The sequence below is a fragment of the Schistocerca nitens genome, chromosome 5 (assembly GCF_023898315.1).
Source record: "Schistocerca nitens isolate TAMUIC-IGC-003100 chromosome 5, iqSchNite1.1, whole genome shotgun sequence".
NCBI classification, from domain to species: domain Eukaryota; kingdom Metazoa; phylum Arthropoda; class Insecta; order Orthoptera; family Acrididae; genus Schistocerca; species Schistocerca nitens.
In genome coordinates this window covers 20463773-20535861 of record NC_064618.1, presented here as the reverse complement: position 1 = coordinate 20535861, position 72089 = coordinate 20463773, and the positions used below count along the sequence as shown (strand labels likewise).

Genomic DNA, 72089 nt, shown 5'->3' with positions numbered 1-72089 from the left:
TTCTCATAGCAATGATCGGGCACACATTTAAAACTACAGCCATTCTATGCCACTCAGCCAGTTTCACGGTTTGCGACCACAGAATGTGTTTTTGAGACTCAGAATTTCTGACAATGCCACCAAATATGTGAAACTATTCTGCCACCTAGTAGCACAGGCCGAACTCATTAGTGACATTATCCTGAGCCCACCACATATGAATAAGTATGGTGCAGTGAAAGCCACCCTCTTACAGAACCTTTCATGTACTACAGAACAGCAATTTCAGGAAGCCATGCACGAGCAACAACTCTGGCACTAATTCTGGGCAGCTGTTGTGTTTCTCATGCCAGACATCACACTGTGGGTCATTTGACCAGTAAGTTACCAAATAGCATATTTTGGTGATATGCCACTATCACAGAATTAATAAGTAATAAGATACTGAGCCTGCTGGTGAGGAGGTACACCCGAGCCCACCGGACTGTCACAACTGCTCATGAAGAGGACACCACACAATTGGCAACCCATCGTAGGCAGTCACCTGGCCTGCATCTTGGATGCTTTGTGATTCTGAAAGCACACTTTAACCACATTCATCTTGACACCATTGGCTCCCTGCCAGAATCAGACGGTTACCACCACCTCCTTTCAGCAGTCAAAAGAACCATATGGTGGGTCAAAGCAGCACCTCTGTGTGACATTATGGGTGAGTCTACTGCTTGTGCGTTTGTCAACCTGTGGATCACACAGTTTGGGACTCTAGCGTTCATTCCCACTGATCAGGGCTGTCAGTTTGAGTCTGGTCTCTATAATGCCCTAAGCCACTTACAAGCACACCACCGCTATACTCAGAAAGTAATGGGTTCATGGATAGGTGGTAAAGGACCATCAAGGCAGTCCTGTTGTCCAAAGGTCTACTTGGCGTATGTACAGCATACAAGGACAACATGCAGGTATTGCTGGCAGAGATACTGTATAGTGAGCCTGTCGCCCAGCCAGCAGACTTCGCACAACCCTCTACACATCCCATAAGAGCAGACTTCCCATCACTGGTTTGCCACGTACACCAGTACATTCACACAATTCACATCCTACCACCAACACCAAATTTGACACCAAACATCTTTCAACACAAGGATCTGGCACAATGTGATTATGCCATGTGGTAGGATGACTATACGGGCTGCCCCGCATTCTCCATATTTGGGCCCACACAGAGTTGCCACCCGTGGGCCACAAACTTTTGATATCCTACTATGCAGTACACTGACAACTGTTTCCACCGCCTGCCTGAAACTGGCATGAATACTACATTATGGCCGTGCTCTATCCCAGGCAGCTAATCAGGCTTTGCTGAAGGTCCAGGATGACTGGCACAAGACCTCTGCATGCTGTTCTGCTGTTGATTCATTGCACGATATTCTGAATGATGAAGCAACTTCTTTCACAAACAATGGACTAGCTGAGACCTCAGAATCATGGTATGGCTGCTTTCTTCATTCTCCTACACTCTTGGATTAGTACCAGATGTACAGCATTCAGGCGACACCTACATTTTACGGAGAAACTGTCCGGTCACATCTCGCATTTGCACCGGCCTTGACGAGGCCGGTCATGTGCACATCCACACATTGACACTCCCTGTCATCACCCACATATCACCGAGTAATTGTCTGGTCCCTGCTCGCATTCAAACAACCCACAACACAGCTAGTCTTGTGCACCTGCACGAGTCGACACTCACTGCTATCACCCGCATCTCACTGAGAAATGGTCTGGCCACGCTATGCATTTGCACCAGCCACCACGACCAGTCAATGTGCACCTTTGAGCATCGACGCTCCCTGTCATTGTCCACCACAGTACTCCCAGCCAGGGGCTCTGCCGAGATATCAACCTCAACCACTATGGGCACCCCTCTAACAAGGCAGACAGGAGAGTCTTTGACAAACAGTGAAGGGGCAGTACACAGCAGACGATGCTATTATATGGCTGTGTTAGTGGTAGTTCATGTTAATAAAGCATTACACTGCATACTGTATTCTGTATTACTACTGACCTGTAGTTTGATACTCCCTACAGCTTTTTGCATGGTGGTGTCTGAAACTAGTACACACCTTAACCCATTTTATCACCACAGCTTTTTAATCAGAAAAACCGATGGGTAAAATCAATCTGATATATGAGAACAAATTATGAGATTACTTGGATGTAGGCTTGTCTGACTTATTTTCAGTTGAAATGTGGAAGGAGGCAATAATATTATAATTGTCAATCTTTAGTCTGAATTTTTAGGAAGTTCTTCCATTCATAACATGCAGAAACATACTGAATCACTTATTACACTTTGCCACTTCCTACAATCCTACTTAAATTTTTTCACTCATCTGTGCAGATTTTAATCGTATTTTCTGCTCCTGGAGATGATTTTGCTCTACCATATGGATACTACCTCTATTCATTCACTTCAGAATCTAAAGCATCAAATTTATTTATGTTCCCTTCAAAATTCTCTGAACAGGCAAAAATCTCTCAAAAAGCATCCAGCCTTGCCTTGGAATTGTTCTGTGCATGTGTCTTATATTTTGAAGAACCAGAGTACTTTGGTGTGTTGCTACAACAACACAGTTAATAATAATACACATTACTATAGACAATGCACAATTTTGCTTACTAACATGTTACACCTATGGAATTTATTATGTCACTTGACAATCATTACATTTATAACTTAACACCTCTGTAACAAGAAGTCAGTAAACGAATGGTCCTTATAGACAGATCAGTGGTCTTTAGATGTCTAAAAAAATGGTGTCCAAGACATTGTATACCCACAACAACCGAAGTCAAAACATTCTCAGTTTGCTCCTTCTTGAACAGATACTCAGCTAATTAGCTACTGTGGGTTTTTTAGATTAGACGAATCTCCATCCAATCCAGATGACGACAGCTGTAGGAAAACCACAAGCATCAGTGTGAAATGGAAAGAAATGCCTCCAACAGGTGAGAGTATTAAAATCCTAATAACAACTGCTGAAGCATTCGCAACCAAGACAGAAATTGAAGCTGCATTTGAGATTGTTTGGGCAAGACTCAGTATCAGGACTGGGCATAAAATGATAAATTGGGCATAAAATGATAATTGGATCCTTCTATCACTCACCAGACTCATCTCGTGATGTAACCGAAAACTTCAGAGAAAATCTCAGTTTACTTGTACATAAGTTCCCCAATCATCAGTGAAGACTTAAATCATCATCCAACAATTAATAGGAAAAATTACAATTTTGTTAGTTGTGGGCGTGGTAAGACATCCTGTGAAACTTTACTAATTGCCTTTTCTGAAAACTGCCTAGGACAGACAGTTGTGAACCCTACTCATGATGGAAATATATTGGATCTAATGGCAACAAGTAGACCTTACCTTTTTGAGGGTATCCACATTGAAACTGGTATCAGTGACCATGATGCGGCTGTGGTAACATTGATTATCAAATTACAAAGGGCAACTAAAACAAGAATATATATGAGTTCAATAACTAGATAAAAAATCAGTAATCAGTAATGAGGAACTTCAAACTTTCAGCACACATCAGGAGCATGTAGAGGAACTCTGGCTCAAGTCTAAAAGACTAGTTGACCATGCACTGGACAGATATGTATCCAGTAGAACAGTTCATAATGTGAGGCAACCTCCAAAGTATACAGCCACTGTAAAGAAACATCTAAAGAAACAAGAGATTACTGCATAATAGGTGTAAAACAAAGCATATTTTTGAAACTTCCTGGCAGATTAAAACTGTGTGCCCGACCGAGACTCGAACTCGGGACCTTTGCCTTTCGCGGGCAAGTGCTCTACCAACTGAGCTACCGCAGCACAACTCACGCCCGGTACCAACAGCTTTACTTCTGCCAGTACCTCGTCTCCTACTTTCCAAACAGTTTTAATCTGCCAGGAAGTTTCATATCAGCGCACACTCCGCTGCAGAGTGAAAATCTCATTCTGAAAGCATATTTTTATTTATTTATTTACACATCAAGTTCCATAGGACCAAATTGAGGAGCAAATCTCCAAAGTCATGGAGCATGTCAGTACGTGAAATTAAAACATAAAAGTAATAACAGATAAAAAATAAAATGTTTATGAACCCAAAAAAGTCAATCCATAAGTTTAGTAAACACAATCAACAATACAACAAGAATCAGCTTAATTTTTCAAGGAACTCCACGACAAACTACAATACCCAGACTCGTGAACAGGGGTCGACAAGAGGTTCATGAACTTACACCACTTATTGCCCGAACCACCCGTTTCTGAGCCAAAAATATCCTTTTAGAATGGGAAGAGTTACTCCAAAATATAATCCCATAAGCGAATGAAAACAAGCAAAGTACACTAATTTTCGTGTTGAACAATCACTCACTTCAGATACCATTTGAATAGTAAAAATGGCAGCATTAAGTCTTGGAACAATATCCTGAACATTGGCTTTTCACGACAATTTACTATCTATCTGAACACCTAGAAATTTGAACTGTTCAGTACCACTAATCATAAGTCCATTTTGTGAAATTAAAACGTCAGGTTTTCTTGAATTGTGTGTTAAAAAACTGTAAAAACTGATTCTTACTGTGATGTAGCATTAGTTTATTTTGTACAAGCCATGAACTGCACTATTTGAAACCAGGCCAATGTTGCACACAATATCCTTTACTACCAATCTACTGTCATCAGCAAACAGAAATATTTTAGACTTACCCCTAGGTAAGATGGCGGCAAGTGATGTTGTTCGATCATGTGAAGCGTGCAAAAAAGTTATTAAAACGACAGATATAGTGCTAGTTTGTGGATTATGGTGTAATAAATCCTTTCACAACGAGTGTGTAGGCGTTAGTAACAGTGAAGCTCGTACAGTAGCATGTTCTAAAGACCGAATTAAGTTTCACTGTGTGTCCTGCGAAAAGAGGTTAAGTAGCGAAAATTTACATGAACCTGAAGTGCAGAAACACAAAAGTGATATTGAAGTGAACGGTGACGTAAAATTATTAGAATACTTGCAAAATATACTCAAGTTAACAAATAAAATATCGGAAGATAACTTATCAATGAATAAAAAGCTGCATACAATTATCAGTGCTGATTCTAAGATTGAAGAATTGCAGTCTCCAAAATATAACGTAAACATATGTGAAAAACCACTTGTAAACGGTGCTGACTCATTGGAAAGTGGTTATAGCAAAGTAAGTGAATTTGTGCAGGAAAACGTTGGTACTGCAAATGGTAAACAAACGGATTTGGCGGCAGATAAACATAAACACCATATTGTGGTTAATGTGCTGTGCAAACCGACTCACACATCCAAAACAACTGTTGGTGACCGAGAAAACGGCGCTGATGAATGCTGTAATGATGTAAGTAGAGACAGAAACTGTTCAAATCCCTTTCTACAACAAGGAAAACAGATCATTTCGGACGAAAAATCTCCAACTGTAAATTGTAATCAAACTGATATCATGGAATCAAATGGTGTTTTGATGTAAACAATGTATCGGTCAACGAAACAGGATCTGGCGTTAATAAAGACGAAAATAGTCTCTACAACTCTGCAGATTCCTCAGAAAATAAACTCTCACCCAATACAGAGCGGCGTGTAGTAAGTTCTAGGAAAAGAAGTTTTCGCCATAGGGACAAGAAAACCCCAACAACTTCTGCAGAACAACAAACAAATAATACAGCGCTAAATACAGATATATCATGCAAACTGCCACAAGCAGTGACTATCAGATCAACTCCTCCAACCAATGCCATCTCAGTAGTTGGAAATTCAAGTGTTAGTGACAGGAAAAATAAAATAATAGGCACTGGTGATGACCAAGGAATGCTGTATGGGGAAAAGAGAGCATGGTTTCATTTAGGAAAGGTGAAGAGTGGAACGACAGCAGAAAACGTAATTAAACTTTTTGAAGAAAATCCTACCAGGTCATAGCAACTTTCACGTAGAAAAATTGGAATCTAAGGGTGTAAATAGTAGTTTTAAGATTGGTCTACACTTTCATCTAAAAGACAAGCTAATGGACACTGCTGTATGGCCCAAAAATGTTGTAATCAAGCGTTTTTTGTTCCGGAGACCATCCGTTATGCCAATAAAATAGATTATGAAGTTAAAAACAAGGATCACTGCACAAGAATGTTTCTAGTACTGAAAACAATATGCCTATAATCATTGCAAGTGTAAATGTGCAGTGCATAAGAACCAAAATGGATCTCCTATCATTTTTTATAGAAGAAATTAAACCAGATGTTTTATGTATTTGTGAACACTGGCTAGCTGAAGCAGAAGGTGATTTCTATAAATCTGTTGAATACTAAGACGTGGCCAGTGCTTGGTTTCGAAGAACTGCAACCCACGGTGGGGTCTCTGTGTATGCCAACAGAGAACATAGCATCAAGGAAATTGATTTAAGCAGTTTTTGTGTGGATTATGATCTTGAATTAGCTGCACTGTTATTAACAAATATTGATTTAGTTGTTGTTTCTATGTACCATTCACCAGATGGTGACTTTGAGAATTTTATAGGACATATGGAGAACTGTTTGTGTTACCTAACACGCCTAAAGTCAAAAATCGCACTGTGTGGAGATTTTAACATACACATAGGTGATGGAGATGCCAGAGAGAGGGTCTTTATGAGATTAATTACCAGTTATGGGTTGTTTGTTGCAAATAAGCTCCCCACAAGGGGTGGTGCATGCCTGGACACCATAATCACCAACCTCAACATCTGGGATTATAAACTCAGTGTAGTTGAACCTATGATAGCAGATCACTGTGCACTAGTAATGGAAACCAGTATGAGGAGCAAACCGCAGATAAGCACATGGCATTCAAATTACACATTCAAAAGAAGATTTGTTAAAGAAGAGAGACTAAATGATCTCAAAGCAGATCTATCTTGTGTAAACTGGCAGCAGAAAATTGCAGAGTTAGTAGGCAATGATTCTTTCTTATGTCTGTTCCAAACCTTAAAAGCAATATTTGATGACATGTTTCTGGTAAGACCAGTGAAGAATCCTCTGGACAAATCACGAGGCAGGCAGAAAGTTATCAATGTGAAACAATGGTACACCGCCGAGCTCAATAAATTGAAGTGTATTGTAACAATGTGCAAGGACCGAATGATATCAGCTTTAGACATTCCAGCTAAAGAATTACATCACCCCAACTACCTAAAAGCCAAAAAAGCTTATAGGAAGGCAGTAGAGGAAGCAAAAAAGAAATATAATGATACATACATTAAAGAGGCCCAAAATCCTTGTAAAGCTGTCTGGAATCTTGTAAATGAGAACAGAAAGAAGACTACATCCTGCTTAAATTCGTGTAGCCCTGATGACTTCAATGAATATTTTGTCAGAATAGTGGAAAAGACAGTGAGTGAAATTCCACACTCTGACCTAGATCCAAATGCAAACATAAGAAATGGAGACAGTTTCAGTATTCAAAACTGGAAGGAAGTACACCCTGAAGACATGATAAAAATTGTGAACTCCTACAAACACTCAGAAAGTGTAGTAGACATCTATGGCATGTCCTGCACACTGCTAAAGAAAATTATTGCAGAATTAGCTCAACCACTAGCCATAGCAATAAACAAATATCTATCTTCTGGTATCTTGCCAGACTTCCTTAAACTGGCGCGCACAGTACCAGTATATAAGAAGGGCGATCCTTGTGAGGTGTCCAGCTTCAGACCAATCTCAGTGGTACCAGTACTAGCCAAAGTTACTGAGTCTGTGATGCACCGCCAGGTACTGAATTACTTTGAGGAAAACAACTTATTCCAAAACACACAGCACGGATTCTGCAAAGGGAGATCAACAGTGACAGCCACACTGGACTTATTAAAAACAATTCGACAGAGTTTTGAAGAGAGTGTGGCACTGACACTCTGTGACCTCAGCAAAGCCTTTGACTGCATCTCACACACAACACTAACAGCCAAGTTAAGATGCTATGGTGTAGGAGGTGTTGTTCTATCAACACTCCAATCTTATTTGGAAAACTGAAAGCAGGTAGTATCAGTGCATGGAGCAACTTCTCTTGAACAAAAACTGGAACATGGAGTGCCCCAAGGATCAGTCTTAGGACCTCTCCTATTCCTCATATATGTCAATGATATGAGCTGTAATAGTCAAATGTTGCAGTTTGCAGATGACACTACCCATATTGCCAAAAGACATACAGCCGCAGAAGCTCTTGGTGCATCAAATTTGATGTTTGAAGAAATAAAAGAATGGTTCGTAGTAAACAAAATGAAGATCAATGAAGAAAAAACCCAACATTTGATATGCAGTCTAACCAACATTGAATACCAAGGAAACATGGAGACTGTCAGACTACTGGGCTTTAAGATTGACAGCAAATTCTCCACGAATGATCACACTGCATATGTATGCACCAAACTTTCTCGTGTGGTATACCTCCTGAGGAGGCTGAAGAGGGTAATAACTGACCAGTTTATCACAATAGTCTACCATGCACTCTTCCACAGCCACATTAGCTATGGACTGTTGTTGTGGGGACACTCCTTAGGCAGCAAAGACGTGTTGCTATTACAAAAAAAAGCCATCAGGATCATATCCTCTAGCAAAAGACTGGACCACTGTAAGCCTATTTTCACCAGGCTAGGCATAATGACTGTCTTTAGCCAGTATGTGTTCTTCTGCCTCATGTATATAAAAGAAAATCAAGGGAATTTTAGCATAAGACAAGAAATACATAATCATGACACTCACTGTAAGAGGAACATTGAAGTGCCAAGGTGTCGCCTATCAAATACACACGACAGCTTTCCAACAGTCGCCCTAAAAATGTACATTCAACTGCCTCCAGAAGTGAAATCCCTGCCACCCGAATTATTTCGGAAAAAAAATGCTCAGGACTTGAAACAACATCCACTATATTCATTGGAAGAGTTTTTCAATAGCGGTTCTACTGAATGGACAAAATAATAAATATTGTTATGTTTTATATATAATTTTGCCTAAATTTAATCTTCTTCTTATGTTAACTACGCATTTAATTTTGTGTTTTACTTAAAGTACATATTTTGCCAAAATGAAACTTTGTGTGTGTGACATTTTGCTTTATGGTATTTTCATTTGCTGCTATGAAGTTTTACTTTCCTGTTTAGTTATATTTCATTCCCGCTATGTTCTATGTGTTTTTGTGCACTGCATAAATATTTTCTTTTATTTGTAATATAAATTTTGTATATGGTGTTGTATAAATGTTAGTTGATAAACATTGTATTTGTGACGCAGTCTGTCCAGCCATGGCTGGTAAATGACGAGGATATAATAAAGTAAAGTAAATACTATAGGGCATATCATTTAGGCCTATGCAGGGTGTTACTAAAAGGTATGACCAAACTTTCAGGACACATTCCTCACACACAAATAAAGAAAATATGTTATGTGGACATGTGTCCAGAAACGCTTACTTTCCATGTTAGAGCTCATTTTATTACTTCTCTTCAAATCACTTTAATTATGGAATGGAAACACACCGCAACAGAATGTACCAGCGTGACTTCAAACACTTTGTTACAGGAAATGTTCAAAATGTCCTCCGTTAGCGAGGATACATGCATCCACCCTCCGTCGCATGGAATCCCTGATGAGCTGATGCAGCCCTGGAGAATGGCGTATTGTATCACAGCCATCCACAATACGAGCATGAAGAGTCTCTACATTTGGTACCGGGGCTGCGTAGACAAGAGATTTCAAATGCCCCCATAAATGAAAGTCAAGAGGGTTGAGGTCAGAAGAGCGTGGAGGCCATGGAATTGGTCCACCTCTACCAATCCATCGGTCACCGAATCTGTTGTTGAGAAGCGTACGAACACTTCAACTGAAATGTGCAGGAGCTCCATCGTGCATGAACCACATGTTGTGTCATACTTGTAAAGGCACATGTTGTAGCAGCACAGGTAGAGTATCCCATATGAAATCATGATAATGTGCTCCATTGAGCGTAGGTGGAAGAACATGGGGCCCAATCAAGACATCATCAACAATGCCTGCCCAAACGTTCACAGAAAATCTGTGCTGATGACATGATTGCACAATTGCATGCGGATTCTCGTCAGCCCACACACGTTGATTGTGAAAATTTACAATTTGATCACGTTGGAATGAAGCCTCATCCGTAAAGAGAACATTTGCACTGAAATGAGGATTGACACATTGTTGGATGAACCATTCGCAGAAGTGTACCCGTGGAGGCCAATCAGCTGCTGATAGTGCCTGCACACGCTGTACATGGTACAGAAACAACTGGTTCTCCCGTAGCACTCTCCATACAGTGACATAGTGAATGTTACCTTGTACAGCAGCAACTTCTCTGACACTGATATTAGGGTTATCATCAACTGCACGAAGAATTGCCTCGTCGATTGCAGGTGTCCTCATCGTTTTAGGTCTTCCCCAGTCGCGAGTCATAGGCTGGAATGTTCCGTGCTCCCTAAGACGCCGTTCAATTGCTTCGAACGTCTTCCTGTCGGGACACCTTCGTTCTGGAAATCTGTCTCGATACAAATGTACCGCACCACGGCTATTGCCCCATGCTAATCCATACATCAAATGGGCATCTGCCAACTCCGCATTTGTAAAACATTGCACTGACTGCAAAACCACGTTCGTGATGGAACACTAGCCTGTTGATGCTACGCACTGATGTCCTTGATGCTAGTACTGTAGAGCAATGAGTCGCATGTCAACACAAGCACCGAAGTCAACATTACCTTCCTTCAATTGGGCCAACTGGCGGTGAATCGAGGAAGTACAGTACATACTGAGGAAACTAAAATGAGCTCTAACATGGAAATTAAGCGTTTCCGGACACATGTCCACATAACATCTTTTCTTTATTTGTGTGTGAGGAATGTTTCCTGAAAGTTTGGCCGTACCTTTTTGTTACACCCTGTCTAAGTAAGGAACAGGAGTGGCCCCAGCACTGATCCTTTGGGCACCCGCCACTTGACTGTACGGCACTCAGGCCCCACATCAGAGCCTTTCTCAACATTGTGAATAATGACCTTTTCAGTAACTTTAGCAAACATTGTTGGCATAGAAATATGTCTAAAATTGTCTACATTATCCTTTTCTTCCTTTTTATAAAGCAGCTTTACTACTGAGTACTTTAATCGTTCAGGAAACTGACCATTCCTAAAGGAAAAATTACAAATATGACTAAATACAGGGCTAACATGTGCAGCACAGTACTTTAATATTCTGCTAGGCACTCCATCATATCCATGAGAGTCCTTAGTCTTAAGTGATTTAATTATTGACTCAGTCTCCCCCTTGCCTGTATCAAAGAGGAGTATTTCAGACATCAATCCTAGGCATTTGCCAAGAAAGTTATACGGTTCCCCATATAAACTAAATTTTTATTTAATTCACCAGCAATGCTCAGAAAATGATTGTTAAATACTGTACATATATCTGATTTATCAGTAACAGCAATATTTTTACTACAAACTGGCTTTATATCATCGGCCTTGTGCTGCTAATCAGACACTTCCTATACAACTGACCATATGGTTTTAATTTTATCCTGTGACTTAGCTATTCTATTTGCATAACACATACTTGTTTCCTTCCTAATAACATTTTTAAGGACCTTACAGTACTGTTTGTAATGAGCTACTGTAGCTTGATTGTGACTACTATTTTGATATAATTCCCGCTTTGTTCTACATGATAGCATTATCCCTCTAGTCAGCCACCCGGGCTGCCTATTACTGCTAGTACCCCATTTAGAATGTTCTAATGGAAAGCAACTCTCAAAGAACATGAAAAATGTGTTAAGAAAAGCATTATATTTATCATCTGTGTTATCGGCACTATAAACATCCTGCCACCTTTGTTCCTTGACAAGGTTTAAAAAACTCTGTTGCTGTTGGATTAACTTTCCTACATAGTTTGTAATTATATTAGACATTTGGTTGAGTACAAAAGTCTTTTAGTGTTAAAATTTGTGTGTCATGGTCTGAAAGGCCATCCACCCTTTTACTAACAGAATGCCCATCTAGTAAATAAGAATGAATAAAAATATTGTCTATGGCTGTGCTACTGTTCCCCTGTACCCTAGTTGGAAAAAACAGTCTGCATCAGATCATATGAATTTAGGAGATCTACAAATATCCTTTTTCTTGCACCATCATATGCAAAATTTATATTGAAGTCACCGTATTAACTAATTTTTGGTACTTCCTACAAAGTGAATCAAGAACCCTCTCTAGCTTGGGCAGAAATGCTCTGAAGTCAAGAGTTAGGGGACCTATAAACAACAACAATTAGAAGTTTAGTTTCACTGAACTAAACTAGGGCTATAGATAGAGAGATCCTGAATGAAATAAGTCAAGAGAGCAATGCGTGATGCTTCAATGACTACCATAACACAATACTGTCAAATGACATTTCACAAAATCATTAGAATTTCTGGTCATATGTAAAAGTTGTTACTGGCATCAAAGTTAGTCTCCAGTCCCTAGCGAATGAAACAGGAACTGAAATGAGGGTAGCAAAGCAAAATTTCTTTAATGGCAACCAGCATGGTTCTCTAAAATATTGATCATGTGAAGCACAACTCACACTTTTCTAATGTGACATACTGAAAGCTTCGGATCAAGGCAACCAGGTAGATACAGTTTCCTTGATTTCCTAGAATTCCTTGATTTCCACACCTGCACCTCTTGTCAAAAGTACGATCATATGGGGTATCAACTGAAATTGATAATAGAGTGAGGAACTTTTTGATAGGGAGGAGCCAGTATATTGTGTTGGCTGGAGAGTCATTGTCAGACTTCAGGTGTGGCACAGGGAAGTGTGTTGGGACTCTTGCTGTTCATGTTGTATATTAATGGCTCTGCAGACAATATTAATAGTAAAATAAGACTTTTTGCAGACGATTCAGTTACCTATAATGAAGCACTATCTCAGAGAAGATGCATAAATATTCCGTCAGATCTTGATAAGATTTCAACATGGTGCAGAGATTGGTTGTTGTTGTTGTGATCTTCAGTCCTGAGACTGGTTTGATGCAACTCTCCATGCTACTCTATCCTGTGCAAGCTTCTTCATCTCCCAGTACCTACTGCAACCTACATCCTTCTGAATCTGCTTAGTGTATGCATCTCTTGGTCTCCCCCTACGATTTTTACCCTCCACGCTGCCCTCCAATACTAAATTGGTGATCCCTTGATGCCTCAGAACATGTCCTACCAACCGATCCCTTCTTCTAGTCAAGTTGTGCCACAAACTCCTCTTCTCCCCAATCCTATTCAGTACCTCCTCATTAGTTATGTGATCTACCCATCTAATCTTCAGCATTCTTCTGTAGCACCACATTTCGAAAGCTTCTATTCTCTTCTTGTCCAAACTGGCTATCGTCCATGTTTCACTTCCATACATGGCTACACTCCATACAAATACTTTCAGAAAAGACTTCCTGACACTTAAATCTATACTCGATGTTAACAAATTTCTCTTCTTCAGAAACGCTTTCCTTGCCATTGCCAGTCTACATTTTATATCCTCTCTACTTCGACCAAACTTGCTCTAAATGTTCAGAAATGTAAAATTTTGCACTTCACAAAACGAAAAAATTTTGTGTCCTATGACTACAATATTAATGAGTCTTTGTAGGAATCAGCCAGCTCTTACAAATACCTGGATGTAACATGTTGTAGGAATATGAAACGCAATAATCACGTACATTCAGTCGTGGGTAAAGCAGGTGGTTGACTTCAGTTTATTGGTAGAATACTGGGGAATTGCTGTCAGTCTACAAAAGAGATTGCTTACAAATCACTCGTGCGACCCATCTTAGAATATTGCTCAAGTGTGTGAGGCCCGTACCAGACAGGACTAACGGGGGATATTGCATGTATACAGCAAAGGAGAGCACAAATTGTCACAGGTTTGTTTAATCCATGGAAGACTGTAACAGAAATACTGAAGAATCTGAAATGGCAGTCTCTGGAGGGCAGGCTTAAACTATTCCGAGAAAGTCTATTAACAAAGTTTCAAGAACCGGCTTTGAGCCAGTACACTAGGGATATACTACAACCCCCTACGTATCGCTCACAGGGGAATCATGAGGGTCAGATTAGGATATTTACTGCCTGCACAGAGGCATTCAAACAATATCACTTCCCACGCTCCATACGTGAATGGAATAGGAAGAAACCCTATTAACTGGTACACTGGGACGTAACCTCTGCCATGCACCTCACAGCTGCATTGGTAATAGGCCACGCCCCCCCCTCCTCTGCCTGTCCCCACTATCTGTTGCGTCTGCCCAGCACCCCTCCACCCTCCTTCTTATGGGTCCTCATCCTCTATCAGTTTGTTTTACTTTATTGTTATTTTAAAACCTGTACAACAGGCAGGCTGTCAGCAGCATTCTACGCTGCTCTTCAGCCATAGAATACACAATGAGAAAAAAACAGTAAGAATACACATAAGTTACAGAACGGTGGGCAATAAAACAGTAGACACATAAAGACAATCTCAGAGCCGTTCACACTGGACGATAATCCACACGGCAAACTGTTGAAACGACGCACAAACACTGAAGATGGCGATGGCACAGGTGAACGATGGAGTGCGATGGTGAACACTAAACACGACGGCACACACGAGACACTGATGGCGATGATCTCCGGCGCGCAAAAGTCCACGTAGTGTGTGCGAGTCCGGGGACCTGCCAAGAAAGGTGGAGGGCGGGTGGGAGAGGGAGAGGGGAGAGCAGAGATGCCATGGGCAGAGGAGATAGGAGGAAAGGAGGTAGGGGGAGGGGAAACCCGGGGGAAGAGGGATGGAGGAAGAGGGATGGGTGGAAAAGGAGAGAGAAGGGAGGGAGGGTGCCTAAAGGAAAGGACACCGGAAGTGGGGGGGGGGGGCAGGATCAAAGTTGATAGGAGGGGTAGATGGAGGAGAGGAGGACACCATCAAGGAGGGGGAGCTGGCGGAAGCCACCTTGGGAGAGGGTAAGGAGGGTGGAGAGATGGAGGCCGGGTGGGACGTGGGAATACAGGTGTGGCAGCAGGCGGGGGTGGGAGAGGACGGGCGAGACAAGCGGGTGAGGAGGATCGAGTTTGCAGGAGGTGTACAAGATCCGTATCCTTTCAAGGAAAAGGAGGAGGTGGGGGAACGGAATGAGATTGTACAGGATCCGCATGGGGGAGGGGCGACAGATCCGATAGGCGAGGAGGAGAGCATGGCGTTCAAGGATTTGAAGGGATTGATAAAAGGTAGGGGGAGCGGAGATCCAGGCTGGATGGTCGTAACAAAGGATAGGGCGGATGAGGGATTTATAGGTGTGGAGGATGGTGGAGGGGTCCAGACCCCACGTACGGCCGAAAAGGAGCTTGAGGAGATGGAGTCGGGAGCATGCCTTGGCTTGGATTGTCCGGAGATGGGGAGTCCAGGATAGGCGACGGTCGAGGGTGACGCCAAGGTACTTAAGGGTGGGAGTGAGGGCAATAGGATGGCCATAGTTGGTGAGATAGAAATCAAGGAGGCGGAAAGAAGGGGTGGTTTTGCCTACAATGATCGCCTGGGTTTTGGAGGGATTGACCTTGAGCAACCACTGGTGGCACCAAGTGGTGACCCGGTCAAGATGGGATTGGAGAAGGTGGTGGGAGTGCTGCAGGGTGGGGGCAATGGCAAGGAAGGTGGTGTCATCGGCAAACTGGAGAAGGTGGACGGGGGTTGACGGTGGCGGCATGTCCGCCATATACAAAAGGTACAGAAGGGGGGAGAGGACGGAGCCTTGGGGCACACCGGCGGAAGGGAAAAAGGTGTAGGAATCCGTGTTATGGATGGTGACGTAGGAAGGACGGTGGGAGAGAAAGGAGCCGATCAGACGGACGTAGTTAATGGGAAGGGCGACGGTTTGGAGCTTGAAGAGGAGACCGGAATGCCATACGCAGTCATAAGCACGTTCAAGGTCCAGGTAGAGGAAGATTGTGGAGCGACGGGAATTAAGCTGGTCGGAAAGGAGATGGGTGAGGTGAAGGAGAAGGTCCTCGGCAGAGAAGGACGGCCGAAAGCCACGCTGGGTAATGGGAAGGAGGCGGTGCTGGCGGAGATGATGGTGGATGCGGTGGGTGAGGATAGATTCCAGGACCTTGCTGAAGACCGAGGTAAGGCTGATGGGACGGTAGGAGGAGACAGCGGACGGCGGTTTGCCAGGTTTAAGGAACATCAGGATACGGGAGGTTTTCCACAGGTCGGGGTAGTAACCAGTGGACAGGACTACATTGTAGAGCCTGGCCAGAGTGGAGAGGAAAGCGACAGGAGCTTCACGAAGGTGACAGTAGGTGACACGATCGTGACCAGGAGAGGTGTTGCATTTTGTGCGGAGTGTAGCAATGAGATCCTGTGTAGTGATAGGGGCATTGACTTCTGTGTGTGCAGTGTTGTCCAAGTACTAGAAACCAGGTGCGAGGGGAGGGACAGAGGTGTCAGTTCTATCGCGGACATCCGGGAAGAGGGAGTAATCGAACTGGGGATCATCAGGGATGAAAAACACATCGGAGAGGTAGGAGGCAAAGTGATTGGCCTTACTAAGGGTGTCAGGGAAGGGGTGATCATCATGGAGAAGAGGATAGTAGGGGGAGGGTTTAGTTCCGGTAAGGCGACGGAAGGCTAACCAGAACTGGGACGAGTTGATAGGTAGGGTAGCATTTAAACAGGTGCATGTCTGTCGCCAGTCCCGGCGTTTCTTAGCCGCGAGCAAATTACGAATGTGTCGCTGTAGTTGCCGGTGGCGTCGTAGTATGTCCGGGTCACACGTGCGGAGGGAGGCACGGTAGAGACGGCGGGATTCACGGAGGAGGAGGACGGCCTGTGGGAGTAAGGCAGGACGGTGGGGGTGGATGGCGACAGTAGGGACGTGGGCCTCCACGGCCTCAGACAAGGTTTGCTGGAGAAAGGAGGCGGCATGGGTTACATCGTCAGGGTGGTGGTAGGTGAAGGGGTGGCTATCGACCTGCATGGAGAGGGTATCCCGGTAGGCATTCCAGTTGGCACGGGAATAGTCATGGACGTACTTAAGGGGAGGGTCATGACGAGGGTCGGGGCAGGGGCGACGACCGTCTGAAATGGTGAGAACAGGGAGATGGTCGCTACCAATAGGCTCCAGGACACCCACCGTTATGCGGCCAAGGAGGTTGGGGGAGGAAAGGATGACATCGGGAGTGGAGTTGGATTCGGGACGGGTGTGCTGGGGGATGAGGTCGCCTTGAAGGGAGGAGAGGAACCGATGCCACCGCCGTAATTGGGCGGCGGATCGACTATGGATGTTGAGGTCGGCAGCGATCACGTAGGAGGAGAAGGTACGGTCATTGTTGGAGAGGAAGTCGAAGGGAATAGGGGCGTTAGGGCGGACATAGATGGTGGCGTAGGTAACGGTAAGGCCGGGAAGAAGAGACTAAGGATCAGGTGTTCGGTGAGGTCAGGAAGGAGAGGTTGGAGCCGAACGGGGATCTGGGGGTGGTGACCAATGGCAGCTCCGACACGCGCAATTGGGAGGGGATTATCGGAGTGGTGGAGGACCTCCATCGGCTCCTTCCCCCCTTTTTATTTTCCCGTCATCTGTCCATGTTCCCCCCACCTGCCCTCGGCTGTGGTATGTCATATTTGCCAACTTTTTAGTGCATTGTTCAAGTGAATGTTCAGTGTTGTTCGTCTTTCCAAAGTGTTGCGACCAGAAATCATGCTGTCGCTGGGTGTGAATTTTATGTGTCTTGCGAACAGAAACCAGACTGTCGCCGTGTTTTTTAATTGTCTGTCTATTACCTTACCTGTCTACTTCATATGTATTTTATTAGCATCATCATCCCTTTGTTCTGTGTTTTAAGTTCCACGATTTTTCCGCCATGTTACCATTTAAGTCTCCAATTTTATCGCCTGTTTTTATTATTTATTATCTTCGTCTTTTTAAAACAAATTCTGTAGGCAGAAGAGCAGCATACTAAGCTGCTGCCAGCCCGCCCCCTTTGGCGGGAATCAAAACTCAATAAAGAAAAAAAAGAAAAAAATAGGCCACGCTGACGGCGATACCACCTTACATGACTCAAGTTACTATTAAATCGGCTACGCTTCACCGTTCAATAGTTCCCGTTCCAGTCTGTCGATATGCGACTGAGTTGATATCAAAGAGGGTAGAGTATCTCCTTGAGGCAAAAACATACACATGGGTAAAACTGCATCGAAGCTGAATGTCTTTGGTTGAGGGCATGAAGTGGTGTTTATGTTCTGCTGTGAATTGTGTTGTGTACAGGAGAAGCGTTTTTTTTCTTTTTTGTACGGATCTTGTCGTCTAAACCGAGAAATATCAACGAAAGTTTATTTCATCAGCACATGCGACGAAGCCTGGTGGAATGTCATTGAAGTATAGTACGTATATTTAAAAGGTGACACGTTTGTAACGTTAAATTTCATAAGACTTCTTTCCTTAATACTTTAAAGGTCGGAGGAAGGGACTTTGCGTATGTGGAAGAGACGATACTGTATTCATTATATTTAAAATTACCCAAGTATATAATAGCAAATTCGTTTAGCTAGTTGTTTAAAACTACGTACATATCAGGTACAGTTTCATTCATTGCTTTAGCATTCACGTTTTTCTTTTTCAGTTTGTCATGGACAGCTTACCAGACGAGATATTGCTTCATATATTTTCGTATCTTAATATGAAGGATCTGGTTTTTTCCGCCCAATATGTGTGTCGGCGTTGGTTAAGAGTGTCTCGTGACGACGCACTATGGCAGGATAAGCTGTATAATCCTACTGACGAATCCGAACCAGAGATTTTGGTGCGTTTGCAGAAAATGCCAAGTTTACGAGCTTTTCATTTGCATAGAAGACCAACAGACGCTATCCTGGAGACTTTATCGTCGTGCTGCAAGAATCTTGTAGAATTGGACATCAGCTGCTTAGAAATAAGTTCCTATCCGACCATTAACTATTCCACACTTTACAAATTAGTAGTGCATTGTCCAAATATAGAAATGCTCAGTATACCAGATACTCTTGTTACTTTTGACGAATTCTCAAATGTGATAGCGAAATGGAATAAGCTAACAGAGCTTGAAATTGTTGGTGCAGCAAAGAAGCCCTTATCCCTTCGACCAATCGGCGATGGGTGCCCATCGTTAAAGCATATTGGCCTCTATTCTGGCTATTACAGGAACGAAGATTTGGAGTATGTGTTACGCAAGAAGCGTGATACAATTGTGTCAGTGGTGTTGCCATGGAGTGTTGAGGAAGGAAAGAGCACAATACCAGTTCTAAAAGTATGCTGTGAAAAAATTGAGGCGCTTAAAATTTGTGACTATAGGGAAGTAATGGTTCAAGAATCTCTCGATACATTAGTCTCTCTTGTACATTTGAAGAAGCTGTGGATGTACGGTCTAGAAAACCTGAGTGTACAGAAATTGATGCCAGTGTTTGAGGGTGGCAGTCTTTCCAATCTGGTGATGTTGGATCTGAGTTACTATGAGTCACTGGATGACAGGTTGGCCCAAACTATTTGCATAAAATGCCCTTTATTACAACAGCTATCGTTCCATTGTTCCTGTCTCCTAACAGGCGAAGGCTTAAGATTTATAAGCAGCTTGAAAAAGCTTGTATTTTTAGACTTATATTGGTGCTCAGGTATTACAGATGATGGCATTGTATTCGTTGTAGAGTGCCAGACATTGAGAGATCTTAATATAGCTGGATGTGTGCAACTCACAGAATACAGCATGCAAATGTTGGTGACACTTCATCAGTTGAGATCACTGATTCTTTCAGGATGCACTGTAAAAGGTTTACCATTCAGGTCTTTTCCTACACATTTACCATTTTTACGAAAACTTGATCTCAAATATTGTGAGGAAGTTGATATTGAAGCACTGAATGAGCTTGAGTTACAGATGCCAAATCTGTCAGTTGAAAGAATGGTATGACTGCTGTCAAAAAGACTATAATTTCAGTTGCTACAAAGAAACATTTCATCATTTCTTGGAATGGTGGAAGTTGTGAGCCATCATATTTGTCTGATATTTCAGAAATGTGAATAAATTTATTATATCATATTGATAATTGCATAGTTTGTTGCCTTCATAAGTTATCTGATTTTTAGTTGTAAAAAGAAATATTTAATATGATTTATGAACTCTTTCAAGCATTCTGGTCAATAGCCATGTGATGGTTTTGTTGAGCTTTAAGTTTCTTGTTCTTTCAATTACTTGCTCAACATTTAATGATTATATGTGTTTAATTTATAGTAGGAACCATTTAGTGATAGTCTGTGAAATTTGTATTTGCACCGAAATTCTTCTCAATTTAAAAATACAACAGATATTATAGTCCGAGTGCTTAAGTTATTTTATACCCTCTTTGTTACTCGTGGTTTAAGAGTGATAGCTTTATAACTTAAGATAGAAGTTCATCACATGGTAGCAGGGGGATGGAAAAGATTTTAGAGCCTCAGAGAACTAGCTGTAGTGAGTTGCAAAACGTTGAAATGATGATTTGGGGTATGGTCCATTTTTCTCTACAATCTTCAGCAAGAAAAGCTATTGTATACTGCAAAATACTAATCTGCTTTGAAGTATGCTCAAATGTTATAAAATTCTTGAGTAGTGGCTCATCCTGAAAATTGAGATAAATGTTAAATTTGAAGTACTACTGCTTTTAGTTGGTATTGCATATCAGAGACTACTGGAAACTTAACATGTAGCAATTGGACTGATATGTTCACACAAAAAAGAGAATATTCTTTTGAGGCTGCCAAATATAAAAATAATTAGAAGATTTTAGAATGCATACGTTCCATGTACATAAACACAGCAAGCTTCCAATTATTCGGGTGTGGGTTATCCAGTTTTTGAGTTATCCTGGCACAGTTCACAATTTAAAAAAAAATCAAAGTATGAAGTTTTCTGTTATAATTAGACTGAATGTTTTCATTTAAAGTACAATACAAACCTTTGGGTGTGAAGATGTGGTGATAATATCTGTGAATAATTAAATAGTGATGCCTGAGGTTTGGTATTTGGGCAGCTAAGGGACATGGATGGCATAAACAGAATGTTTGGTAGAGGAAGAGAGCAAAGACTAAATGATCAACGAACTTGTAATCATGCACACAGAGGCTTTAAAATGCATTAGTCTGTTATTGGAGTATGTAGGACTCAGTTTGTGTGACTGTATAGATTTTTTCTCTTACTCTCTGGAGAATGATGATGGTAACTGTTATCATGAGAAGTGAATGAAAAACAGAAAAGCAAATGTTGGACCACCATTTCTTTCACGAGATGCTTTAATGCTCCTAACGATCTGTAGTTCTTTACACGGCATCCTTTCTGATTAGCATATGTGAGAAGCTATTTTCAAATAATGATATGAATTTATTGTGCAGTACATTAAATTTTTTGTTAGCATTTGGTTCATTATGAATTTCATCCCATGTCATCTCTTTAAACGATTGTTTAAAACATTTGTTCTGTGTTCATTAATCCACACTAGTACATTGGAGGGTACTTCTCGTACCCCCTCCCCAGTTCCATTCACGAATTGTCCAAGTGAAGAATGATTGTCAGTAAGCCTCTGAATTTACTCGAACTTCTTGAATTAGTTTTCTAACTGATTTTCTCTCAGAAGTATCTATACCGTAAGGCATTATCTATCAGTGCATTATGCTCAGAGGCAGCATTTGTTACTATGTATACAGTTATTTTTTTAGTTTGAGCTTTATTAAATGAAACATTGTCAAATTGGGTCACACTGTCTTTATGCACCCATCTTGGAATGTTATTTACTGGGATCAAGTTGTGAGATCCAAATAAAGTTATCAGATCATTTTTCATATAAGAATCCTTTAGAAAAGCCACACTGAAATCACCACAGACTATGAAGTGCTTGCTTCTGTCTGACAAATAGCATAGCAAGAAATCTTTCTTTCTTATGAAGAGTTCAAAATTCCCCAGTGGAGATCTTACACAATTTTTCACTATTAATTCATAGGTAGCACACATTTCTATGTACTGTTGCTGCCAAATCAGCTTATCCAATGTTTTTAACTTTGCGTTCTGCCTTAATAAATGTAACAACTCCTCCTCCTCCTGTATTAGTTCAACATGAGTAAGATGCTACAGTGTAATTTCTTATGTTTAACTTTTCTAACCCTGTGTTTGTGGTGCTCAGATGTCTATGTTTTCAGAGCTGCAAAAGTTTTCCAAACTCGCAAAAGCTCTTCCATCTGATATTCTGATGAAATAAGCTAACCTTACTATACTTTTCTATGCATTCTTAAGCATTTTGTGGTGCTCTTCAATTATAATGGTTTTGTAAATAGGTATCGGTTTCAGGGGTAAAGGTGTAAGTGGACCTTCAATACATATGTAAAATTTAGCATGTTTTATAAACACACCCCTAACACCAGATACCAGTAAAAATGTGTAATCTGTATTATCTGTGTTTTTTGTCATTCACACTACTTTTGTGTCTTAGAACACAGTGCAAATGACAATTTACAGTTGTCACTTTTTATTAACTAGCAACATAGACTAGTGCTTTGTATTGCATTATCAGTGTGAGATATTTTTGAGTCTGACTATTATCACAGTGAAGATCTAGCATATTAAAAAAAATATATTGCTTCTAATGCTCGGAAAAGTCTTTGTAATGTATAACATATATATGTCATTGGTAATTCGTTAACAAGTTTTACAACAATATTGAATACCATATCTGAAGGCATAAAGCAAAGAACTGTGAGCAAGAGGATTCACTGTTGTGTTTCCATTGTATATTTTTGAATATTGTATTTTTGGATGAAGTTTCGTACAAAAAAATATTAATTAAGAGTGTGAAAAAGAGGAATGAACAACTTATATTCTGTTCTTGTTGTATTATTCTTTGTTTGGACATTTCTGGTAAATTTTATTGATTGACCTTCAACAGCCAAAAATACATAATCCAAAAACTGCAATAAATCTGAACAAATGCATCCTCTCATCTGGTCTTATTTCTTTATTTTATTTATTTATAATACACAAGGACAGATACTAACCTGGCAAAATGATTATTGTGGGGGGGGGGGGGGAGGGGGGGATGGCAAAGTGCTGTTAGTGGGAGTGCACAGAGACAAGGTGGAGAGAGGGTAGGACAACTAGGTGCAGTCAGGAGGTTAGCCGAGGGTAGGGGAGAGAAGGGGAGGGGGTCGTGGAACAGGAGAGAAGAAAAAAGGCTGGGTGCATTGGTGGAATAGAGGAATGTGTAGTGCTGGAATGGGAACAGTGAAGGGGCTAAATGGGTAAAAGGCAGCATTGGCAGGAAGGAACCAGATGGCACCAGCTGTGAATCATTCATTGAAATGAAGATCGGCGTGTTGGACTCCTGCTGTGCAATCCCAAATTCTTGGATCCCGTAACACACACTGAAACTCTTGCCCTTCAGGAACTAGAGCAACATGCACAATGTCACCTCAAAAAAATCTCCACCCTGCTCACTTCTTACTCCCACCTTGCACTACCACTGTTCACTGCCTCTACAACCACCTCAAATCTCCCTCACATCCACTCATAGTTGACAGTCCTGTCTCTCAGACCTGCAACATATACCCCACCCTCCAAAACTACATCCCACCACCACACAGAATCCAGAACCAGACAGACCCAAAACACAGTCATGAACCATTCCTCCAAAAGCCTTGGACCTGCAGAAATATCAGTCCTTTCCTAAGGCCTCACCTTTTCCCCCACTCCCAAATTCAATAATGCAGGACTTGTTAAAGACCTCTCATTATCCCGATCCCTACAGTGGAAAAACTTTTTCGCCACCAACCCTACCAATCAGACATAACCAAAGACCGATGTTGAACCTTCCCTGACTCAGTTCACTCTTCCATCCAACCATGATCCCCCCTCACTGCCCCCAAATCACTCCCTGTTAACTTTCCAGAATTTCTGAACCTCAAATCTTGTCTCACCATCATTCCCCAAATTCCTCAACATACAAACTAACCTTACATCCACAAAAAGAACCACAATCCACCACCTAAAACTGATCCTCATCTTATAATTCTACCTGCTGACAAAGGCTCCACCACTGTTGTTTTGAACCACAAGGATTACCTTACAGAAGGACTCCACCAGCTGTCAGATTCACCCACCTAAAAGCCCCGCCACTGTGACCCTGTTCCAGAAATCCAGCAAAATCTCCAGTCTCTCCTCAAATCCTTAGGCCAATTCCAGAACCTCTCCCTGGAGTCCATCTCTCTCCTTACCACTAACACTCCCCACACTCCTACCTTCTACATGCTTCCTAAAGTCCATAGACCCAACCACCCAGGACACTCCGTTTTGGCCGGTTACTGCGCCATCACTGAGAGAATCTCTGCTCTCATAGACCAACACCTTCAGCCTATTACATGCAACCTACTCTCCTACATAAAAGATATCAACCATTTCCTCCACTGACTCCCCACAGTTCCTGTCACTTCACCACATGGTGCACTGTTCATCACTATTGATGTCACCAGCCTGTACACGAACATCCCTAATGCCCATGGCCTTAACACTATTGAACACTACCTTTCCCAACAGCCATTCTAAGCTAACATCCTCCTGCCTAGTTGCCATAACAAACTATACCCTCACCTGCAGTTACTTCTCCTTTGAAGGCATTACCTACAGACAAATCCAGGGTACAACTATGTGCACCAACATATGCCAACCTATTCACGGACCATCTAGAGGAATCATTCCTAAACACCCAGAATTCCAAACCACTCACCCGGTTCAGTTTCATTAATGACATCATCGTGATCTGGATCGAGGGTGAGGACACCCTATGTACATTCCTGAAAAACCTGAACACCTTCTCCCCCATTCACTTCACCTGGTCCTACTCAGTCAAACAAGCCACCTTCCTCAATGTTGACCTCCACCTCAAAGATGGCTACAACACTACCTGTGTCCATATCAGACCTACCAACCAACAGCAATACCTGCACTTCAATAGCTGCCATCCATTCTATACCAAGAAGTCCCTTCCATACAGCCACCCCTGGCCGTTGCATCTGCAGTGATGAGCAGTCCACCCCTGGCCGTTGCATCTGCAGTGATGAGCAGTCCATCTCGAAATATACCGAGGGTCTCAATGAGGCGTTTACAGACCGTAATTACACTCCCAAACTTGTACAAAAACAGATCACCCATGTATTATTTTTCCAGTCACCCCTCACCCTCCCAAAGTCCCACAGATGAGCATTCTGCCTCTGACTCGGTACCACCCAGGACTGGAGAAACTGAATTACATTCTCTGCCAGGGTGTAGACTATCTCTCATTGTGCCATGAAATGAGAAGTGTCCTACCCACTATCATTCCCATCCCTCCCACAGTGGTATTCTGTCACCCACTGAACCTACACGATATTGTCATCCACCCCTACACAACGTTCCCGGGTTCGATTCCCGGCGGGGTCAGGGATTTTCTCTGCCTCGTGATGGCTGGGTGTTGTGTGATGTCCTTAGGTTAGTTAGGTTTAAGTAGTTCTAAGTTCTAGGGGACTGATGACCATAGATGTTAAGTCCCATAGTGCTCAGAGCCATTTGAGCCCTACACAACACGTGCTCCCAACCCTTTCCCTCAAGGCTCATATCACTGTAATAGAACTAGATGCAAGGTCTGTCCCATACATTCTCCCACCACTACCACCTACTCCAGTCCAATGACAGACAGAACCTCTCCCATTAAAGGCGGGGCTACCTGTGAAACCAGTCACGCGATCTATAAGCTAATGTGCAATGACTGTGCTGTGTTCTAGGTGGGCATGACAACGAACTAGCTGTTTGTCTGGATGAATGGTCACCGACAAACTGTGTTCAAGAAACAACTTGACCTCCCTGTTGCTGAGCAAGCTGCCCAACATGACATTCTTCATTTCAATGACTGCTTCAGAGCATGTGCCAACTGGATCCTTTCCACCAACAATAGCTTTCCTGAATTGCGCAGGTGGAAACGCTCCCTGCAAAATATCCTACATTCCCATAACCCTCCTGGTGTCAACCTTTCGTTAGACATTGTCCTTACCCATCTAGCCCCTTTCCTGTTCCCATTTAGCAGTACACAGTCCTCTATTCCACCAATACACCCAATCTTTTTTCTTCTCTCCTGTTCCACTACTCCCTGCCCCTCTCATCCCCGCCTCTGTCTAACCTCCCAACTGCACCTAGCTGCCCTACTCTCTCTCCACCTCATCCCTGCACGCACCCACTAGCAGCATTTTCCCTGCTATCCTTCCCTTCCCCGCCCAGTTGCCTCTCCTATCACACGCTGCTGATCTGTGTGTGTGTGTGTGTGTGTGTGTGTGTGTGTGTGTGGTTATTTTCATCAAAGGCCTTGTTGGCTGAAAGCTCATTTTGTGACAGTCTTTTTGTTGTGCCTATCTGCGACTCAGTGTCTCTGTTATATGGTGAGTAGCAACTATGCTTCATGTCCTTTGACTACTTTGCACTATTGTGTAAGAAAGAAAATTCAGCTTAAAAACCGTTAAAATTTTAACATTATGTATTCTTAGACGCACACACAGGTGCGATTTTCACACAACATTGCTTAATTCATAACATTTTGCTACTTTTGTGTTATCAGATTCCTCTTGTGAAAATGGTCCATATTCAACTGTATCTGGAAACTGGTGTTCTATATATCGAGGCTTGGAATGCGCGATCACTTAATCGCAGGTAGGTTAGAAAATTTAAAAAGGGAAATGGATAGGTTAAAGCTAGATACAGAGGGAATTATTGAAGTTCGGTGGCAGGAGGAACAAGACTTCTGGCCAGGTGATTATAAATAAAAAATCAAATAAGAGTAATGCATGAGTAGGTTTAATAATGAATAAAAAAAGTAGGATTGTGGTAAGCTACTATGAACAGCATAGTGAATGCATTATTGTAGCCAAGGTAGATGTGAAGCCCATGGCTACCACAGTAGTACAAGTTTATAAGCCAGCTAGCCCTGCAGATGATGTAGAGATTGAAGAAATGTATGATGAGTTAAAAGAAATTATTCATATAGTGAAGGTAGATGAAAATTTAATAGTCATGGGGAACTGGAATTCGGTAGTAGGAAAAGGAAGAGAAGGAAAAGTGGTAGGTGAATATGGAATGGGGGTAAGGAATGAAAGAGGAAGCCGCCTCGTAGAATTTTGGACAGAGCATAATGTGAATTGAGACGTGACAGGGATGAAAAAGAGGAAGCTGTTGGTGAAGGATGTGGGGACCGTGGGTTACTTTAAATTGAGGCCAAGGCCATTATGGGAGCAGAGGGTGGGTTGTAAGGCTACTTCCCATCTGCTTAGTTGAGAGAAGGTGGTGGAGGAAAGGAGCCATATGGCCTCAGTTGTAAAGCAGCCACTGAAATTGAGCATGTTGTACTCAGCTGTATGTTGTGCCTCTGGGTTATGAACTTCGTCCTTGGCAACAGTTTGGTGGTGGCCATTCATCCTGGTGGGCAGCTGGTTATAGTCATACCAACATAAAAATTTGTGCAGTGTTTCCAACAGAGTTGGCTTATCACAAAGCTGCCTTCACAGGTGGCCCAGCCTGTGATGTGTTACAGTAAGCCTGTGACATGACTGGAGTAGGCAATGCTGTGTTGGTGGACTGGGCAGGTCTTGCACCTTGATCTACCATAGGGATATGATCCCTGTGGCATGGGATTTGGAATGGAAATTGCATAGGGGCGGACTATCGTTGTGTAAATTGGCTTGCAGTGCAACGCCATTTTAGGAGAAGTGGGAAGGATCTTGGATAGGATTTCCCTCATTTCAGTGCATGATGAGAGCTAATCAAAGATGAGGTGAAGGATATGGTTCAGTTGTTCCAGTGCAAGATGATGCTGGGTGACAAAGGGGGCACTCCTTCGTAGCTTATGCTTGGGGGTGGTGGGAGGATAGGGTGTGTATGAGGATATGGCAGGAGAAGTCTGTCTGTGGGCAAGGTTTTTGGGTTAGTGCCAGTGTGTGAAGGCCTTCATGAGACCTTCAACATATTTGGAAAGGGAATTCTGTTGCTGCAGGTACGTCATTCACAGTTGGCTAGGATGTATCGAAGCGAGTTTCTGGTTTTGGAGGGATGGCAGCTGTCGAATGCAGGTACTGTTGGTGGTTTGTGGGTTTAATGTGGTCAGAGGTGTGGAGGGAGCAATCGGAGAGGTGGAGGCAACATCCAGGTAGTTGGTTTGAGGAGGAACAGCTGAAGCAGATGGGAGCGAAAGTGTTCAGGTTATGAAGGAATAAGGATAGGATGTCTTGGCCCTGAGTCCAGATCATGAACACACCATCAGTAAATCTAGACAAGACTAGGTGTTGGGAGTTTTGGGAGGCTAGGAAGGTTTCCTCTAGATGATCTATAAACAGGTTGGCACAGGAGGGTGCATTGCAGGTGCCCACAGCTGTGTTGCCTATTTGTATGTATATCTTCTCTTCAAAGGAAAATCAGTTGTGAGAGCACAATAGCAGCTACAATGCGGCATCCAGGATTGTTGGGTTTGTAGATTTTGGGGAACGTGTTGAAGGTTGGTGTACAGGGTGTTGTTGGGGTGAGGAGGGAGATGGACTCAGGGGAAAGGGTCTGGAAAATGCCTGTTTCTTGGTGAGCAGTCTCCTTTAATGCAGAAGTGTTTACAACAATACAATAGGCATAATAATATATTTAAAAGTATAATATCAAAATTGTTGCACATGTCATAGCACTGAACGGTATGTTAGGTTGTGATTGTTCTATCACTAGAAAATAATTCATCTACCGAATGTAATGAATGTTTTTTGAAGTCACTTGATTTTGCTTTAAACAGTTCCCGTTGGTAGATAAAACACTGTTCGATAGAGTACTAAATGTTTTCATGAGCTCCTTGTCCAGGCCTCGAAGGCACAAGAGATGTCAACTCGTCACGATGTTATCCCCTGTCCTGAAGCTTCATGTACGTGCAGGACAGAAGGGCGATTTGATCAGCATGCCACTCTTCCTGTTATTCACCAACGTTTTGTACTGTGGAGCTGCTACTTCTCATTCACGTAGCTTCTCAATTGGCATCACAGGGCTTGAGTACACCTTGTACCAGTCCTCTCAGTGAGGAAAAATCCATGGCAGTACTGAGAATCAAAGAGGTCTTTTGTGTAGCAGCCATCCACACTGACCACTCAGCTAGGGAAATGGACTACAGTTGAGAACTTGTCCTGTATAAATTGTCCTAATTTTGGGTGTTGCGATGGGGAATTGCTGCACGTGTGATGGTTCAGCTTCAGGGGTATGAGGCAGTTGAACAGACATTGGCAGTAAACAGTCTTAAATTCTAATTTAGAAAACAAAGCAATAATCCTTATTGCTCTCTTCTGCAGTAGCAACCTATTTCTGCAACCTCCTGAGAGGCCCCACAGCAGCAGTTCATAGCTGATGTCGCTGTGAAATAAAGCTTAGTATACTGTTAGTGGGTGCTGTTATGTTATAATGCTCTTTGGTTTCTTCAGATGAGAGGACTTGTGATAGCTTGACACACACACACACACACACACACACACACACACGGTGACCTGTGTGTTCTTTCCAAGCTAATTTACTGTTGTGTAGAAACTCAGAAGTTTAATAGCTGCAACATTTCCCAGAGCTGCAGTCAGTGAGGCTACAAACCATTAATTATGTTTTGTTTTCATTTATTTTTATGTTTGCATTAAATCACTCCAAAGCCTCATTGAAAAACATCTGCTTGTTGTGCAGCCTACATATTACTCTTCCCATGAGCAAACAATGATGTATCATCTGAAAACTGTAGACTGTGTCCATTTGAGCTTATATGAGAAATAACAGGTCCTAGTATGGATCCATGTGGTACATCATCTCACAACCTAACATTGCATAAGACTGCTTCTTGGACTTGACATCTATTAGACAGGTACAATTCAAGGCTTGCCAATACAGAGCCTCCAATTCCACAGCATTTTGACTTTGGAATCAGGTCTTTATATGGAGTGCAATCAAAGTTCTTACTAAGATCATAAAGCACCAGTGCTGTGGACTCTTCAAATGCTCGATTCATTTTTACAATCAGGTCAAGAGCTGCTATTGTCATAGACTTGTTCTTTTGGAAACTGTATTATACATCATGAAAGAGGCTGTTGTTTTCAGAGTATGTTGCAAGTGGTCATGTCATTACAGATTCCATCACCTTAGCCAGCACTATGATATGGAGGTACACCTGCAGCTTTAGACTTCACTGCACTCTGCTTTCCTGTAAACAAGTATTTTACATGCTAATTTTAGGATGTCTGAAAATTTTCCAGTAGTTAAGCATTTATTAATTACTTTAGCTAGTGGTGGAACAATTTCATCACTTATCCTTTTTAGAACAGTGTAGGGCATGCCATAAATAGCAGGACTCAGTGATGAACTGTACAGTTTTACAGCGTCATTTGAATGAATCTGAAGTATCAGTGCTAGCAGAATAGAAATGCGGAAAACACAAGTCCGAAAACAATTTATTGGACTCACCAGAACGAAGCAATAATACAATCTCCAAAAGAACAACAGACTCGATCCCAAGTGCGGATCATCACCAATATACAATAACATATAATAACAGAAAAGACCTGACTCTTTACAGGGAGAGACCCCAATAAAACAATTCTACAATGTCAAGATGTTTGTTGATTATACCGAGACAATCCGCAAGAAATCGGCCAGCTAGAAGAGGCGTCTGGCCATGGCTGCCAGATGGCAGCTCTGTATACTTCGAAGTGATGCATCGAAATGCCCTTTGTCGGCAGTGCACCACCCTATAAAGCCCGTTTGGGTGATGAATCTGCCAGAACTATTCGCAGTCACGTGCTTGGCATATCAAAGTAGTTACTGGACTAGCTGTGATCTCTGGTGAAGCTGTTCTGCAGGCTCTGCAAATGGCTAGCACCCCCTGGCGGCCTTTGGTGGAGACCTGGTGTTGTGTTGTGGCCGCCAGTAAATATTTGTGTTGACAACACAGAGGTTGTAGGTTTTCCTGTTGGATATACACCCTGTGATGCAGGGATCCCATGTTGGTTGGACACGAGGTGGGAGGCAGTAGGCGCTACAGTGTCTGAAGTAGGCAGCCACAGCAGAATCTTTTATCAGTTTTGCATACGCACTGTGTTTTAAGTTTCACAGACATCTCAGGCTCTATTTCTAAGTCAGGTACTTCACCTACAGTTTGTAAGGTCACTAATATGACATAGTTTGTCTCCACTTGTTGCTTCTTTGGTAGCGATCAACCATCCGTGGAAAAATAGCACTACAGAAATCTTAATGACTATTGCAAGATTTCCATTCAGTAATGTACACGACTTAACAATTTTAGTTTCACTGATATGCACATTTATTCACTGTCAGTTGTTTTCGTTGGTACAATGGTCATTTTATTGGGCATAAAAAGTAAGTAGGGAGCTTGTAACTTCAGATATATTTTGGAAGATGTAGTTTCAGGCTAAGTAAATATGGTACTCGAAAACTGGAGTACTTAGCTTTAAGGTGGTATGTGTCATCATATGGAATTATGCAGATTAGCTCACAAAGTTTTACATGTATCAAACTATGGTGCTAATTTTAAATAACAGTAGTTTTCAATTAAAATGCTCTTTAGCTAAAATAACATTACTTCTTGAATCAGCCTGGCCAAAAGGAATATGTGAACAATAAATTTAAATGTGGGAAAGCTTAATTACACTTTTGGAATATCAGTACAAACACCACACACAGTCCAGTTGCATTACTGTGACTACCTGTCTAAAGCCTGAAAAACCGCCTTTACATCACTGATGTGTAAGAAGAGTGTCAGTGAGGTTCTGGAAGGTATGGACAGATATGTAGAGCTATGCTGACTTCAGTGTCTTCGCCACCCATGCTAGGTTTGACGACCGAGGGTCTGCGGCACGAACAGCTCGATTGAGGGGTGTCCGACAGATTCTTGATTGGGTGTAAATTCAGGGGATATGGTGACCAGGAGAGTACAGTAAACTCATCCCGGTGCTTTTTGAACCGTGCACGTGCACTGCAAGCCATGTGACATGTCACAATCTTCTGCTGGTAGATGCCGTCATGCTGAGGAAAAACAAGCTGCATGTAGGGATGGACAAGGTTCCAAAATACAGGAGTATACATGCGTTGTTCCATTATGCCTTCCAGAATGACGAGATCACCCAGTGAAAATCACGAAAACGTTTCCCTGACCGTAACACTTCTCCTCTGACCTGGAGCTTTCCAACAATTGTTGCAAGGCTACACATGCCAACGGCCATCTGTATGATGGACCATAAAACGTTATTCATCTGAAAAGTCCATCTGTCACCACTCAGTAGGTTTACAGTTGCAGTATTAGCTCACAAATTCCAACCTTCATCATCGACAGGCAGCAGTTAGCACAGATGCACGAACCAGGTAGCTGCTGCAGAGGCCCGTATGCGACAACATTCGCTGAACGGTCATTGAGGAGACACTGGTGGCAGCCCCTCAGTTTATTTGAGTTGTCAGTTGCTCAGCAGTTGCACATCTAGTGGCTCGTGCACATTTCCACAGCCATCATTCACTCCTGCCATCTATGGCCTGTGTCATACCGCAGTTGCCTTGGTGACATTTTGGGATAGCACAATTTTGCAATTTACAGTATATTTTAACTGCTGTGGCACATGAACAGTTTAAAAACTTAGCCATTTTGGAAACAGTTCCACTCTTGGTCCGAAAACCAATGATCGTGTCTATTTGGACATCACATAAATCATTCCATTTCTGCGTTATGACGACGACCACACTGTCTTCTGCATCCAACCCGACATGCTTTATGTACCCTCGACTTCTATTGCTGCCACCTGCCATCTGTGGGTGGTAACTGTATGTTGATGTTGAACATTGATGGGGTCACATAAATGTGACTGGGTCATAGATAAATAATATATGAAAATATAGCAGACAATTAGAGAAAGGAAAGGAAATTAGTTATGGTATTAGCAGGACTTGGAAACGTAACAGGTGTAGGTAGAATGACCCTGCTAAGGTACAAGCTCCTTCCAGTATTTTTATAAACTGTTGATTAAATTCATTTGGACTACAGACATTTGAACAAGAGGTTGTTTTGTCCTGTATTCATTGACAAAGTCCCATGCTGTCTTGAAGGAACTGTGAGTTTTATCTACGAATCTAACATTGTTCAATTTCTTTACTACTTTCACTTCCTCTCTGTAAATCCGTTTAGCCTCTAGGTAACTGAATTTTTAGAGTCAGTATCTATAGCTGCTTTCACCTCATCATTCAGTATCAGAACAATAAATTTTATGTTTGCCAGTCTGTGGGTGTACCACTACTTTTTTCTGTCAGTTTTTTGCACCCTTTTTGATTTTTCTTAAGTTTCAGTGGGAACATCCCACCAATTTTTTTAAAGGTCTGGAACATGCAACTGAATGTGTCAGTTGGTGCCATTGTCTTCGATTATTTGTTGCCATTCAGTAGCAGATAATGAAGTTATGAAATTATTCTTTTTGATAATCTTACTACTGTACGCATACACAATTTAGATTCCAGGTAGGAATTTGTTACTCACTGTTTTCATCCATAACTTGAGACGTAGCAAGCTGGAAACTCGTCACCCATTATGTCTTTAACTCCCTTCAATAACTATTTTTTTCTAAATTTTATCCTAGTTTCGGTGCCTACATAGCATGTGACAAGTACATAAGTGTTTCTGATGGTTAAGTGAGATTCCCCATACTTGAATTTATTATCCAGATTATTATTTTGATCATCCTGATTTCATAACTGTACATAGTTTTCATTAGTTCATTGCTAATTAACAGATACTATTAATTGAATTTAATACTACAGTTCACCATGCCCAAAATCTTGTGAAGTAATTAGCATATTTGAGTAAACTGACAATATATGATTAACACTTAACAGCTAGCATTGGGTCAGTATGAGTTTTTTCTTTTGTGTCTGATCTTTGACGTGGAGAGAAAAAAAGGTAGCCAGTCCCATGTAAATTTCTCTGTTGTGTGGTGGTCTCTTGAGCTGTGCTTAATAGCATTGCTACCCTTATTGTTTCGCTGTTATGTGGGTTTGGCCCAACGCAACTGCCTGTGTTGCTCCATAATTCAGTTAAGTGACCTGATGTGGCCACATGTGCTATTCAGTATTTCAATGAAGCGACCCGATGTGACAGTTGATTCCTAATCACTGTCATTGTCTTCATGTGCATCAGCTTGTAAGTAAGTTTTTTGTCGTAAGTTTTCTGACCAGATATACGTTCAGGAAGTGTTAATTAAATACACAGAACGTTCCAGTGTTGTTCCCCGCTTCCTTCAGAAAATGTCCAAGTTTGTCACAGGTGCTATGTCAGAGCTTCTATGAAATGAAGACAAACAGTCTCTGAGGAAAATTCAGAAGATGGAGAGGACAACACTGAAATAAAGGAGCACGATATGGATCCAGATGCGGTTGCCTCCTCAAGTGATGAATCTTCAAATTGATTTGTTAGTAAATATTGCTGTATGAGTAAAGATGGACAAATTAAATGGCATATGAAACCTGTCACTCATAGGGAAAGGTCCAAAAGCCATAACATCATTTCTCATAAGCAGGCACTTTAGTACTTGTTATAGGATCAAAGACTTCAACAGAGATCTTTTCTCTTTATTTTGATGATAAATTGATGAATGACATTGTTATGTATGCTAATGTGCAAAATGATCATTCGTGGCACGAGTCACAGAACTCGTGACACACAAAGCACAAATCATTTGGAGCTGCTATACGTAGGAACTTCCCATCTCTGTTTCAAAGACGTATAGAATATGGGCCCGATGTATTCGGAGTTACTGTGCCATATTCACTATATTCGCTTTGATGATAAAAGCTCTAAAGATGAGACGAAAAACCCTGACAATTTAGCTGCTGTGCATGGACTTCACACACAAGTGCAAGCTCTCTGATGAGCGTGGCATTGTGTCATTGTTACAACCACAATTGAATGTCCTGTCGACATCTGCCAAATGTATAACCTGTAGTAAGGATGCTCGTGAGGACGATTGTCCACCTCCTTACCCCACTGTATCAATTGCAACAGCGACCACGCTGCTTCCTCCCAAGATTGTCCCATGTATCCTGATGAGCAGGCCATCCAGGAGGTCCAGGCGAAGGAAAAAGTGTCTTACCTGGTCACTCACAAGTTTTTGGCTAGTCAGAAACTCTGTGTTCTATCTTCTGGCACTTACAGTACTGCTCTTGCTACATCTCACTCCACAAAGGACATGGCCATGTAGACATGCAACCTCAAATGCACCATGCACCATGGTTGTAAAGTCGCCCAGCATCTTGGTAGCATCCCTGTCTCTTCCTCCAGCTGTACAACAAGCCGCCAAACTTTCCCCTCATGGGGTGAAGTCACCTGCTACACAACCAGGGAAGGGATGAAAAGGTTAGAAAGAATATTGCTGTGGAGACTTCTTACATCTCTCCAGTCAACAAATATCTGAGCCTTCCTCTGCCAACCAGAAAGGCTCAACATCTGAGCCTTCCTCTGCCAACCAGAAAGGCTCGAAGAACTCAAACAAAGGTAAACGGTCTTCTCCTTCGCCGACTCGGATATCCTCTTCAGCGATGTCGTCACTTGATACTCTCGTGCGGCTGACCTCCGTGTCACCGGTGTGCCAACCATTTTTCTGCCCTGGACTCCACAGACCGACAGAAGGAGATTGCCAACACCTCTGTAGGTCTTGTGAAGCAGGAGCCTCTAGCTTCTGCGACCTGTAGCAGTGAGTCGTTGAAGGCCAGCACGTGGCAGCTGCTCAGGTAAGACCCCTCCATTTTTTCCCTCCCCCTTTTCCTCGTCATTCCTCTCCTCCAACGGAACATTCGCTGCCTTCAGTCCAGCATCCTCTTGGAATTGCCATGTCCACTTGTTCTCTGCATCCAACAAACAAAATTGTGTCCTCATGACTGCTCTGATCTCTTGCATTTCTTTCTGGTCTGTTTTTTTCTTTTCCTCCGAGTATGGCATTCCCTCTCAAGGAGGTGCCATGCTACTCTTCTGGTACGATGTTCGTAGTCAACCCACCTCCCTGACTACTTCAAGCTGTTGCAGTCCACATTTTCCTTTTCTCTTTGTAACATCCACATCCCTCCTTCCTTCAGTGTCACCAGGGCAGACTTCCTTCAGCTTATTGGGCAATTCCCTCACCCCTTTTTGTTGCTCTGTGACTTTAATGTGCACCATCCCTTTTGGGGCTCTCCCAGAACCTGTGTGAAAGGTGCCCTCTATGCTGATCTTCTCAATCAACTTAATCTCATTTCCCTCAACATGGGAGCACCCACATTCCTTTCAGACTCCATGCACACCTATTCGCATTTGGACCTCTGATTCTGCACTGCCCAGCTTGCCCATCATCTCGAGTGGTCCATTCTCTCTGACACTTACTCAAGCAACCATTTTCCGTATGCTATCCTTTTGCTGACTCCTACCCCATCTATGTGCACACCCAAATGGCAGCTTTCTAAGGCCAATTGGAGGCTTTAATCCTCCCAGGCGACCTTTGATGAACACCATTTCCTGAGTTGTGATGACCAGGTAGAACATCTTACAAACATTATCCTTAACATTGCAGAATGTTCCATTCCTCGCACTTCCTCTTTACCGTACCGTATCCCGGTCTCTCAGTCGAATGAGGCATGCGGCAACGCTATTTGTGCACAGAGATGTGCTCTCTGCATTTTTAACTGTCATCCTACAATGGCAAATTGCATTTGTTATATGCAGTTGCACGTACAGTGTTATCGCGTTCTTTGGGGTAGCAAAGCTAGCTGGATTTCCTTTATTAGTTCTTTTAACAGTTCCACTCCCTCTTCCATTGTATGGGCCAAACTCCAACTGCTCTCTTGGATCAAGGTCCATTCCTTAATTTCCAGCCAGACAGTAGTAGATGATGTCATAATGGACGCTACTGCTATCTCCAACACCTTGGGCCGCAATTTTGCAGAGATTTCGAGCTCCACCTACTATCACCTTGCCTTCCTCCATCAGAAACTAGTGCAGGAGCCATGAGTGATACCCTTGTCTTCTCAGAATCTTGAGTGCTACAATGCGGCCTTTAAAATCTTGAGTGCTACCATGCCACCTTTACTAAGAGGGAGCTAGATAATGGTCTGCACACAAGCACTTTCTCCTTCATACGTACGTACATCTGGGCAGAGGGCACATTTCCCAGGCGCTGGCATGAAGCCACTGTCATCCGTAGCTAAGCCCAGTAAGGACAAACACCTTCCTTCTAGTTATCGTTCTATTTCTTTCACCAGCTGTGTTTACAAGTTGATGGAATGTACGATTCATGCCCGGCCAGTGTGGTGGCTCGAGTCTCATAATTTACTAAGAACTGCACAGTGTGAATTTTGAGTGTGCTGTACTGCAGTTGACCATCTCATCACTTTGTCTACCCACGTCACGAATGGTTTTCTGCGGAAATACCAGACTGTGGCCACGTTTTTCAATTTGGAAAAAGCCTATGACACCTGCTGGAGGACTGTCTACCTGTGGGGTTTCCATGGCTGCATGCCCTGTTTCCTTCAGAAATTTTTAAAAGACCAAGTTTTCGAGGTACACGTGGATTCTGCCTTGTTGGGCACCTTTATCCAGGAAAACAGTGTGCCTCTGGATTCCATCCTGAGTGTTGTCCTGTTTGCTATTGCCATTAACCCTATAATGGTCTGTCTCCTGACAGGCATCTCTGGCTCCCTTTTCATTGACGATTTTGTGATCCATTGCAGTTCACCACAGACTTGCCTCCTCGAGCGGCATCTCGAGCATTGTCTCGATCGTCTTTATCCGTGGAGCATCGACAGTGGCTTTCGCTTTTCCACTCACAAAATGAAAGCCACTCACAAAACCCCCCCATGAACCATGGACCTTGCCGTTGGTGGGGAGGCTTGCGTGCCTCAGCGATACAGATGGCCGTACCGTAGGTGCAACCACAACGGAGGGGTATCTGTTGAGAGGCCAGACAAACATGTGGTTCCTGAATAGGGGCAGCAGCCTTTTCAGTAGTTGCAGGGGCAACAGTCTGGATGATTGACTTATCTGGCCTTGTAACATTAACCAAAACGGCCTTGCTGTGCTGGTACTGCGAACGGCTGAAAGCAAGGGGAAACTACAGCCGTAATTTTTCCCGAGGACATGCAGCTTTACTGTATGATTAAATGATGATGGCGTCCTCTTGGGTAAAATATTCCGGAGGTAAAACAGTCCCCCATTCGGATCTCCGGGCGGGGACTACTCAAGAGGACGTCATTATCAGGAGAAAGAAAACTGGCATTCTACGGATCAGAGTGTGGAATGTCAGATCCCTTAATCGGGCAGGTAGGTTAGAAAATTTAAAAAGGGAAATGGACAGGTTAAAGTTAGATATAGTGGGAATTAGTGAAGTTCGGTGGCAGGAGCAACAAGACTTTTGGTCAGGTGATTACAGGGTTATAAATACAAAATCAAATAGGGGTAATGCAGGAGTAGGTTTAATAATGAATAAAAAAATAGGAGTACAGGTAAGCTACTACAAACAGCATAGTGAACGGATTATTGTGGCCAAGATAGACACAAAGCCCATGCCTACTACAGTAGTACAATTTTATATGCCAACTAGCTCTGCAGATGATGAAGAAATTGATGAAATGTATGACGAGATAAAAGAAATTATTCAGGTAGTGAAGGGAGACGAAAATTTAATAGTCATGGGTGACTGGAATTCGTCAGTAGGAAAAGGGAGAGAAGGAAACATAGTAGGTGAATATGGATTGGGGGGAAGAAATGAAAGAGGAAGCCGCCTTGTAGAATTTTGCACAGAGCATAACTTAATCATAGCTAACAGTTGGTTCAAGAATCATAAAAGAAGGTTGTATACCTGGAAGAATCCTGGAGATACTAAAAGGTATCAGATAGATTATATAATGGTAAGACAGAGATTTAGGAACCAGGTTTTAAATTGTAAGACATTTCCAGGGGCAGATGTGGATTCTGACCACAATCTATTGGTTATGAACTGCAGATTGAAACTGAAGAAACTGCAAAAAGGTGGGAATTTAAGGAGATGGGACCTGGATAAACTGAAAGAACCAGAGGTTGTAAAGAGTTTGAGGGAGAGCATAAGGGAACAATTGACAGGAATGGGGGAAAGAAATACAGTAGAAGAAGAATGGGTAGCTCTGAGGGATGAAGTAGTGAAGGCAGCAGACGATCAAGTAGGTAAAAAGACGAGGGCTAATAGAAATCCTTGGGTAACAGAAGAAATATTGAATTTAATTGATGAAAGGAGAAAATAAAAAAATGCAGTAAATGAAGCAGGCAAAAAGGAATACAAACGTCTCAAAAATGAGTTTGACAGGAAGTGCAAAATGGCTAAGCAGGGATGGCTAGAGGACAAATGTAAGGATGTAGAGGCTTGTCTCGCTAGGGGTAAGATAGATACTGCCTACAGGAAAATTAAAGAGACCTTTGGAGAGAAGAGAACCACTTGTATGAATATCAAGAGCTCAGGTGGCAACCCAGTTCTAAGCAAAGAAGGGAAGGCAGAAAGGTGGAAGGAGTATATAGAGGGTTTATACAAGGGCGATGTACTTGAGGACAATATTATGGAAATGGAAGAGGATGTAGATGAAGATGAAATGGGAGATAAGATACTGCGTGAAGAGTTTGACAGAGCACTGAAAGACCTGAGTCGAAACAAGGCCGCGGGAGTAGACAGCATTCCATTAGAACTACTGATGGCCTTGGGAGAGCCAGTCATGACAAAACTCTACCATCTGGTGAGCAAGATGTATGAGACAGGCGAAATACCCACAGACTTCAAGAAGAATATAATAATTCCAATCCCAAAGAAAGCAGGTGTTGACAGATGTGAAAATTACCGAACTATCAGTTTAATAAGTCACAGCTGCAAAATACTAACGCGAATTCTTTACAGACAAATGGAAAAACTGGTAGAAGCGGACCTCGGGGAAGATCAGTTTGGATTCCGTAGAAATGTTGGAACACGTGAGGCAATACTAACCTTACATCTTATCTTAGAAGAAAGATCCTACGTTTCTAGCATTTGTAGACTTAGAGAAAGCTTTTGACAACGTTAACTGGAATACTCTCTTTCAAATTCTGAAGGTGGCAGGGGTAAAATACAGGGAGCGAAAGGCTATTTACAATTTGTACAGAAACCAGATGGCAGTTATAAGAGTCGAGGGGCATGAAAGGGAAGCAGTGGTTGGGAAAGGAGTGAGACAGGGTTGTAGCCTCTCCCCGATGTTATTCAATCTGTATATTGAGCAAGCAGTAAAGGAAACAAAAGAAAAATTCGGAGTAGGTATTAAAATTTATGGAGAAGTAGTAAAAACTTTGAGGTTCGCCAATGACATTGTAATTCTGTCAGAGACAGCAAAGGACTTGGAAGAGCAGTTGAACAGAATGGACAGTGCCTTGAAAGGAGGATAACATCAACAAAAGCAAAACGAGGATAATGGAATGTAGTCAAATTAAATAGGGTGATGCTGAGGGGATTAGATTAGGAAATGAGACACTTAAAGTGGTAAAGGAGTTTTGCTATTTGGGGAGCAAAATAACTGATGACGCTCGAAGTAGAGAGGATATAAAATGTAGACTGGCAATGGCAAGGAAATAGTTTCTGAAGAAGAGAAATTTGTTAACATCGAGTATAGATTTAAGTGTCAGGAAGTCGTTTCTGAAAGTATTTGTATGGAGTGTAGCCATGTATGGAAGTGAAACATGGACGATAACCAGTTTGGACAAGAAGAGAATAGAAGCTTTCGAAATGTGGTGCTACAGAAGAATGCTGAAGATAAGGTGGGTAGATCACGTAACTAATGAGGAGGTATTGAATAGGATTGGGGAGAAGAGAAGTTTGTGGCACAACTTGACTAGAAGAAGGGATCGGTTGGTAGGACATGTTTTGAGGCATCAAGGGATCACAAATTTAGCATTGGAGGGCAGCGTGGAGGGTAAAAATCGTAGAGGGAGACCAAGAGATCAATACACTAAGCAGATTCAGAAGGATGTAGGTTGCAGTAGGTACTGGGAGATGAAGAATCTTGCACAGGATAGAGTAGCATGGAGAGGTGCATCAAACCAGTCTCAGGACTGAAGACCACAACAACAACAACTCACAAAACTCTTTGTATGAATTTCTGGTGGCACAATAGGTTTATTCCACTGTCTTTACATCTTGGGCCTTTTGCTTTTCCATTCATTGAAACTATGAAATTCCTGGGGCTCATGTTCAATAGGAAACTTTCTTTGTCCTCCCATACGTCTTACCTGGCCATCCGCTGTACGTGGTCCCTCAATGTCCTACGTGTCCTCAGTGGTACTCCATGGGGAGTGGATCAGACCACCCTCCTCCATTTGTACCGGTCCCTTGCCTGATCGAAACTAGACTACTGTTGTCAAGTTTATGCATCTGCACGTCTGTCCCTGTTCTGCCGTCTCAATACTATCCACCATCGTGGCATCCGTTTGGCCACTGGCGCCTTTTACACTAGCCCAGTAGAGAGTCTGTACACAGGAGCTGCCAATCTACCACTGTCGTACCACTGTGACTTTCTCCTCAGCATATATGCATGCAATTTGTTTGCTATGCCCGGCCACCCAATCTATACCTCCTCCTTCAATGACTCCTTTGATCGCGAGTATGGGGCATGCCGCTCTTCTCTGTTACTATATGGAGTTCGCTCTCAGCTCTCGCTGAGGCAACTTAACTTCACGCTACCTGCCACTTTCCCGATGTGTGTGAACCCGTCACCACCTCTGCTTCATGTGGCAGCCCACGTTCACCTCGGCCTTCAATCGCTTCCTCAGGACACTACTCCAGCCACGCTCCATCACTGTAAGTTTTGTGACCTTCGCACAGAACATCGGAATAGTACCCTCGGTGTACACTCTCGGCTCTTAGATTGACTGTGGTGTCGGGTGTGCCTTCGTCATTACGGTATCAGTTTCCGGAACACTGTTCAGTATTCACAGCAGAGCCCTTCACACTGTATCAGGCCCTGCATACATCCGGCATCACAGGCTTTACAATTGCATCATCTGCTCTGGCTCTCAGTGCTCTTCAGAGCCTCTGTGTGCTGTACCCCTCCGTCGCTTGTTGCAACAGGTCCAGGAAAGCTGTCACTTGCTCACTCTTGGTGGAGACACTGTGATGTTCATGTGGGTTCCCAGTCATGCAAGTCTGATGGGAAACGAGGCTGCTGATGCAGTCCTTGTACTCTGCTCCACTAGTTCTTCCATTCCCTCCGACAATCTCTGTGTTGCCGTGTGTTAGCAGCTGGTGTCACTTTCGTGTCACAGCTTGTCCTCCCTTCGTGGGAACGAGCTCCAGGGAACAGGGAATTAAGTCTCTCCGAGCAGCTCTCCTCTCAGCCATCCCGCCTTGAGGAAATCATTTTAGCTAGGTTGCGTATTAGGCACCATCTTTTTAGCCGTGACTGTTTGTTAAGTGATGCTCCCCCACCACTTTGTGCTCGTTGCCCTCAACCTTTGACGGTTCACCACTTCCTGCCATCTGAGTTATTGGTTGTTTTAGTGAAGGACACACGTGCTGTCGATCGTGTTTCACTTTTTATCCATCACAGCAATATGGCTCAGGACAGTATCTTTAGTTCGGGACCCGTATTTCTTTATGGCATATTTTATGGACCCTTCTCCGAGTCTCTGTTGTTAGCTGTCTTTCCTTCCGTCGATTGGGATTAATGCATAGCTGTTTTTAACTCATTTTTTTTTTTTTTTTGTCTTCATGTTGTATGGTTCTGACATGGGCGAGTATGACCCTAGTTGTTTTTGTGCCCTAAAATAAAACAAACCGATCCAAAAATATCTTTGTTCTGTGATTCAATACCACATGCCTTAACATGCTGGATATATTTCCATTGGTGATGGCAAAGAGAAAAGCTCTGCCAACTAGCTCTCTGACACCGTAGACTGTAACTGATACCTCTGTGCTGGTTGTAAGATCACAACATCCTACATTATGAAATTTCCTGAAAGGAGCAAAGTTCTCAAACTGCGAGGATGTAGCTTATGGTTTGTGTGAGATCAGAGAATAAGGGGGAAAAAATTACTATCGTCCTTGACGTCTGATACCGCTGCTATGCTTGTGTGGATTTCGTGATTGTCCAGAATCGTGAGTTCTGGGTTTTCTTTTGCAGACCTTTCACATTTGACAAAGTGCTGTAGAACTGGTAAAAGTAATCCACTGTTTATTCAACCTGAGACAGTGGCTCCATCCCCAGAGCCACAAGGGGCTCCATCCCCAGAGCCATGAGGGGCACACTGCATGTCTGACCTTTCAGCTGCACCTAAGGAAACACGAGTAATGTGGGACTGGCAGTAATCAATGCAACTACTTCCAGAAGATGTAACTTGTGCAATTGCTCTGCAGCCAGACTGAGCCAGTATGGTCAGTGGCATCTGTAAAGTGGCTGATGTTGACTCATCCAGACTGTATACATCTTGCAACTCAAACTTTTAGTTTTCTTTGAGGAAAACCAGATTGTTCAAAAACAGTTCTACAATTGACTCTGGAAAGTTAGTAGCCCTTGATATACTTGTCTGTTCTGGCGCAGATTCTGAAAGTCTGTTTTCTTTCATGATGCCCCGAGCCATTCCAGTCCTGTTATGTTCTCTGCTTAACCAGGTCTGTGATACAGATTTTCCATTCCCCTTAGAAAATCTATATGACAGGATTCTTTTGGTTTTTGTGATTAAGCCTTAATGACTGTTGTGTGCAGAACTGTTTTTCTTTTACTTTTGTGAAAATTTTAAGTGTTGATTTTATGTCCTAGTGTTCGTGTTATCAGCTTCTAGAATAAAATCTTTTTGTGTGAATCATTTAAGAGTTGACGTAGGAATGCCCTCAATTCCTTCTAATTTCCATAAAGAAACTTATTTACGGATATCTCGATTGACGGTGTCTTTCAGCTGTCTGGTGGATAAGATCAATGTTTGGCTTTCTTGTTCTTGGCATTCGCAGCATGGCTAGTCATTATACTTAATAAGTCAATGGTTGGTATATGGCTAATCATTATGCATAATAATGCAATGGTTGGTATATAACAGTGAATATAAGAGTATGTACAAGGCATGTTTTTTGTGGGGTTAACTGAACCACTGACCAGTTAAGACCAAAATGTGCAGTTCACTTAACCCCGTATGCACTCATGAAATATATTGTGCAACAGCAGAACCTAAACCAATAGAAAATTTGAAAATGAGGTGTGTTATGAAATGTTTAAAAACATGTATTTGAAGGACATAATCACAAATTCTGTGTTCAGAATTTCCCATTACAAACTTCTAGGACTTATAGAGCAGTGTGAGTACGTAATATTTTGAATAGCAACCCTTGTCCAGAAATGTACCATTTCTGTTCTACAATGGTTTCCATTCAGAAGTGTAGAACATCCACGTCTGCTGAGGGAAAGAGAAAACTTCTCAGAGTTGGCTGTCCCAGTTTGCAGAGGGTAGATAGGATGCTGTGTACTAAGTCTGCTGGCCCGAGTTGTCATCACTGCACTAGAAATTGAAGAGTCCAGAACACGCTTCACAAGTACAATGTCTGTAACACATTGGTGGTCGCCACGTCGTGCCACTGTTGTAATGCATCATTACTGTCACTGTCACTTCACATATGCTTTCCTGCTGGATAGTCATGTGATTGGGCCATACCTCATTCCACTTAAGCTAAATGGTCCTGTCTACCTAATCTTCTGGACCCTCTCGAAATCCGTGCCACTGAGTATCCGTTAGGAAATGCGGTTTTAGCATGATGGTGAACCACCTCACTTCTCACATGCGGTTCGGGGACATCTCAACAGACGATACGGTGAAAGATGGATAGGCAAAGGTAGTCAAACTGTAACGCCACCGTGGTCACCAAATTTAACTCCTATGGACCAGTTCTTATGGGATCTTACGCAAAGTTTAATATATGAGACTACAATAGAGGCAGAGGAAGGTCTGCTGGCCCGAGTTGTCATCACTGCACTAGAAATTGAAGAGTCCAGAACTCGCTTCACAAGTACAATGTCTGTAACACATTGGTGGTCGCCACATCGTGCCACTGTTGTAATGCATCATTACTGTTGTGCACGTCCGCCCCCGGTAGCTGAGTGGTCAGCGCGACAGACTGTCAATCCAAAGGGCCCGGGTTCGATTCCCGGCTGGGTCGGAGATTTTCTCCGCTCAGGGACTGGATGTTGTGTTGTCCTAATCGTCATCATTTCATCCCCATCGACGCGCAAGTCGCCGAAGTGGCGTCAAATCGAAAGACTTGCACCAGACGAACGGTCTACCCGACGGGAGGCCCTCGTCACGCGACATTTCATTTTTACTGTTCTGCACGTACAGTATGCTGAGTTCTTGTGGAATGATGTAAACACATAATGTTTAAGTGTTGATACAAAAAATTGTGCTTAAGTGATAAATGGATGTGTATGTTTCCTTTCAAATTATTACCTAATAATTATACTGCAGTTCCTGGAGAAGTGAAGGAGTTAAACATCTGAACTGAAACCACCATAGATCGGAAATGGTAGGTTTCTGGGTATGGGTTCCTATTCAAAATATTATGTACTGACTCCTTTCTACAAGTCTTTGAAGTTTGTAATGGATTTTTCAAATGCCCTGTATAATTGATAGTCAGTGACTAAAGACAGAATGAAAACAAAAAGATCAAAAAATTTTGGTTACTCTGAATGCTCTATTTCAGCCACCAAAGCATAATATCAGATGATGAAGGGCTGTGAATTTAAGATTACTAAATTCTCTTATGATTAAAATTTCTCTACTTGTTCATTTTTTAGTAGAGTGGTTCAGTTAACCTCCATGTCCAGTTAACCTCACTTTACCCTTAGTTCTACATTTTTAGCATTATGTTGTGAGAAACTGGCTTCAATCTATAGTGTAGAAATGGAATGGCTTTGAAAAATGGCTATACATGAAAACTACATGAACTTTTCTGACCAGAGCTTCAGACTAGACTGTTTATTTTTATTTCATCAGGTGACATAGTTAAACATAGCTCAGTATATATTTTACTTAATCATTCAGATCTCTGAGACTGCTAGTATTAGTATCTTAGCTAACACACGTGAGACAATGTCTGTTTTATTACATATCTGCCTCATAAAAATCCTTACACACCTGTGTACATGTTTGTTTGTTATAATTCTGTTTCTTGTGGGAGTTCAATGCATTTGTCCCTCCCCAATAATCCATACTCTTGACCAACCTTATTTTGGCCATGTTGTTTTACTTCATTTCCCATTTACAATCTCACCCTAAAAATTACATTGGTCGTATACCTATCCTTACTCACCACAAGTATGCACGTACTGAATAACAGCAACTAGCCACCGATGTATTCTAGTTACTTTCAAAATAGTATTAAGATTTGTTTAGTAGAACATAGGTAAAGCATATTAGAGGCAACCTAAGACATTATTCATTCCATATGAGCAGGATAATACCTGTTCTCTTTTATTTTGTCTTAGTTCAGTCATAATTTGAAATTATACAACAGTACCTAACTGAACAAGAAATAAATATGATCTCATATACAAAAATGTAATTTCTGAGCCTGTTGTTCACTTTCCACTTCTGGACTGGGTGAAAGTATTTCTTAATGTTTCTGTGGGTATAGAGTCCTTTAATAATTTTGGCAGTATGATATGCCAACAAAATCTGCCCTCATAAGGTATCTGTCAATTATTTTTGAGTATCTGTATCATCATTGTATCTTAACAGATTGACATTTCATGGCCATCATTGAGTAGCCAATGAGGCCAAGTCAAGTCTGTTGGACCTGTTAGTCACAGGACAAGTCTCATCTGTGACTTCAACAATGTTGGCCGCTGCATTCTGATTTCGTCACTCTGTGTCAACTTCGTGGTTTGACCCGGTATTGTTGATAAGTTGATTTTCATTAAAAGATGGTTGACTACTGTGATTAGGATGCCACTGGTTACTCTAGTTGTCATGAGTTACTTAAGCTGTGATTTTGTGTACCAGAATATCCACTGACTATTACTATTGTGGTTATTCCAGGGACAGGCTCTGCTTCTCTATTTGGATAGCCTGGTTGATATCTATCATCGGGTCTCCTCCTCTTTTTGTTGTTCGAGAACTTCTGTTCATGTATCAACTACTATTCAATCTTTAAAGAACCGTTGGTGGAGTGACAAAGGCAAATTGACTGTCAGCTAGTCTCCTGTGTTTGTTGCTGTTGTTCGGCACAGCCTGATTTGTGCCATTTCAATTTCGGTAATTATTATTCTTATTTCTAGCCCTAACATCTTCATTTATTAAATCAACTGAGCCCAACACAGACAAGAAAGGAGTCAAGGACTTGGACTAGCTTTTCTCTGATGTTGTGTGGCAATTTACCTTTCAAAAAGCACAACACTTCACCTCCCAGATGTGAGTTTTATCTAGATACTTCACAAAATGCTTTCTTAAGCTTCCTTGTTTGATATTATATGGTTCTGGAGTGAATAATTCTTTCTGAAATCTCTCTTAAATATCAAACCATGACTTGGACAAAACACCTTTAAAAATTTAATGAAAATAACAGGTATGAACATCTGAAATTGCCTCTGTTTGAATAGACTCTCCTATAACCCTACTTGTATGATTCTGTGGTGATAGATTACTACAGTGCATTTCATCAACATAATTATTTTCATTGGGTACGGGACTATGATAAACATTACAAGTCACAGCTGCCTTAGCTGCCTGAGATGTGTCATTCCTAACAAGTCTCATTACTGTGTTCAATTCTTTATCTACCCGTTACCTAGCTGATCATTAAAGTCACTTTGGATCTCTTCTTGAAATTTAGGCAGATCTTGTGTCAAGGCTTTCTGTATGTGTCCTAATTCATGCCTAACAGCTTGTGATGAAGTGCTCTGTTCAGAATACACTTTGGTAATAGATTGCAGCACAGCTTTCTATAATGTGTTCATGCTTTTCCTTTATAAATTCATCTAATTTCTTTCTGTGACCACTTGAGAGATCTTCTACTTGGGTTACTACCTGTTGTAGGGTGGATTTCAAAGTTTTTTACTCTAGTTGCAAAGTACTAAGGCTTTCAGTCAGTTTCTCTACAGTTTCATAAAACCTGTAATGGTGTTTTTCAAACCTGTAATAAGCTATTGATTAGAATTTCTCTTTATTTCATGCCTTTTTTCTTTGATTTTATTGGTTTTAAATGAATTTAATTCTCTTTTTAAATTGGTTTTTAAACATTTTAAAACTCACAGATCATAATAATACTGTACGTAAATGTCACTGGCATACGTGAAAAAAGAAACAGACAATCATGAAACACACATGTTTCAAAATAAAATTACATATACAGCATATTAATGATCCATTTTACTAGTTTTGACACGGTCGCCAGTCTACGGTCTACTGGAGAGTTAAATTCATAATGAATAGAAAATCTCAGTCTGCGTGAAATATTATATGCTTTGAGAATAACTGGCTTGGCTTCTTATTTTGCAACTGTGTCAGCTTCGAATATCTCAAGTGTGCCAATATTGCTCACACAAGCAAATCAGACCTCAAACATTAAATAGGAAATGGGCCCTGAATAATTGCTGCAATTCGTAACAATCTCAGTGAGATAGCCATAATGGTGGCTAAATAGACATCACACAAGCTGGTTATTCACCTTCATACAAGCAGACTTACCTGTACTTCTACCGTAAAACCTGTCATATCGTGCCAAGGGTATTAGTGATAAGAAAAAGAATGTTACACAATACTGGAACAGAAGTAAGTGATGATGCCCAACAGAAGATGGTATTGTTTTACAACAGTAACTTCTTTCTAAACTGATTACTCCAGACTTTATGCATAGAATAGAATAGAATAGAATATTTTTTCATTAGCCTTTCAGTATTTTTCATACAATTGGCTTCGTCAAAGTTTACAGAGGGTTTTAGTTTCAGTACGATATTCAAATAGTTACAGAAAGGGGAGAAAAGGAACTAAAGACCTTTTCTTCAGCATTATGTAAAACAATGTTCTATACAGTAATTAAATACACACATAAGAAAAGAATCACAGTAAATAACTAGCTTATATAATATCAAAACATTTTCTTCATAACTTAGGTAAAACATATATTTTGGTGATTAGTTTCTAAGAATTCTTCAGTTGTATAGAATTCGTTGCTTTTTAGCCAGGTTTGCAATGTATTCTTATATTTATTTAGTGGTACTGTACGAGCTGAGCATGGTAACTTATTGAAAAATTTTATGCTTAAGTACTTATAGTTATTATGGTGCACATCACATCTCATGTTCAATTTTTTCAGATTTTCTCTGGCATATATTAGACAGTTATATATGTACATGCTTGGCACTGTCATTACGCCAAGAGATTAAAATAATTTCTGCAGGACTCTCTGGGTGCTAACCCCTCCATGCACCTGATTGCTTTCTTCTGCCATCTGAAAATACATTCAGCCCCTGGGGAGTTACCCCAAAGCAATATTCCATATTGCAGTTGGGAATGAAAAAAAGGATAGTATGAGTGGAGTAGCGATTGCTTGCTCACACTGTTTGTTAGTTTATACAATAAGAAAAGTACTCATGCTAGTTTACTACATAGATAATTGGTGTGTCCTTCCCATGAGAGCTTTTGGTCTATGATTAGTCCAAGTAATTTCACTGTTTTGTTTTCATTTTTAGTTGCTTTGAGATTAAATATTGTTTCTTCTGTTTTTGTTTGATTTATGCACAGCTGGTTAGCCTGACACCAGTAATTAGCCATTTGCATCATTTCTCTATTTTTGTCCAGTACACTCTGTAAATTCTCTCCTGTACTTATTAATGTCATATCATCAGCATATAGTATGTTCTTACACGGTATGTAATTCGAGAAGTCATTAACATGGACAATGAACAGAAAAGGCCCAAGAACAGAGCCTTGGGGTATTCCTCTTTCTATAGGGAGTATTTGTGACCTCTGCTTATTTGCATATACAAGTTGTAACTTATTGCTTAGATAAGATCTGAATAGTCGGAGTGTGTCATCTTCAATTCCATAGTATTTTAACTATTTGATGAGTATGTCATGTGACATCGAGTCAAAAGCTTTACTTAGGTCAATAAGTGTTCCAGACATTGATACCCTTTTTTCATACCCTTCATAATAATTGCTTACCAAAGCTTCTACTGGTTTTACAGTTGATAGGTGTAACCTGAAGCCAAACTGTTGTTCATTTAAAATTTTGTTGGTTTCAAAATACCTGTATATCTGCTTATGCACACAATTTACTACTAACTTGGATATGATTGGTACTATTGAAATGGGTCTGTAGTTATTTGGGAGGTTTCTTTCACCTTTTTTATACACAGGCAATGTAACTGTGAGCTTAAGACAGTCGGGGAATATTCCTTCATCAAGTATTCTGTTTGATAGTGAGAGAAGTGGCATTTCAATTTCTTTTGCTATACATTTAATGATGAGATTACTGAGTCCATAATAATCTTCTGTTTTGGAATTACTTAATTTAACTTCTCACTTCTTGTCTGTTTTGCACAAGTGAGCAATGCTTCTGCATCAGAGGCAGAATTGATGGGTGGGGTGGTGATGCTATTTACAAAATATTCATTGAGAATATTGCAGTCAATAGGGATACTCCTTTCTATATTGGTATTATTAATTTCCTTTTTAATGACAGTCCAGGCAGCTTTACATTTATTTTTAGAATTTAAAATATATTCATCATTTGCACAGCACTTAGCATTTTTTATTTCTAATCTGTAAAGGTTTCTCATTTTAGTGTAATTTTCCTTGTGCCTATCACTGTTATGAGATTTGTCTTTCATAATCATCAGTAGTATTCTGAGTTTGCTAAGTTGTGTGGTGTACCACTTGTTAGTATTTTGTTGCTTATGAGTAATATTACTCTGGTACCTTTTGGTTACCAAGGGGCATGTCATTTCTACTATATGCTTGATCTCTGTCAGGAAAATGGAAAAACATTTATTAATCGTTTTCTTGTTATCCATTACATGAGTCCAATCCATTTCTTTTAACTGGTTTATCATTTTGTTTACATTGGATTCACCTAGAATTCTGTGTGTCACTTCTCCCTCTGTAGAACTGAAGGCTGACTTTTCTATTTGAAGCCATAGCCCTGCATGACCTGATATTCCTAATTCTATTACATCACATTGTATGGAGTCTCTTTGTACACTGCTAATTATGTTATCAAGGCATGTGTTCAGTCTAGTGGGTTTTTCATTGAGACAGTAATAGTTTAATGACTTCAGAGTGTTAATCATATGAATTACATTTTTTCTCTTTGCCCTTATATCTGTGTTAATATCACCTACAATTACAATTCTATGCTGTTTATATTTGACAACAACAATATTAAAGTACTAATTTTTTCTATAAATACTATCTCATCAGAGCCTGGGATTCAATAGATTGGGACAATTACAGTTTTCTGTTCGTTCATTACCACACCAGCTACTTCTATTGTAGCTTCAAGGCATATTCTACTAAGGTCTATAACTGAGTAATGCAATTCAAGGTTACTTTTGACATATATTGAGTCCCCACCATGTGTAATACTTTCTCTGCAGTAGCTTGTAACTAACGAATATCCAAGAGGAACACACAAGTCTATTTCAGTGTCTTTCATCCAGTGTTCATTGATGCATAGAACACTGCAGTTGATTTTATCGAGCCAGTATTGTAATTCATTGATTTTACACCTAAGAGATTGTACATTTATATGAAGGAGGAGGAAACTGTCACTGCTACATAATGGTATTCTGCTTTCACAGAACCTTCTGTATTCATTTATTTTCGCTTCATGGTCTAGGGTTGCACAATTATCTGAACGAATTAGACTGCTGCAGTTTCCACCTAATTATGACTGTACTTTTCATATATATATGTGTCTTTTTTTAATCGCATATAACACATTTGTTGTCATTTGCTCTAAAAAATAGTTTTATTAAAACAAGGAAACAGAGAAAATTACTAATATATCGTTACAGTCTGTCAGTGTGAAAGAGTCCTGGGCATGCTATCAACCATGTAACATCTATGTGACTTATATGTCAAAGTCTGTTCTGACCCCCTACTTAAAATCTAGGCATGTTATTAAACATGCAACATCTAAGTGTAATTATTCCATAAAACCTACTTAGTGGATATTTCAATTATGTTGTTGACTGTCTACATGCCAATTATGTGTGCACTGTGCTTGTTACAGTGATATATTGTCACTGTGTCAAGTTTTCACTGTTTTCAATGAATATTGGGTCACTGAATGATAGCTGGATTGTCCTAGTATGGACATGTAAATGCATAAATGGAAGCGAGTATAAACAGTGCATTGTGAACCAAGGTCTGGTCACCAAAATATTTATAGTGCCAATAAAAGTGGGAAAAGTCACTAAAGTCCAAAAGCTGTATAGTGTATGTCATTTGCACTATCTTTCTAAAGCCGGTTTTCAGCATAATTCAACAACCAAGATATGAGACTTCAAGAACAAAGAATCTGAGGGCAGTACAGATAAGGGGAACATCCCTAGCTCAGTGATCACTAACTACTTAACGATCTGCGAGTATTTGTTTGACCACACGTGTCTTCCAGTCACTACTATTTAAATTTGTATAATAGTGTTGAGGCAGTCATCATGTTGAGTTGGTAAATAGTTTGCCACAAACAGTAAAGAACTGCATAATAGTCTTGTGAAGGATCTCTTTCTAGCATTATTCTCACAAATATGTTTGCTCCCAAACAGATCAAGTAGCAAAAGTAGCTTTTCAACTGGTTGATGAAGTTTCAAAATTGCCCTCTGACAAATGGAGCAATGGTACATAGAATCAACAATCATATTTATATTTGCCATCAGAACCACACACAAGTTTTTTAAATCCATTTTCTTGGCACTAAATTTTGTATTAACATAGACGTACGCAAACCTCCTTGAACTGTAGAGTCTCAACACAGCATACTTGCCATTTCCATGTTTCCAATAGAGTTGTAATGTTCAGCTTTTGTCAGTTAACCTACGTTCACATATACATAACACATCTGGCTTCAAACCATCTATAAAGAGTGACAGTGCATCGGATTTTGTTCTTAGATGCTGCACATTCACATTGCCTATAACTGTGGTTGAAATTTTTTCCTTGTGTGAGTGCATTCCTTTTCTGCTGGAATGCTCTTGGTTTCTACATTCTATAAGAAAGTTTATCTCACGGGAGCAGCGGAATTCTTTTCAATAAAAAAATGTCATATAACAATGTTCTTAGGCCATATGTCACTGCCCATTATCACCAGCACCTACTGTTACTGTAGTTCAGTATTTTGTGCCATAATTTCCAAATTTTACATAGCAGACTTGTAAGGATCCCTTTCACCATTTTATCCTTATGAATTGCAGTCTTGTATGACTATTTATTACCTGGGCTGTTTCCGTAGTTAATCAGAAAAGTTTGTTTTCTGTTTGGCTGCAGTCAAATATCTTCTATTTCCCAGTTTGTTGCTTACTTTATACCAGTCTGTATTTCTGCTTTCTGTGGAGAGTTTTCTTCTGTTGGTTTGTGAATGTTGTCTCTATGTAATTTGTTTTCTACACTGCATTTTATTTTGCCAATGCAGTGGTGGTTTGCACTTTGGCTGGATGTCACTGTAGTGATGTTTGGGACACCATCATCATTGTCTTCTATAGGAAAACTATTCATCAAAGAGGGGCATACATTCTTCAGAGTGGCTATATTCTGCCTGACTAAGGATTTAGAAGCACTAAACCGAAGTAATGTTTATTTTCACTTTCATTGTTCACAATAGTTTTGGTTTTCAGCTCCTGACTGGTTTCTTGTTTGTACATAGTAACTTTTGTTCAGTGGCACACTAATTACACAGTGAACATTCCTAGATTTCCAGGATGATTTCTTGGCTGAGATTTGTATTTTTCTATCTTAAAATTTGAAGTTGCCACTCACTCTGATTTCTGTTTATGACTGTAGTTTCACTAACCAGTTTGTTAGCAATCTTAGCTGGATTTTCTGTTGATTTAAGTGCGTTTACGTACTTGTGGTCACCTAGATTTTGGGTTTCATACTTCGCTTCCTGTGATTGCACCCAATTTTATCATATCTTCTAGTTAAGCTATTGTGTCATAATTTTTACTATCAAAGTCACATATTTTCTGTGATACCAACTCTTGCGAAAGACAGTGAAAAGACTGCTATTCATTATCTTCCACTTTTATTTTACAACACACACACAAACTGTGTTGTACTCTAGAGGTAACATCAAATAACTGTAGAGGCCAGGGGTGTCAGTTGAGGGTGGTGGTGATGGCAGGAAGTGAGCAGTAGGCTGCTAGTAAGATACCACTGCTTTACTTAGACTTTTTTTGTTGTGAGGTACAGAAGTGTCGTTACCTCCGGAAGTGACACCATTGACTTTGGGATGATGTAGTTAGCTGTAGAGCTCAGTGAGGCACTGTTAGCAGATCCACCCAGGCAGCAGCATGCGTAAGAGTGTCGCCCGCTAGAGTCATCAGGTAGGTCTCAGCTGACCGAGACCGTGCACCATGCCCAGCATACAACAGCCCCATCCCTTTGCTCACAGAATATGGCAGGGGAAGGGTGGTACTCGGACCTAGTTCCCAGTACAATCAACGTTGAAGGCGTGTGGTCATCCTGGGTCACTGTCAGTCTCAATGGAAGCCTCCACTGACTATTACACAGTGACGGAGAAACTGGCCTGCATCCAACGTCCCACAAGGGAGATGGCATGAGCAGCAAGTGGTCATCCACAGGAAGGATCAGTGATGCGAAGGTCCCAAGTTATCTGCATATAATTCCCAGCACAGGCAGTTGCCTGCTGCGATTGGAGATGAAGTCTCTGGTAAATAACTGGATACTTCATCTGGCCCTGCAGGAGTCTCCAGCCTGAAGTCAGTCGCTTATGGAGATGGGTGTGGTGCAACAGAACTAAAAGAATCTATGGTTGGTATGCATAGTGGTGGGATGGAGGAGGGGGGGGGGGGACCAGACTGTAGGGGTAGTGGGGTCATAGTTGTGGTTGCCTTAACCTCCATTTGTGCATGTGGGAGCAGACGCTGCTTCATAGCTGCTGTGACTGTAAGGATTCCATCAGCTGATAATCATGATGAGATCACGGTTGGTTCAACATTGTCGGGGAGTTTGTCGCTGTGAGTGAATTGTCCAGAGAGGAACTCTTCATCGAGCTGCCATGCCATCCCTGTGTCATCTTTTGATGGAGATGAAGTTGACCAGTTTCACTATCTTCTAGTTGAAATTGCTGCACATCAACTTAAAGTGTTCTTTTTGTTCGCTGTGTCACATGTGCAGGTGAGGTCTTGTGGGGTGTAAGAATTTCTGCCTGTGTGTTTGTAACTTCTTCATTTGTGGTGGTGGTCTAATGCTTTTGACTTAAAGTGGTGAGGTATGTGTGTAAACTCCATTTCCTTAACAACAAGACTTACTTGAGATGGTCAGCCAACTTTCCTTGCTGGTTAGCTTTCTGTTGCAACCTCCTTTTCTCTTCATCTCCCAAGTATATCTGCTAGGAACAGGAATTTCTCAAGAGTCTTTCTACTTATAAAAATAAGCAGACACACACAGTTTCTTTTGCTTCACTTAATGACATATATTTAACCATCAAACTTTTACACATCTCATTCTCCATGTAAACAAAAACTGTCAAGTAAGTCTCTTCATGTCTCCAAAGGTTAGGAACAAAGTTCATTTACACATAAAAGAAAGTTGGCTTAAAAACCAAGACCATTCTCATCCTGAATCTGAATACACGTCTTATCCTCTCCAAGTCCAAGCATCTATTTAATAATATTTCAACTGTTCTTTTTTTTCCACTACAATAGTCAAAGTTATAAAACAGCACAGAATACATAAACACTCCTTGTTCTTTCACTATGGCTTCCATGGCGTGACCGGGAAACCCTTGTCAGTGCCATTCAATCGCCACCTCTACAGTTATCTCACGATAAACTTCAAACGTGCACACACAGACAGGTGATGTGCAGTAAATAGGTTTCCTTTCTCCCACTCACAACTAAAATATTGGATGTTCGAGATGGTGGAAGGCCAAGTGGTTCTAGAATTAACACAGGAATTCTGGAAGCACTACAGTGGTAGCCCACAAAATCCTTGCAGGTTAAAGATGGTTTGCTGTGGTTGGTTTCCCGTGTAGGACAATGTCAAGCTGTTAGCTCTGTGGGGGTCTGAATATGATGGCTGCAAGACACTGAAGATTGTATCATCCCATAACATGAGATAGTCACATTATTTTAGTGCTGGTGTAAAAAAAAAAAAAAAAAAAAAAAAAAAAAAAGGTTGGGCTGTGCGCCTGTGGAGGTGGTATTCAGAAATGTGCGATGTGATGTTTTGATTTTGCGGGTAAGACTAGGTAGTTCCTTGTCTCCTGGTGCTGGTGGTTATGTCAGCAAGACGTTCTCAGATGGTAGGGTGAGTGGCTCACTGTGCAGGATTTCTGGTAAGGAAGGGCAGAGGTCTACCTTATATGCAGAGTGCGCACCTTGAAGCACCCACTCCAAGGAGTCTGTCCAGTCACCACAATGACATGTGAATGCCATTTTTGCTGTGCGATGCCAGTGCTCCACCACTACATTGCTTTGAGAGTGATATGCTGTGATGTGGAAGTGCTGCATACCACAGAGATTACAGACTTTTATAAACAATGCTGACTCCAACTGACAACCTCAATTAGTCATGATTGGGGCCGGCTAACCAAAATGTGAGATCCATAACTGTATGAATGCTCTTTCCATAGTTTTGTGATGATATTAGGGAGAGGTATGGCTCTGACCAAGTGGGTGACATGGTCAGCTGTATAGAGAATGTACCAGAAACCTCATGATTATGGGAGGGGTCAAACTAAGTTAAGTAGAAAGCAGCCCTTTGGTATCGCAAATTGAGCATGTTTTGGCTGTGTACTCCATCCTATCTGACAGTGTTGGCAAGCCGTACAAGTTTGTATCCAATTTCTGCCATTTCATTTGATGTTTGGCTATATAGAACAGGCTGTTATTAGTTTTGTTATTGGATGTACTTCTGAGTGTGGCAGTCCATGCAGTCGGTCAAAAATAGTCGTTGACATGTTGAGTTGGACAAAAGGTCAAGTACAGTTTCATGGTATGTTGCACCAAACTTATGCAGAGGACTCAGGCTCAGTGTGACATACTATTATCAACCAATTTGTGGTGTTATCTAGAAGAGTGTATATTTTTTTGTCCTGTTATTGTACTTTGGCTTGCTCATTGTAGTCGGCATCCAGCGAGAGTATGTTTGACCAGGAGAGGTAGTCTGTAACAACATCATCTGCCCCATGGAGGTGCTGAATGTCAGTTGTAAATTTCACAATATAATCCAGAAGTGGGGAGCAGTCTCTTGATGGGTTACAAATGGAATGTGCCAGTGGCCAGTGACAGGTGTGTAAATGGTAAGTTGTCTGATATTATGTCATCTCTGAATGATGCACAGCTCCATAAAGCACCAGCAACTCCGTCATGTGCTGACTACTTGCAATGGAACTCAGATAGTTTCTGTGTAGGTGGGGGAAGGCGCAATTGCTCTGGTCCCTGTATCACTCACCTCTGGTATGAGTGAGAGGGGAATGGCCTGCAGCAGGTGTGCCAACGTCATAGCACGAGATAGGTTGTCTTTAATCTGATCAAACGCTTCACATTTGTGGGGTCCATAAAAGATTTATTTTGCCACATGTTTTCCTGCGAGTGCATTCATCAGTGGAGCCTGAATGGTAGTCACATGTAGTAAGTGCAGTCGGTATAAGCTGAAATGCTGAGAAATTGGCATAATTGGTGGTAGTTCTGAAGCCATGGCAGCTGACGGGTGAGCTCCTTATGTTGCATAGTTGGTCAGATGCCATTGTTTCATATGGAATGCTCAATGAAGGTCACTTCAAATTTTTGTGGTTGGCATTTGTTGTCATTGTTCACAATGCCAAAGTGCTTCAGTGCTTTGAAAATGATCATGAGGTGCTCCTTATGTTTGTGTAAGGAAAGGCCATATCGTCTGGATGTGTGTAGCAGAAAACAAACTTGAAGAGAATATTGTCTATGAAATGCTGCCAAGTTTGTGCCATATTTTTCAGGCCATAGGGCATAAATGGTGAGCCAATTGCTGTCCATGCTTGTCCATAGTTATTTCAAGTAAGCTTTTCTGCAACCTAAAGTGTTGAACAGAGGAGCACCTGCTAATGTATGAGTGAAGTCTGGAATGATTGGGATTGGATAGCTATTGGGGATTATAGAAGTATTGACTTCCTGATAATTGCCTCATAGTTGACATGTGCCATCCACACTGTCTGATGATTCTGATTTGCAGTAATTTGTTTATAGAAAACTTGGCTGTGCTTTGGGGCAGACCAGAGGACCTGGCATAGTATTAATCTTGCGTGCATGATCTGTGTCAGATAGCATCTGTTGCAATGTCACACATGGTTTGTGAGGAGCAGGGATGGGGAGTCACACATGGAAATGCTCAGGCACTCTGAGAAACATCTCTGTACTGAGGTGTAGATAAGAACATGCAGCATTGAGATCATCTGCGCTCGAAAGAATTTTAGCATGCAGTTCACAATTCTCCTCGTGTAGGCACATCCTTCCTTTCTGACCTTTTCATAACACTGCATGATCTGTCATAACTCTTAATTCCATCATCTGGCAGTCACAGAGGAGTCACAGATGGTTATTATAAGCAGTAATAGTATTTGATACCAGTGAGTTGGTATCTGTTTATGGCTGCTGTGCATATTAAGGTGGAGCATTGATGATGCCTGTCACAGATTGTCTGTTGCTGTGGTGTGTGAAGGTTCCATCTGTTATACATGGAGAGAGACGGAAGCAGGAAATAACTCTGCACTCAAGACAGGTTCTCTGACATCTGTGACCAAAAGCATATAACACACAATAGTGGCTGTTCCTGCTAGTTTGAAACATTAAACAAGTCACTGTGGAAGGGGCGCACCAAGAGATGTTTCAGGGTAGGAATACTTGTAGCAAAATAAGTAAGGCAGCTAATGTAAATAATACACACTTTATTACCAACTCTCTGTGAAACAAAGAAAAGTCTGTGTACACCCAACAATTGCTCCGAGTGAACTGATTCAACAAGAGGTACTCTCATCCCAGCATTTTCACTGCTGATCAAAATGTCTCCTTCACTACAGTTACAGTGGACACACACACACACACACACACACACACACACACACAGAGAGAGAGAGAGAGAGAGAGAGAGAGAGAGAGAGTGAGTGAGTAAGTGAGTGTTACAAAATTTCAAGAACCAATATCTTACTGCCTCCTACACATCACTCACATAGATTTGATGAAGACAGGATCGGACTAACTATAGTTTCCAGAAGCATTAATCAGTTATTCTTCCTGCAGCCTATACTCAAATGTAACAGAAGAGATCAGTGGTTTGCAGATATGGATGTGAATGAGAATCCTCTCTTTCATTTTGTGGTATTTCACAAGGGCTACTTCCTATGGGGCTTTATTTCCATAAGCTACTGTGGCAAACGTCAGTGTAATTAGGTGGAGGTGTTTTCCAACACTGCAGCAGATTGAACAGTGCAGTCAGCATACTTCCCATGTGGCTTATGTAACCCATCTGCTTTTACAACTCTTTCGAATAATAACAACTACTTTTTTCTGTGTATGCTGTTCAACTAGTACAATTTGCAAGGTTAATTGTAATTTATAAAATGGTGACACAGAATATTCTGTGTAATTATTCATTACCATCTCTCAAAGTGTGTGTTAGCAATTGTAATGAGCCACAAAATATCCGTGCAGCAGCTCGGAAGACACTAGGGGTAAAGTTATTAGGCCTAAATCTTGATAAATTGCAAGGTACATGTATGCTGCTTAGGAAATAAACTGTATAGTTTTGCTATTTGTGTTTTGTCAGGTACCACAAACATAGAAGCCAGAAAGATAGTGTATCACTGCTACTTTGAGTAAGTTATTTGTTATAGCATAATCTTGTCGGGAAATTGAGCAAATGTTCTGAGGCTCCCAGTATTACAAAAGCAAATAATTAGGAAGGAAAAAGGAAGGAAGATTATGGTGCAACATCCCATTGACAATGAGATAATTAGAGATGGAAAATAATTAGAAACATATGTGTTGCCAAACAATGGGTATCCTGTCAACCACTGTTAAAAACTTTAAAATGCCGTTCATTCCCTCTTGATGCTGAGTTACTTGTATTAACATAAAAAGACCAACATATGCTTGACACTTTCTGTTCCTGCCACAACCACAGCAATGAACACAGAGAGAATTTGAATCTTCTGACATGGTGTTTAAAACACCACTCCCAAACACCTGAATATATGAGGTTAAAAATTTACATTAAAATAAAAGACAGTAACACAGCATGTTTCACTGTTACAGATGCAGATGAAAGGGCCAGCTAAAGAAAATGAAACAAACAAATAATCCTGATACCCTTAGGTCCAGAAAACAATGGTTTCCCTGATAAGACATATGCACGTGTGCAGTCATGCCAGTGTTCAAACACTGTTAATGTCTTAAGACTGTGTTTATGCTACAGCTTCACTGCTGCCAGTTCACTGTCGGCTAGTTGAGTATGTTACTTTTGTTAGTGAGAAGCGTGACCTTGAAGGAACCAATTACAGCTTGGGCCGTGCCTGTGATAGACAAGCAGTGAAGCTGCATTGTAAACGAGTTCCCACAGAGAGCAGCAACCACAGTATGTATGTGTAGCATTTGAAGTGGTTGCTATGGCTCCACACACATTTTAAAACAAACAAATGGATGGCATCCACTTCTTGTACAGGTGTGCTGATGGCAATGCACTGAAACCAATTGTATCACAAAGTGAGTACTCAGAGATGACGGCCAGACGGTAGAGTGTGCATTAGTACATGCACAAGACCAGTTCATTTAAACCCAAAGTGCAAGCAGTCGAAGAAACATGTTGACACCGTGAACAGAGGAGTTTGTATTATAAGTGGATGCAATGCAAGGCACGAGTACCAGAAGGATTGCTATAGCAGAACGTGTTTCACCCTACACCGTACGATGGATACTACATAAGAGACAGTTGTACCCACGTCATGTACAAAGTATGCAAGCTCTGGCCACACCTGACTCCCCAGCCTGGCTTGCTTCCCACCAAAGGATCCTTGTAGTATGTGAGAATGATCCGTAGCTTCTTGTGCACATGTTATTTACATATGAAACATGCTTTACCTGACATGGTATTATGAACATCCACAATAAACACATTTGGACTTATGAGAGGCCATACGCCACCTCTGGGATGGCACATCAGTGGAAATTTTCAGTTAACGTCTGGGTCGATGTCATTGGTGACTGGTTGACTGGGCCACAGTTCCTTGCTGACCGACTGACCGGTTCTTTGTACCTGCATTTCCTGCAACACGAAGATAATCAACTGTTTGGATGATGCTCCTTATGGTGAAATGATGTGTATGTGGTATCTGCACGGTGGTGCACCACCACACGTTCACGTGACTCTTTGGGAATGCATAGGATGAATCTTCGATGACAAATGTATTGGTCGTGGCTTGCCAGTACTGTGGCCTCATGGGCCCCCGACTTGAATCTGTTGGATTTTTTTATGTGGGAATAATTAGAGGCTTTGGTGTATTCCAACCCCGTCAACAGTATTGATGAACCTCGAGAATACATTGAGGGCAGCTGCCAACACATTCGGAATGTGTGTAGGATTTTTGTGTGTGTACCAGCATTAATGAGGAGCGAATGGTGGCCATGTGGAACACTTACTATAATGTGTTTGCCCTCAAGTTGTCTCAGTAGTTTGGATCCTCAGGGACTCTATTATAATGTATTCATGTACTGAGTCCATACCTGTGTTTATTAGGATTATTTGGTTGTTTCATTGTCCCCCTAATTGCTCCTTTCTTCTTATATTTAACGTAGAGTGAGGTTCACTGAAAAGATTACTCTTTACTCTTCTGGTGGAAAAGTGTTACTACTCTATTGAAGAATTCATTGAGGACAGTTTCAGAGTTTGAACAAAGAACTTACACATTTAATTTTTTGTATACAATTAACTGTAGTAAGTATTTCATAGCTGTATTTCAGACTTGTATATAAAAAGTTTAAACATTTTCTTGACAGATGTTCTTATTGCAAATCTTGATGTGTGTCCTACATATAAAATCAAGTAATTTGAAACCTTTATGTAATGAGGTGAAGTATTGAGCCATAAAAATCTTTGACCATCTACGCAGTGATTTAAAATTCCTTACGGATAATGAAAGTAACTAAAAACTCTAACTGAAATCGTATCTGTTAGACAGCTCTTCTGTGCCATAGAAGAATTTCAGAACACAGAGAAGTACTTATCATTGCACATAGAAAAAAAACTTAATACTATAATGTAAATGGTGGGCATGTTGACATATTTTTCACTGAGTAAATGTGTTATGTGGTGTAACCACTTTTCTGGGTGTAGTAACTGTTGAAACAATAAACAAATTGAAGAAAAAGTCTTTGCAAATATTAATTTTGAAGAAGGTAGCTGAAATAAAAGTTTTTGAAGTTGGGCAGGTGTAACACAGATTGTTAAAAAAATTGTGTGATCTTAACTTCTTTTCACTGCTACAATGCAGCTGCTTCATCCAGTAAATTTCTTAAGTGATGATGGACCAGAGAACACCATGGTTCTCTAATAACATGAAAGGTCAAAAAATAATTCAGATGTATTCAGCTTTAGAACTCTGAATGTTGTTTATTTATTGACTTTATGTTATGTCCCACAGTACAGCTCAAAATCTCACTTTCCATGGAACCCTCGTGTGATTTCTTGTGGGTCTTATACACATTCACTGACAATCAGAACATCGTTACATATAGTAATTTCATTAATTACAATCAGGGAAGTTGTTCAAAATTAGGCAAAAGCCATCATTCAGTGGTTACAATTGAAATGCAGGAAATAGAATACAAGGTTAAATACAAATGTCATTTTCATGCAGAAGAAAATGAAATGATTCAAATAAACAATGCTAATCACAATTTTGCTAACTGCACTGAAACTACGTTATCCTAAGTATTCCTACCATGTTTCCTACTTCAGACATGAGTATGTTATTTCTTTAGTGTAGATAGAATTTCAACAGATAATCCAGCTGCCGAAATAAACACTTTGCTTCCATTCCCAATTTATATACATATTATGAATTACAGTAATTATGAAATAATTAGATGTTGTTATGTTAAACAATAGTGTAGCTAGTTGACAGTGTGACAAACAGAGTTGTTCAGATTTCAAATATAATTTAACAAAGTATATTTGGTGCCTTTTGTGTTATCCAATTGCTTGTACATGAATAGTGCCAACTGCAACTAAACGAATCTATGATTATGTGCCTACCAAAGGATGGATGTACTATCAGCGAATACTTTGACATGAAGTAGTTGAAAATCACATTGCAGAGCTCAAAAGTGGAATTACATACATGGATCCTACCTAACGGCATAACAGTTAATGATGCATTCCAAATTAGCTTTGAAATCATGTGAAAAATGAGCTTTTATTTTTCAGTTACAATTGTGAAACTGACTCATTGATAATGAAAGGGTGCAATTTTGATTGGAACATGCAAATTACTAAACAAAACTTACTATGTGCTTCACATATGTGCTGCATTTCCCAGAACTTGTCCAGTGAACTGAAGCATTCTTTTGCATGCCTCACAGTTCATACAATGTGTTTGTTCATTTCAGAATGTTTCCCCAGATTTCGTATTAAAACCTGACCAATGTAACTAAGCCATAAGGTTCACAGATGCTACATTTCAGTTTTCTTCAAAATTTTCTTTTTCTTATTTTGCTTTGCATTAGGGACCATTCCGTTTGACTTAAGACTGTCTCTCATTTCTAGGCATTCTGCCCTAAATTGCAGCTGCAAAGTACACAGCTACAATAGTAGATGTGAATTTCTTTCACAAACCACACTTCACATAAATTGCATCTTTTGAATTGCACATTTTCCCAGGGAATTGCCAAACAGCAACCAACCAAATGAATTCTCCCAGAAATGCCTGAATATGCACAGAGAAATTCAGGTTCCTGAGTTTTGCGTCAGTTTCTGGCACCATTCCTCAATCACACAAAGTTATATCTGAATTTCAGCAACTGTCATGAAACACTATTACAGAGGTTTAACCTCTAGTGCACAAATCTGATGGCATTTCCTAATGAACTTTAATTCATAGTCACTAGCAAAACTCATGTGGCCACACCTGTTGCTTGTGCTGTTCAGTGTCTCTGTGGGTAGTGCAGTTGAGAAGAATGTTTCCTGCTCTGTAGCTTTTCTGGGAAAACCCTGGCTCAATAAGGAGATGTGTGTGAGATGTAACTACTGTTCATTGCCGCACGTGGTCTGTGATGCTGTGTGTGCCGGCTGATGAGTTATCTGCTGCAGTGCTAACCCAGGTGCTACACCAGGTGGGTGGTCTGCATGGAAATGAATTTGTGCATCACCACACAGTCCGTCTCTCCCTGCGAGAAGAGGCAGTCAGCTGACAGACGTGGTGGCTACACCTGGCATCGATCGGCAGTGAGGAGAGGCCAGTGGCAACAGTGGACGTGGATGGCATCACACGTGGTGAACTTCAGGAGTTCAGCTGGTGAACTAGTCATGGGGGTATCTGCCCGACACACTGCTAATCTAGGAGGGGGATGTCGAAGTGTTGCAGCCAGCTGCCAAGGTTGGGTGGACTGCAGAGTGTGAAACACCCTACTGGAGCTCGAGCAGGTCATATGAGTTGGGTGCCATACCTTGCGGGTGGTATAATGCATGCTGTCGTGTGCCAGTGTCGTGGGTGTCCTCTATTGTAGCCTCTTGCTAGAAGCACGGGTCGTGTGTTGCCATGTGAGTGTGGGCTGGTGTCATGGTGCTGGTGGCTCACACCTTGATGTCAGGCATGTAGGACTGACAACACATGGCCCAGTTAGGATGGCAATTTGTGCATCTGGTTTCAGGAGCACAGTGGCAACGGGTGTCATGGGAGGCTCTGCCGAGGTAAGTGGTAGTTGGAGCAGCAGCACAGCCTCTGACCTAGGGTTCCATGGGTCACTTGCTGGGTTGGTGGTGGCAGTTGGTGTTTCGCTTATGGCACCTAATAGCAGCTCAATCTCTATGTTAGGCAGCACGTGAGAACTGGGAAGGTATGCTGGTCAAAGGAGCCTGGTGGATTAGAGGACTGCGGTTGGAGTGGCGGGTGGTTGGCATCAACTCAAAGCGTAACATGCTCCTCGTGTATGAAGGACTCACACTGACCGTGGGGCCAGCAGGGGGTACCGAATGAATGTGCGCTGACCAGTCATGGACCTGTTCAATAAAGGTATAAATGTATCGATGAAGGCTCCCAGATTGGTATGTGGTTGCCTGTAGATGACTTCATCATTGGAAGCGCCCAAGTCAACTTTGTGGGTCAGACGCAAACCTAGGAGATCTCAAGGCAGGACAGTGGGCCATGTTGTGATACGGCACGTGAGGGCAACTTTTAATGTCCTTTGAAGTCTTTCTACCGTGCTGTTAGTGGTGGGGTGGTAATTGGTTGCGAAATCTATGAACATGCCACACATTGCACCTATTGTTTTAAATAGGCGTGATGTCTGTTGTCAACCATCAAGTGGCAGGTGCACCCAAAGCACGAGACCCAAGTATCCACAAAAGCTGCAGCTGCCATATCTGCCATGTTGTGAGGCAGTGGTAAGGCCTCCGGACACCGGGTGAACCTATTGATGGCAGTGAGCCTGTATGTGTGGCTGTTTTATGATGGGAGTGGCCCAACGAGGTCAATATGTAAGTGGGAAAATGGTGACCATCTATAGGTAAAGCAGGAATCGGAGTGTGAACGTGGTGACCTACTTGGGAATGCCGGCGAGGCTGTGGAGGTGCTCAAAAGCCAACCAGAGGAAGTTGTGGCGATGCGTGCATTCCATAGTGTCATCTGAGCAGTTGGAACTCATACCAAATGTACAAAGCCCCACCGGTAAATGTGTATAGTCGAAGGTTGAGACCAGTGTTGGGGTTGCTGCACAGTGTTTGTAGTTCAGGTCAGCTGCTTGGGACGCTGCCAGGGCAGCATAGTTGGGTGGTGCTATATTGGCACAGTAGCTACTAAGACAATCGAGGACAATGTTGTCAACATTTGCCATGTGTCATATGTCAGTCATAAATTGTGCAATATATTCCTGTCAGCAGAAATGCTGAGGGGAAGTTTGGGTGCTGTCTTTTTGTTAGAAACCTGTGGTGAAGGAGCAGTGGCCAGTGAAAACCATAAAGGGGCATTCCTTCTTGGAGGGGCAGAAATGTTTTATCACCTCATATGTGGTCGTATGCAATCTAACACTGCTGCAGCTCACACAGCTCTCCAGAGAAAATTGACAACAGCTGTCAAGACCTTAAACATGTTGCTGAAGGACAGCAGCCATGGTGGATTTTCTGGCATCCATAATGACCAAGAGAGGGGTGGCTGTATGGAGGTGGGCCAGAAGGGTAGTATTGGGGAGGTACTGTTTTGTTAAGTTGAAGCTGTCAACCAGTCATGCTGTCCAGGGTACGGGTCTGTTTCCTTTTGTGTGGTCATCTGGGAGAGGAGTGGTAGTCATTGGTACTTGTATGCCAGTTACATTCGTTGTGAGCAAAAATTTGCCATTCCAAGAAATCTCGGAGTTCTTTAAACGTTTTAGGGTGCAGAAATCTGCCTATAGCATGGTTCTTCTCACACAATGGGCAGGAGATATTCTGTGCTCCAGGAAAACCCTGTAAATGCGCATTCCAGGTTGGAATGCCTTTGGAGGCAGGAGAAAACCTCCTGGAGCTGATGACGGTGCACTGTTAGGTTGCACGAACACATGAAGACATCATCCAAGTATGCAAAGTGACCTGTGATGCCTTGCAGTATGTTATCAAGAAAACATTGTCAGGTCTGGGTGGCATTGCAGAGTCCAAAATAGTTGAATAGATCAGAAGGTGCAGCTGGAGTTTGCATGAATGCTGTAGTACAGTCTGACTTGCTGAACACGGTAGCACTTGACAGGCTGTCGCTGTAGCTGTGAAACAGTGGAACTGGATAACAGTCGGGAACTGTCCTGGCCTTGAGGGTGCAAAAGACCCATCCTTTTTGGGAAAGAGATGCACAGGCTTGTTGAGTTGTGTAATACCCCAGCCGAAATGGCTGCCTCAATTTTGGTCTGTGCAGCTTGTCTCTTGACCAGTGGGAGGAGGCGGGGGTGGCAGAATACTGCAGGGGTCAGAGCCAGTATCTCTGTGTTTCTGTCAGATCTATAGTCATATGTTTCTCTTTGCTTCTTTTTCATGCTGTTCTCCGTTTCTGCGAGACAGTTAGTTATTTGTTTCAATCATGCCATTCCAATTGACCTTACCCTCATTTCTAAGAGCTCTTTCATCAAATGAAACTTGTGAAATAGTTGTCAAAATAGATTTTGTGAAGATCAGTAGATTGGAGAGCAGTAATCATATTCTGTGCAGCTGATGTGCCAAGTCCAAAACAGAAATGTCTCTTCAGTCCATTGATTTTCCTTCATAGACTGACATACCATAACAGTACTAGTAACTGCTTTGGGGCGCAGCACAAGGCCCACAGTTTTACTCCAAATCTCTCTGGTTTTCCACAATAAACTGTTTTCAGTAATGCTTTCTGTAATATCGAACCATCTGTTCATCAGTACTCGGCTTTCAGAAAAAACTTTAAATTTCATGAATGTTAAAAAGTTTATCCCATCCACCAGCTGGGATTATGTTGATATGTGCATTATCATCAAAGGTGGCACTTGATTTCCAGATATGACGACTAATTATAAAATCTGGTCCAAGTGCCAAAAATAAAAAAATTTGTTTTATTGTCAAAACATGGGCTATGTGCCTAACCTTAATCAGTAAAAACTGGACTGTCTAATAATCAGTGTGAAAGTGGTTTAAAACGTTGCCACCAGAACACACCAGGTGCTAAGTGCCACCTGTTCTGAAACAAAATCCGGGCTATGTGTCCGTGCTGTTGTTTTAGTTTGAGATTTGATTGTGCTCAAGTTGCAGTGATTAGACCTGTCTGTTGTGTTTACTATTGTGGTTTATGTGATGGATGAAACAAGAAAACGTTGGAAAAGGAGTCAAGGTAATGTTGTCCAAATAAATAAGTAGCTAAGAGCCAAGGGAAAACCATATGAGAACAATAAGAAAGTTACTGTACCTCAAAAACAACCTCCACCTGATGAGGTAAGTGTATATGATAACTTTAACGCCTTAGGAGTAAGGCTGTTTTTGAAGAACTTTGCTTGATTATGATTTTTCTGTGGTGTTTTAAGCTAACATATGTTTAGATTATGCAGACCACATTAGGTTATGTTTGACTTGGTTCCTGGATTATAGTAGACCTACTAACTGTGCAGAGTAGCAAACAAACAAGTTATTTGTGGCAGTCACAAATTATTTAATGGCTCTGATTCCCGTGTTTGCTTGTTGTAGGTTTCATACCAGTGCTGCTATCAATATAGACACACTGCATTGGAACACAAATGAAACATATTCAATCAGTTCTACAAACTAGATGATAATGTTAAGCAAAAGTCTTATTTGATGGGAAACGTAAGTGTATGCAATGTTAGAAGAAGGTGTCATGGTTCCTATGAAGAAATCGAAGAGAGTCGCAGACAGGCTAGTGTTTTTTTTTTTTACAGTTCCTGATGACGAAGGCAGACATTTTCAAGTTTTCAAAAATACCTTACTGGAAATAAACATAATTACCAGGCAAAGCGTGGAAACCTTGGTAAAAGCAAAAAAGAGTGGTGGTGTTACCTACATTGAACGTACGGGAAATAAAAACAAAGAAAGGAAATATACAGCTGCTGATTTAAAACACATTGTTGAACACGTCAAAAGTTTCCCCAAGGATGAAAGCGATTACACTAGGGCTAAAAGCTCCCTTCTATTTTTAAGCCAAGATTTAAATTACAGCAGAATGTATGAGGCTTTTATTATGCTTTATCCAAACACAAACATTAGATATTTGTACTACAAAAAAGTATTGAAAGAACACTTTCCCAAACTGAGATTTCACTGCCCAAGGAAAGATACCTTTAACACATCTGATCTGCTTAAAAGTAAAATGTTGAATGACTCAACCAATAGAACTGTACATCGCATTTCACTAGAATTTCATCACAGATGCACTGAAAAAGCTAGAGAAGAGAAGAAGCATGATCACGTATATTCTACCACTCGTACAAGTGGTATATGCACAGTATCCATAGGTTTACAACAGGATTTCTCTTTGCCAACATTGTCACATTGGCAAATGTATTATTTACGTCAACTTTCTTGTTACAATTTGGGATTGCATATGGTAGATAATGATGAAGGTTTCATGTTTCTTTGGCATGTGGGCATGAGTGGCAGGGGAGGCAACAAAATAGCAAGCTGTGTGTGAAGGGGGATTAAAATTAGCCAGATAAAAAGTTAATAGTGTGGTCTGACAACAGCTGTGGCCAAAACGAAAATCAAATTGTATTGTTTCTGTGGATATAGTTGGTCTGCAATGATTTCTCTGATGAAGTTCACCACAAGTATGTCGTCTCTGGACGCTCATACTTAACCTTTGACTGAGACTTCGCTCTAATTGAAAAAAGAAAGAGAGTAGAAAAATGTGAAGTTCCTTTGGATCTTGTGAGAGTTTTGTGTAATGCCGAGTGCAAAACTCCTTTTCTAACCACTATGATCAACGATGATGATTCTTATGACTTCACCAAAGTAAAGAACACCTCATCACAAAAAAGTCAGAGATTTCCAAGGTCGTTTGGCTCAAAGTTTCCAAAACCAACCCCCCCCCCCCCCCAAAAAAAAAAAAAAAAAGAAGAAGTTGAAAAGTGGACTCAAACGAATGTATTCAAAAAAGGTGTGAAGATGGAAACCATAAAGGCTTAGATCTACCCCAGCTTGAACTAACAGCCAGATTGAAAACTGACAAGGAGGAGGATTTAAAAAAGATGATACCTTATCTCAAACAAGAAAACAAACTGTTTTACCAAAAACTGACTGAGTAAACACAGCAGCTGTTTATAGACTGTAACATTGTAATATTTTGTTTATAAAATAGTGGTAAATTAATACAAAATGTAACTTTTTAAACTTTGTAAAAGGCATTTACCTTGAAATAAAACTTGTAAGAACACAATAATATGTTTTGATTTTGTCTTTGTTCTTTAACTAGTTTGTTTGCTAACACAGCACTTCTGTAGTCCTGACTGACTTTTCATGATAATATAATTATTATAGAAAAACTGTAAACAGTAATTTCCAGATTTTCATAATAGTAAAATTATTAGTACTATCTTTCCCATGCCCCTTTATTTACATATTATAAATGGTAGACTGAGCCCAGCTTTTATGTTAGAGAGGTTGGTGCATAGCCCTGTAATTGTTTTATTCCATCGAAAATTTTGTTGTTGTTGTTATTGTTAAATGTTTAACTGTAACTTTACTCGAAAAATGTTTGTAGATTAACTGTCTTCATTTGTTTAGTCTATAAAAAAATAAGGATATCTAAGAGGAATCCTTTCTGGAAGTTTTTTGCGATTTCCTCAAAACAGCGGTTGTGGCATTTACCACAGATTATATGATTAGTAGCCGGCCGAAGTGGCCGTGCGGTTAAAGGCGCTGCAGTCTGCCCGAATCCTGCCTCGGGCATGGATGTTTGTGATGTCCTTAGGTTAGTTAGGTTTAACTAGTTTTAAGTTCTAGGGGACTAATGACCTCAGCAGTTGAGTCCCATATGCTCAGAGCCATTTGAACCATTTTATATGATTAGTCGACATATCTGTTGTGGGTCATACTCTGTTATATGCACCTTATATATAAGTCCTCATCTTCACTCCAAGTAATCCTGTGGAAAAGTGTGATATCCAGTGAAGAGCAGTCTACATCAGAACTTTTCCATGCATTTTCCTCTTTCTTCCTTTCTTCATCAGCATGAACTTCATGTGCCAGAGACACATCAGCAGGAGGAGTATCAATCAATATATTTTCATCAAAATCAGACATATCATCTACCCGATCTGGACAGAGTTCAACAATGTGAATGGTTTCTGTCACTACACCCTAATCATCAGAGGAAGCCATGACACTGGGGTCATTTACAGTTTCTTTAATTTCCTTTATATAAAGTGTTTTGTAGTGACTCATTGTACCTGTGGAGAACAGAAAAACAAAATGTTGTTATACACAGAATGCGCAATGACCCCAAATGGGAATTAAAATTCAAGAGAGCCCACATGGGAAAATAAAATAAGCGTTGGAAATAAATAATCAATGAACATATAAAACGGTTACTTAATATGTGAGAGCACAGGTGTTGGATGTTATTTACACAACAAAATGTTCAGCTCTTGTAACTGTGAAAACTTTACTTCTTCACCCAAATAATCCTGTGCACCTCATTCATTTACCAAAAAATGACAGTGCACAAACTGGACTAATGTTTAAATGACATTGCAGAATACTAACAATTGTTCCCAAGGTAATTACGAATATAAAATTTCCTTTGCAAAAATAGATCCCCAAATGAGGATCATCCCACTTATGGAGTTAATCTGTCCTTTTAATATACACTTAAATTTGACCCCAGAAGTGTCACTGCTATCAGTTTCTGCACCTGTTATTAATGACCTAGTTTACGAGACTCAGGTACATGCTCACACAAATTGGGTTTCTAAAACTGTCACAGATGCAGAAATAGTATGCCACTTTCTGCTGTGATTATAATATTTGCGTTTTGAACAATGCTGGTACCTATAAAAAG

General features: G+C 41.3%; 1 protein-coding gene across 3 annotated transcripts; it reads left to right on the top strand.

Annotated features, from left to right (window-relative positions):
- The first annotated feature begins 18290 nt into the window (after positions 1-18290).
- Positions 18291-70150, top strand: LOC126259730 (F-box/LRR-repeat protein fbxl-1-like). Of its 3 annotated transcripts, XR_007546555.1 has the most exons (3): positions 18291-18454; positions 26702-26793; positions 68762-70150. XR_007546555.1 is itself a non-coding variant. In XM_049956711.1 (2 exons), the coding sequence occupies exon 2, from the start codon at positions 18700-18702 to the stop codon at positions 20008-20010; it is 1311 nt and encodes a 436-aa protein (XP_049812668.1). In that variant the 5' UTR covers positions 18291-18454; positions 18694-18699; the 3' UTR covers positions 20011-23003. The 3 variants fall into 3 exon arrangements, 2 of the variants coding, with proteins under 2 accessions (XP_049812668.1, XP_049812669.1); XM_049956711.1 differs by lacking the exons at positions 26702-26793; positions 68762-70150 and adding an exon at positions 18694-23003; XM_049956712.1 differs by lacking the exons at positions 26702-26793; positions 68762-70150 and adding an exon at positions 18694-23003 and having other exon boundaries at positions 18291-18471.
- Positions 70151-72089: the final 1939 nt, after the last annotated feature.

Coding starts and splice junctions, on each gene's coding strand:
- LOC126259730 (XM_049956711.1), top strand. CDS start 18,700: ATGGACAGCTTACCAGACGAGATATTGCTTCATATATTTTCGTATCTT.